Source organism: Dendronephthya gigantea, unplaced genomic scaffold, assembly GCF_004324835.1.
Source record: "Dendronephthya gigantea isolate DGI-Jeju-01 unplaced genomic scaffold, DenGig_1.0 000000F, whole genome shotgun sequence".
Lineage (NCBI taxonomy): Eukaryota > Metazoa > Cnidaria > Anthozoa > Malacalcyonacea > Nephtheidae > Dendronephthya > Dendronephthya gigantea.
This window is the reverse complement of record NW_021163010.1, coordinates 7,018,009-7,068,987: the sequence shown is the minus strand read 5'-3', so window position 1 is coordinate 7,068,987 and position 50,979 is coordinate 7,018,009. Positions and strand designations below refer to the sequence as shown.

General features: G+C 36.3%; 5 protein-coding genes across 7 annotated transcripts; 1 reads left to right on the top strand and 4 right to left on the bottom strand.

Moving 5' to 3' along the window:
* Positions 1-1,389: 1,389 nt before the first annotated feature.
* Positions 1,390-10,739, bottom strand: LOC114516619 (U2 small nuclear ribonucleoprotein A'-like). Its single transcript, XM_028536149.1, has 9 exons — positions 10,495-10,739; positions 9,407-9,447; positions 8,787-8,893; positions 7,572-7,650; positions 7,255-7,301; positions 3,377-3,479; positions 3,078-3,160; positions 2,156-2,237; positions 1,390-1,724 (listed from the first exon to the last, which is right to left on the bottom strand). Exons 1-9 carry the CDS (start codon positions 10,571-10,573, stop codon positions 1,614-1,616), a joined length of 732 nt encoding a protein of 243 aa, XP_028391950.1. The 5' UTR covers positions 10,574-10,739; the 3' UTR covers positions 1,390-1,613.
* A 1,149-nt stretch (positions 10,740-11,888) lies between these two features.
* Positions 11,889-20,837, top strand: LOC114516689 (target of EGR1 protein 1-like). 2 transcript variants are annotated; one of them, XM_028536244.1, is made up of 7 exons: positions 11,889-12,063; positions 13,382-13,422; positions 13,509-13,779; positions 14,691-14,950; positions 15,221-15,374; positions 15,728-16,224; positions 20,762-20,837. In XM_028536244.1, the coding sequence occupies exons 1-6, from the start codon at positions 11,953-11,955 to the stop codon at positions 16,211-16,213; spliced, it is 1,323 nt and encodes a 440-aa protein (XP_028392045.1). In that variant the 5' UTR covers positions 11,889-11,952; the 3' UTR covers positions 16,214-16,224; positions 20,762-20,837. The 2 variants fall into 2 exon arrangements, with proteins under 2 accessions (XP_028392045.1, XP_028392038.1); XM_028536237.1 differs by lacking the exon at positions 20,762-20,837 and having other exon boundaries at positions 15,728-16,842.
* On the bottom strand, positions 16,952-25,377 carry LOC114521277. The gene is made up of 7 exons (XM_028541653.1): positions 25,288-25,377; positions 23,350-24,427; positions 22,794-22,863; positions 18,117-18,260; positions 17,779-17,845; positions 17,237-17,298; positions 16,952-17,137 (listed from the first exon to the last, which is right to left on the bottom strand). Exons 1-7 carry the CDS (start codon positions 25,347-25,349, stop codon positions 16,959-16,961), a joined length of 1,662 nt encoding a protein of 553 aa, XP_028397454.1. The 5' UTR covers positions 25,350-25,377; the 3' UTR covers positions 16,952-16,958.
* Positions 25,378-26,650: 1,273 nt separating this feature from the next.
* LOC114516822 (store-operated calcium entry-associated regulatory factor-like) lies at positions 26,651-38,679 on the bottom strand. 2 transcript variants are annotated; one of them, XM_028536412.1, is made up of 12 exons: positions 38,501-38,679; positions 35,554-35,738; positions 35,379-35,489; positions 35,044-35,144; positions 34,863-34,961; positions 34,198-34,256; positions 33,499-33,564; positions 33,244-33,300; positions 32,917-32,976; positions 32,655-32,694; positions 32,103-32,341; positions 26,651-28,518 (listed from the first exon to the last, which is right to left on the bottom strand). In XM_028536412.1, exons 1-12 carry the CDS (start codon positions 38,574-38,576, stop codon positions 28,493-28,495), a joined length of 1,119 nt encoding a protein of 372 aa, XP_028392213.1. In that variant the 5' UTR covers positions 38,577-38,679; the 3' UTR covers positions 26,651-28,492. The 2 variants fall into 2 exon arrangements, with proteins under 2 accessions (XP_028392213.1, XP_028392220.1); XM_028536419.1 differs by lacking the exon at positions 33,499-33,564.
* Positions 38,680-40,208: 1,529 nt separating this feature from the next.
* Positions 40,209-42,428, bottom strand: LOC114519071. Its single transcript, XM_028539130.1, has 4 exons — positions 42,220-42,428; positions 41,599-41,706; positions 41,100-41,219; positions 40,209-40,481 (listed from the first exon to the last, which is right to left on the bottom strand). Exons 1-4 carry the CDS (start codon positions 42,305-42,307, stop codon positions 40,369-40,371), a joined length of 429 nt encoding a protein of 142 aa, XP_028394931.1. The 5' UTR covers positions 42,308-42,428; the 3' UTR covers positions 40,209-40,368.
* Positions 42,429-50,979: the final 8,551 nt, after the last annotated feature.

The following is a 50,979-nucleotide window of genomic DNA, read 5'->3' as shown; positions in this document are numbered from 1 at the left end:
ATTCTTTATAAAATTAGCTTATATAGAATCAGGGTTATATTTAGGATTAGAGATAATCCTAATAAATTTATCGCGCGTGTCGTTTTAATGTCAATTAAGGTGTCTCCCTACAGTTTCTCGAAAATTTTAATGCACATTTTAAACAAGGATATTCAGCATCTAAACGTTTGACTAGAAGACTAAAATTTTATACATCTTTCTGGCAACATACCTAGAGCCGAAATCTATTCAGAACTTGTGCTTGGCAGTCGTTGCTATAGCAACAGAGACGTTTCAAAATGGCCGCTAAAAAGCATTTAATCGAGTTTATATCGCAAACGAGTTCGGTAAACCCCAATTTTTTTTTCATCATAATTTCACACCCTAGATGCTTTATCGATAGTAAAGTTTTAAAAAAATTCTGTCTAGTGCGTTTTTTTCTATTGCAAAAAACGTTATTTTAGCCCTTTAAAAAAATCGCACTAGACAGAATTTTTTTAAAACTTTACTATCGATAAACCATACATGGAGTAAAATTATGATGAAAAAAAAATTGGGGGTCACCGAACTCGTTTGCGATATAAACTCGATTAAATGCTTTTTAGCGGCCATTTTGAAACGTCTCTGTTGCTATAGCAACGACTGCCAAGCGCACGTTCTGAATAGATTTCTGCTTTAGGTATGTTGCCAGAAAGTTACATAAAATTTTAGTCTTCTAGTCAAACGTTTAGATGCTGAATATCCCCGTTTGAAATGTGCACCTAAAAATTTCGAGAAACTGTAGGGAGCCACCTTAAACCAGTTAGTAAATGATCATGATACATGCAGCTACCGTTCCGAAATTTCAGTACTATTTGGCATGTATACGACGTACACGAACAGCTGGGAAAAGGCCTTTAGATACCAAAAGGGTCGTTAACGACCCTGCTGGGATTTATATGGGTTTTACTTTACATTCTGGGACAAAAAAGGATAGAATGGCTTGCCAAGAATTTCAAAAACCGCAAAGAATTAATTTGGTATCTAAAGAGTAAGCCTGCATGAGTTTGAATGTTTTATTACAGTTTTATCAATTAAGATGGTACTCACGATGATAAGCTTGGATAGTTGGTTGAGATGATTCCAGAAATGGTGTATTATGACATATACATGCAGACATTTATTGTAGTTTTATTCTTGAGACTGAAAAGTTCACCTATTTACATGGATCAATATGAAAAAAAGTCGTTTACGACAATTGCACAAAATTTGGCCAGGTTTAAGAAATCGAAACTGTCATATACATTCCATAACGTTATATATACTCTTGTATGTACTTATATATTTGAAAATACAACATATAAAGGCAAATGAACTAGACATGGCGGCGAAAAGACTGCATGGCAAAAAGTGATAAAATACTACTTTATATAAACAACTTGGGTTACTATATATTTATAAAAAGAGATCTTTAGCGAATGTTCATACGATACATATTATGATATAGAATGTAGCAATGTAGTTCCCAAATCTTAGTTTTGACCAACTCCAATGGCGAATAGTTAGTGAACAGAGCACAAGCAGTGTATGTCAGTTGATATATACAATGCATCACGCGAAGTATTATTATTCCTTTAGTCCAGGGCCATTCTAGTTTAACTTTTGTCCACCGCCATGGCTTCTTGCGTTTCTGGTACGTGGCCAGTTTTTAACATCATTTCTAGTTTTTGCACTTCTTCCAGGGATTTAGCATTAGCGATGGCAGCCTAGGAAGAAAAAGATTATTTTTTCAACCTATATTTCAACAATTGTGCGGGGATTATATATAGATATATATGGCATCAAAAACGGATTTCATAACATTTGGCATGCAAAAATACTTCGGAATCATTCTAGTCTTATTGACTCTATAAACTTAGCCGAGTGACTAAATGAGTTTACTGTTTCCCTGTTTGCCTATACCGCGTAAGAACAGATGTTGCAGAATCACAAAAGTAATTAACGGGAATTGTTTTCCTATATATATTTGACCTGCCGTACGTCTTGTTTTATAAGTTGAGTCGAGTGCTACCGAACATGCCAGTAGTTGTACAATGATATAAATACAAAACCTTGCTATCTGTCGCAAAAATTGCTATCAGTTTGAGCGTGGTTGTAAAGTATTGGATTTTATACTAGAATGTTAAGAATTGCAAACCTTGATTGCAGCAATGTTGTTCCGTTGTGGATTTTTCGGCGGTGGGGCTGGAGGATTAACAAGAGGCGCCCCAGGAACAAATCTTAAACGGAACAGTACAATAAGGAAGATTATAGAATACGGACTAAACATGCTTGCCTATTTCATGCGATATATTTTACAGGTAAAAGGTTTTTCTCGCAGAAAATCTCAGCGCCGTTATCCACTGGACACTGGACAGTAATTTTTAAGACCGATTAAAAATTAGCGGTATCTTCATCGATTGTGAGATGAATATTATACGCAGTTTCATTGTGCAGTAACATTCTTACAACGGTTAAAAAAATCATACGGTGGATAGCGTTATATTCTAGCTATATAGAGCTACACATATCCATGCAGGTTTTTAAAACCGATAACTTCCATCAAAGCATGTGTATTCTTTCCTCTCTCTATACGTCCACTATCTGCTTCCTTCATCGATGCATCTTTGTTTCGGCTGTTTGCTTTTAGTGCATGTCGCTAATCAATGCGCTATCTCATGCACATGCATGCACGTGTTGCTCCGTGTTGTTAGCAATGTATAATATACACTTAATGTATGCTCCCGAGGGAAATAGTGAGTTTTGTTTTCCCAAGAATCTGAATGTTTCCCGAGACGAAGTCGAGGGAAACATTGAGACTCGAGGGAAAACAAAACTCACTATTTCCCGAGGTGTAGCGAACATTAAGTGTTTTGTTATATAGGAACAAAAACATGCATGTTACATGCACGACAATTTCATTTCAAAAAACTTTGTTATGACAATATGCGGGCAACAATTTTTCACTTGTTTTCCTGGCGGGAAACATTGCATTTATTTAAAGTCATGTGTCAAGCATCATGTAAAGTCAAGCATCGCATGACTGCTGTTAAATTGCGCTAAAGTAGAGTACGACATACTTATTGGTTTTGCTTTTCATTGCACCATTCACGAGTTTTTCTCCTTTTTTCCCACTAAACATCCTCGCGGCGGCTTCGCGTTCCTGAGGGAGGCAAAGAAAAGATGACAGCTAGGATCACACGAAGTTTCCAATGTATTAACGTATCCAATCTATTTTACAATGTATGCCATTTCTTTGGAAATTAAAATATGTCGCCATAAATAGTGAGAAATTTCTCACACTCGATAAGAACATCAGAATTTTACAGTTGGACGCCATAAGAAGTATATATTGTGTGTGAACATTTGCACATCTTACCCGTTGTTTTATTCTTTGAAAGTCCAGGACTCTAAGTTGAGGCAAACTATGGATGACGTACAATCTGTAGTTTGGTTTATTTAGTATAGGATTACGCATCAAACTGAAAATATCAAAATATTGTTATGTAAATGTACGTATGGTGCTTATACTGTATATACAAAATCATATATAGTGTATATAACAGAGATCGAAAACCTAGATCGATTTTAGATCAGTCCAAATAAGACGTCAACAACAACATTAAATAATGCAAAAATGGCGATAAAGGTCACTTTTGTATATTTGCGGGAACGTTATTTTGAGGTCCATCATATGCATTATATACGATATAAAAGGCTAAAATTTCCCTCAAAACTAATAGTGCCCAAGCTCGCGGTCATTTTCTTCCTAGCTAAGAAACTTAGATTCACCCGAAAGTAAAAAAAATTGGTTGGTTGACAAACAGATATACTGTCTTTGTCCACTGAGGCCTGTTTTATGTATTTGGAACAGTATTGCACATTGTAGCTGCGTGCGGGGTGAAGCACAATATTCCCTGTAATCCCGATGACTATTTAACTGTATGATGTATTTTACAGTACAAAAAAACTTGTGCTATGTTATGTAAATAGATCTATACTATCATATTTGTAGCTGCCAATACATTATATATCTACATTACTCACAAGTATCATAAGTATAATTGCTTATCAAAAATCGTCCACTATTGTCTGTTTAATCCGTATAGGAATCTTCAGGTGGTAGACAAAATAACGATATGATTTTGATGAGGAGAACGTTCCCGCAAAGAAAATTTTGTTATTTTTTTGCCACCTGAAGATTCCTACACGCGGATGAAACAGACTGAAGTGGACGATTTTATTTTTAGGTAAGCAATACTTTTATATATGCTCTATCTACATGCACTCTCAAGTATTTAAACGCAGTTTATATATATAAACATATATATACATTATACATGTACATAAATTCAAATAAACATTTACGTTTCCAATACTGACGAACATCTAACTGTTGGATAGGAAACGGTTCCATTGACAAATATTCAAGTTTTTTATAACTTTCATTCCTTCTGTGCGTAAAATCTTGTTTTTCCAGTAAAAAATCAAGCAGTTAAATGTCGAGTTCATGGAGATTACAGTTATACTCCAGAAACCCGCAATGTTTGCATTGTTAAACGCGTTTCTTTTCTCAGAATTGTTCGCCAGCGCGATATAAACACACAATGGAATAGAGAGCACGGCAAAACAGGCAACAACCAGCAGACAACTCGATACATTTTTCAAAGAGAGTCTTTTCTTTCGGTCGGTTGAAAGTCTGTTGCTTTTACGGCATTTCCTTACGACGACTAACAACTTAAAGTTGAAAAATATCATCGGGAGAAATATAGCAGCGAACGTAACTGGAGCAACAACTTGTTGGGGAATTACAAAGTCCTCTATAGACATCAACACCAGGGAAAGTTCGACGGTAATTAGTACCGCAAGAAGGGTTAATAGTTTTCTCTTTGTCACCGAGACTTGGTGAAAAATAGGATGCGATGTCGCCAAATATCTTTCAAAGTTCATTACTAACATCGCCAGTAACGAAAAACCAAGAAAAACTGTTGAAGAGTCCAATGAGATTCGCACCCATTTTGGGTATGCACTGAACTTTCCAGTGAACGACAACAACGCGACGGTTGCCATCAATGCATGACTAATAAAAGCAGCAAGGAGATCGAAGCACGACAACACCATGACCATGAAATGATATAATTTCTTTCGTAGTTGTGCGCATCTCCAGAAACTAAGAATGACCAGGAAATTCAACCCGGTCCCACAGAAGAGGTAAAGGATATTCACAGCAAATAGGAGTTTGATGTTCAGGAAATAATAATCGAGGCCCATCGATTTATTGTGGAGAACGAAAAAATTGTGTGTTTAAAGAGAGACAACAGGTGAAAGAATGGAACAGTCGTCTAAACTGTCATCTAGAATGGACAGCAGGTGATACTAGTGATGGAGGGACAACCTACAAAAGAGAGCCGATGCAACTAAATACCGGTGTGAATTCGAGATAATTCTTTTGCCACGAGAACGTACATCCATATTTTCTCGCAACCATTCAATGTTAGATTTATACTATATGTGTAGATACGATGTTAATAAGAAAATTAGCGAGAACGCAATTCCATCAAATTTCATTAGCACTTTATTCATAAAACGTTGAAGAGACCATAATTTGCATATAAACATAATTTCTTTGAAAGACTCTTTCCTACGGTCCAGTCACGTGTGAAAGAGTTATACGCACAAGTCACAACGTGCCTCGGACGTAGCTCTCGTGCATTCTTGCTTGTAAAATGCTTTAGCCTATACATGAGAAAGCGGCATGTATGTAGAAGGCCTGAGCTACACATGCAATGTTTCAAAATTTTTACAGTATACACAATACACTTGCCTAAGCATCTGCATGTCTCGGCGGTTTTGTTTGAAGATACGATGTCCTGAGAGGGTTAGCGGGGATTAATGAAATGAAATTTGTTAAAAGCACATTTGTCTAGGGAAAACAGACCTGTGAACGATTGTCCGCGCACGTTTGCAACGGTGTGAAAAATATTGATATCGTATAGGCTACTAGACTGAGTTATGTTACTTCAGTAGCTACATTTAAAATCTTCACCAGCCCAATAGTCATGCAGCTGTTTCTCGTTATTGTTAATCAACACAATCTATTCTTATCTACCCCATAGCTGACTCTGTTTCGTTTCTTGAAATGCGTACTGCATTGCACGCACAACAACGCACAACGTATTTGTACTTCTTCCTTTAGGTTTCTATCGAAAACAGATTTCTGCATGAACTAAGGACATCCTTAATCACCTGTCAACTGAATGATTTGGTCTCAGGCCAGTCTTTTAATGTAAGTATACACGGCACACAAGACTACCTTAAGTGCTAAAGTGCTAAATGTGCCATCCCATCAAATTTGGAGCAGTTTAAAAGTTGCGAAAAAAGAGTCGTTCCTTCATGGCATAAGTTACATAGCCCATGCATGACTACTGAGGACAAACTGAAGCTTTTCGGAGTGTGTATAGTTTTCATTCACAACATATACATGCATGGTATATAGAATTTCTCCAAACTTGTTGAAGAAAAAGTTAAGTAAGATGTACACTACAGTAATAATTTCTACAATAAACAATATTCACTGGTAATTTTCATAAGTTGAGACTGAATCAGGCCGTCATAAAAGAAGTAAAACAATTTTCCAAACGGAAAACCTGAAATTGACCAGTCGAAGCTCCTCGGCTCGAGCATAGTGATAGTGATTATGAAACTTGTATGACTTTGTATTTAAAAGCGCTAAAATAATACGTTTCGTATATCAACAGCTAGTTGAATTAGGCTCGTCATTCAACAAAGCGGCCGTTGCACGAGAAAATGCACAGTGATATGCGCAGTGGTAACCAAATGCACTGTATATTGCATTTTAGATTTGCCAAAAGCTGTGGGCATGCATGAGAACGCGCCCATAAGGACGTTTGTCTACTAGTATATGGGAGGTCAGCGAGGAAAGTTTAGTGATGAAGGCAACAAAATAACTAACACCAAACAACTGAGCCATGAATAGAAATTTAAGGTACTGTGTGGTATTATCATACAATACTTTCTTATCTAAAGTGAATAAGTGATGGTTCTTTTCTTTGATATTTATCATTATGGACAATGGAGAGTGGACTATACTATGGAGAATGGACATTATGGACTATACTAAAAACATTCTGTAAAATACATTGTCAATCATCAGAGGCAAATAAAAAATATCTGTATACTATATATAACTTTTGTTGAAGCTAGGCCAGTATATAGTACTAGTAAGATTGACCCTACCTCAAATATCTCAATGATTTGACACTTTTTAATGTTTCCAAATCACTCTATATAGAAAAAAAGGAGTAAAATGAATTTATTTCTTTGTTTCTGTATTCAAATGATGTAACAGATATAATAAAATCTTTGACCACCCTACTATACTTTAAACAAATCCTTTTGTAAAGGTTTTAGGTAAAAAAAAAGTATTGTAAATCATGTACTGCAGTGCATTATACTAAATTTCAAGTATGGATGATTTCTGCAATCAACAATGAAAGAAGGAAAATCTGCTCATCTGCCAAAGTACTTCTAAACATGTTTAGCATGTCACATACCAAATCTTGCATACTGTTGTTGGTCAAGACCAGAGTTTCCAAATTTGGTAAACATGTTTCTAATCCTTCACCAATTCGACTATAACAAAAATACAAAGTAAACAAAACAAGACCTTCATACACAATGTTATGATTTGTTGAGTCAGATTTTTTTACATAAAATGAAGACTTTTAAATAGAGAGAACTTTGTAGATTGGTATTTGTCTTTTGGCTTGAAAATAAAAACCCTGAAATTCCTGTTTAGTTGTCTAGCTATGCATTGGGAACTCATGTTTTCCACAGCTAGAAGTACTTTTTTCTTTGCATATCTGGAATTGAGTATTGACTAAGTTGAAGCACCATTACCTTGTAAACATATAATTTGAATATATGACATTATCACTCTGGAAATTGTTATATTGATGAAAATGTGCCTTGCATTAATCAAGTGATTTTTGTTCGATAACAACAAAAAAAATGCTAAAACAATGGCAGATTGAAGATTTAGGGCCTGTTTTCACAGCAAAAATATTAAGACTACCAGTATTCAAAATATAATGCATTTCAAACGTCTATTGTTCCAAGCAGTGATTTGGTGAATAAATTATCTATGAACAATGGAATTAAGGAATTTTTCTGGGTGACGCCATCGATAGCTTACCTCAATTTGGTCCATCCACACTTGCAGTAAAAATATATATGCATAAAATCATTAGATCTCATTCAAAACACTTAAAGTAACCTAATTTACATGGGTACATGTATTTTTAGGTTTAACTTTTTCATAGACAGGTATTAATCAAATCAAGATTAACAAGCAATAATGACCCTGTAGCTACATTTTTTTTACTATTATACATAAGAGGATTTTTCAATTGACTATTCAATTGAAAGATCTCAGAATGGAAAAATAGCTTCTGGGTCATTTTCATAAGCCTTGTTGAAATGTATGAAATAATACGAAGATATTTATACCAGGAAAGAATGATGCTGTGTAATTTGCATTTTGGAGAAATGAAACATTAATAGAAGAGATTCAGTTAAATGTGATCTGGGAGAACGCATAATTTTGTGTTACCCATCAGTATATTAAGGATGTATAAATATCTTTATTTGCAAAAATAATATCCATGCAATGTACAGTGTAAAAGAGGAGTTGTTTATATAACATCTGATGGCAACAATAATAGATAACATCACTAATAGATAACAGATTTTTCATCATGAATACTCACCAAACTCTGTTGTTATTCAGCAAGAGACATTTCAATCTCTTTAATAAGGGAAATCCTTCAAGTTTCTTGATATCATTATCTGAGAAATTGATTGTGTCAAATTGGTCCTAAAAACACAATAGCAGTGAATTGAAAACCCTTTATTACTGACAATATTTGCCACTAATATCTCCAGTTTTCCCAACCTTTTTACCTTTGACATGTTGAGAAAGGGTCCCCTTCCCATTTCTCAACATGTATATAAAAAGTAGCAAACATATTGGATTAATGCTATCCTAGAATATTCTCACACTGCTAAAATCAATTAAATATTGTTCAGTCATGCCATTTATGGGCCATATTCTATATATTTATCAATTTCAATTTTACCTACGGTACCTAAACTTTGTATTTCTCAACTTATCTTTAAAATATTATTATATTGATTTATAGGACCTTTCAGATAAAGTTAATTAATTAAGAGAAAAATGTTGTTGACCCAGCTAAGCAAGTTGGCCTGCTTTGCAAAGTGACCTGTTTGCTTATTATTGTGTTGCTTATTATTTTAACATTTCTATTGCATGGGAAGGAAATGTTCTCATCGTGCTGGGTTGTAGCTTGCTAAGTCAACTGTAGCTTACCAAAGTTGCTCCAAGGTTTTCAATGACTGGAATCTTGTAACCTATATATACAAAAATGACTGATAGTGATGGATCATGGTGGATTAATAAACTATGACTGTACTTTTCTTGAAGCACTTTTTGACACAAAGTTGCAAGAATTGATATCACTTATTACTCGTGCTCTAGGAGGGCACGAGTCTAGGTTTCGTCGTGTGTCGGTCGCGTTTTGGACCTCGATGACCCAGAATGCATTGCGCACTTGACCCAGTAATGTATGACGAAATGTAATTATTCGACAATACAAGCCACTTTTACAAACAACACGGCAAAATATATTGCACAGAAGACATTACTACGGTGCAACATTTAACGCATATTCCTTGGTGCGATGTATATTTTTAAATTCCTATATGAAAGCAAGATATATGATCGATGTTTTCGCAGTTTTAGACCTACAAATGCTTATAAATCACACTTATTAATACCTAAATGTTTGAACCGTCGACTGACATTACGAACAATGCGAATCAATACTATTACAACTAGATTTTTGAAAGCTTTCGTCGGAACTAAAACACTGCAGTCTGCAGTCAATATGGATATAATAGAAGCATTGAAACAGTAATATGTCACGCCGTGCAGATTGTTTATAGGCTACCTATAATCGGCATTTGTGAATTGTGATAATAATGTAAATGTATTATTTTATACTTGTGTGATACATTTTTGTCGTGTAAGTCCTCCCAGGCCAGGGTAACCATAAAGCCTTAACTTACGCTATAGGTTCCCACAACACGCCATGATTGTGTCCCTCAAGTAATGCTATTAAGTCCCTAGAACACAATCCCTAGAGCACGAGTGTACGCCTAAGCCGGCGTCTTGTTCGTAGTTTGAATTGACAACTTTATATATAAGTATTGTTTTATAGTGGACTGTTGATTGATCTCGTGGATTTGAACTATCCGAACATTTAATTCATTCCCATTTCCTAATTACCTAAATTTGAAGCAGTTTCCCAACAGCGAACGAAATTATCACAATTGTTTGCAGTACTGTTAGTTCCAGGGCAAAAAAGGCATGAATCAAACTATAAACGAAGTAAATACCTCGAAGATCAAGTTCTCTGTCTTTGAGTGCATTTGTAAACTGTGCTGACTGCAAAATCAGATCAGCTGTAAGCTTCATTATATCTTTGAGCGATTTTCAGCTTATGTATTCTCCTCACTTCTAGCAAACTGCGGTTAAGTAAAATCCGTTTTAAAGATCACCAGCAACTTTTATTTTCTTTACTCTTGCTAAAATTTTCGTTCCAAAACGTTCTACATATAACACACATGTCAGAGGCAAAATCTCTTGTCTCCGTTCTGCGCATGCTTGATGGCTTTTGCTTTGGACCAGTGAGCGAAATCGCGGGCTCCAATTGAATCTCGCGCTTTTTCCACTATATTCCATTATATAGCTCAGTGGCTTTTTCCTTATAAAAGTCAAATATGAATATCAAACAGAAGACTGGTTCTGGCTTCTGATTGGCTAATTTCCTCAGCTCGCTTAACACTGATCTTTATGTATTACTGGAGTGATTGTCCTAAAACTGTGTTCCAAACTAATAAAACGCACAGGGCTTCCACTTGCAAGGAAATTTCCCTGCAAAAGGAAATTTTGGCTTTTTCAAGGAAAAAGGCAAGGAAATAAAATTGAGGAGGAAATGGCCAGGAAATTTTAGCCTGGGCAAGGAAATTGCAAGGAAATCTTGAAAATTGTTTATATTAGACTTAAAATTGAATAAAAAATAATAAGTTTGCAAAGATTTGGTTCTTCAAGTATATAACCATTTTCCTCACTCATTATAGGTGTAGGGTTTTGTTTTCTTCCGGGAGGGGGGCTTAAAACTTGGCTAACCAAGGTATAGACTTCATGTAAGCCGAGCTAAAAGTCTCCCTGTATAAAATGAGGAATACAGAAAGTAGTGGCTGCGGATCTAAACTTCGTATTTCAGAATTGCTTTTCTAAGTTGTTTGATATATTATTATATGTTATTATATTCACTAATAAAACTGTTTCATGTGTATATAAGGATGTCTTTTTAAAGATTCAACATTGCTAAATGAATAATATGATGCAATTATTACCTAGTAAATTTTTTACCCTAAAATTTCTCGGGGGGTTCTAGCCCTCAGCCCCCCCTCCCCAAATACTCTACGCCTATTTTACACTTCTATCAAAGTTTCTGTGGTTAATTTAATAAAAAGTGACCAATTTTTTGGATGAATTTTGGAAGTATTTTTGTATATGGAATATATTTCAGATGTATCACTTAAAAAAATATTGTTTATTTTGTCACTGAGAAAAATTTGTTCCATTAAGGCCGCTATTTGCAAGGAATTTGCAAGGAAATTTGGAAATTTTGGCATGGAAATATTTTTAGAAAAAAGGATTTTTTAGCATCTCAAAAGGAAATTTGGTAAATCAATTGTGGAAGCACTGAAAACGCATGTACATGTGGAGTTGATCAAAGTAGTGAAAGTAGGGGTATCATTAAATTTACGGAATTTGATCTCGTTTATATGGCCGAGAGGAATATTCCCGTGGTTGATGTGCATGCGGAAAATGTCAGGGAATATTGGCCAGGACTTATCTTGGCTATTAAGTCTGCAACTTTTATTGCACTTGATCTGGTGAGACATAATTATATATGTACAATCATGGTAATAATCTAAACTATGGACTATAAAACGGCAATTCTCACAGAGGATAGGTTTAGGCAGTAGGGTGCACAGTGACAATGAATTAAAGAAAGCATGTTTTAATGTACATTTTTGTCGCAGGGGTATGGAGTAATATTGAAGATGTATGGTAGTTTTTGGTTTGTCTAGAAGTCCAGAACTAGAGGGTCAGGGGTGTGGTCATAGCTAAAAGCTTAGTTGGGGGGTGCATATTCATATATTCATTGTATGCCCAATGTAATTCTTTTGTTCACCATTGTTTCTATGATATATGTAAACATGAATAAGATTGATAGGTTTAATTGATTCCTGAGGAGGCAACACTGGTGTGAAGATGTGTGCATGGCTTTAATGAAAGGCAAAAGGGAATTCACTTTTTTTCCCCTTTCCCATACACCATATGTTATAAGATACCTAATTTTAGCACATGGGGATGGCAAATACCACCCCTTGCCTCCCCTAGTGATGCCACTGCATAAAATTTTTTATTTGTCATCTGCATTAGCCTGTTTAAATCGCTTGATGAAGTACAAACGTTTTGCTCATTATTTTTACACATGTCAAATATATGTTTCTTTATTTGTCAACGTAAGTCCTAAAGTTTTTTTGTTTGAACTCTTTAAAAAGGTAGGTTATCTAATATGTACTTGTATTAGCTTTCATGCTGGAATATTAGTCTTTCTAAAACATATGATCATTTCCTGCTGACCATTAAGCAAATCGATCAATTTCCTGCTGCATTCTTTCCTGATAATGTAAAGCTAGTTAACGTTCTAAACTGGTGGTTTCATCTGCAAACTTTCACATACGTGATTCTATTTACCTAACGGAGTGACGGGCATAGATCATAGATAATTTCTAGACAAGAACCTAATTACATGTTCCTTGAGGTATTCCAGGTGGCACATTTTTTCAACCAGAAAAACTTTGATCGTGTAATTTAATTATTTGTTGTGGGTGAGAAAATCATTAAGCCAGTTTATGGTTCAAGGTTTGACATTAATTAGGTTTGTAGAATTGGCAATCAGACTTGAGACGTTATGAGCTATTATATTGAATGCCTGGGAATGCAAGACGAATTGCTGCGTGTCTTCTCCCCGAATAACCATGCATTAAATTCATAAAGAATTTAGACATCATCATAATTCATTGATAATATATGTCTTTAAGATGTGTTGTTCTTTTTTTAATGTGTTGTTCTTTTGAATTCCACAAAGTTGTCTAAGTTCTTGCTATACTATCTTGTCTCTAACTGCAATAATTTTATTAGGAGATGAGCGGTATAGGTAACAGAAAAGACACCATGGCAAGGTAATCCTAATAGAATCTTAATTTCAGAAATTGTTTTAATAAAACTAGCAGACGTCTTTGTTAAATGAGATTATTTTCCACCCCAGAGATTCGAATGAAAGATACAAGGCATTTTGCGACATTGCAAAGACACGTTCTATACTGTCTGTGGGGATTTCAGTCTTCCAGAAAAGAGCTGAAAATACACAAGTTGGAAAAGGAAATTCTGATTTTTTTGTTCAAACATATAACGTGATGCTGTTGCGAAAAGACAGTTTCACTGTCGAGCCTGCCTCATTGAAGTTTCTATTGGAGCATGGTTTTGATTTCAATACACATTATGCCAAAGCAATTCCTTACTCTACGCCTAACGTCAAGGTACGTGACAGTGTGTCAACGGAGCAGTTGTTCCACTGAAATATATGGGGAGCTGTACACTTGTAAGTCTCTGGCATCGGGTGTTTTGGATATTCTTATAATTTACCAACTCAAAATTTAGATATGTATACGATTTTTGTTATGACACCATTTTGATGCATAACTCAATATGCTAAAAGCACATTTACTGATCGCGGAACAGAAATTTCTGTCCTGCTGATATTTCAGATATGAGCCTTTGGCTTTAGTGCGTGCATGCATGCAGGTATCACGAAATAGTCTTTTCTGTGAACCTAGTATACGTTCTGTTCGACGCATGCATGCATTAGCTATATTACTTTTTCGTCACTTTAAAAAAACGTACTGTGTACTGTAATTCACTATCAACCCACTACTTATTAGTGAAATAATTAACTATGAATATTTCAAGTTATTTCAGTCAATTTACGATAAAGGCCTTAAGTTTATAAAGGGGAATGCATCTAATAACGATTCACATTTCTCACTAATTATAACATAAATTTGAACATATGTATTCAAGACGTCGCATGCCTTAGTGCTATTATTTTATAAGTCGTAGTCATGATCGCTAGTTTAATGTTCAGCCTTAGGAATATGTAAAAAATTGCTTAAAGATAGTCCGTGTATACCCGTTGGCCGTTGTGTCATCTTAAACTCCCTATACTGAAAATCTCAGCTAGGAGGGGAAAATATTGATAACTTAATACGATAGGTGGGACAAAATATAGGCATGAAATCTTACATTAATTTTTCCCGCCTTCACGAAAACCATTGCGAGTTCTCTCTTCATTGAAATATGATATCTCAATTCAATCTACTCTACGTCCCATACACTCCGTTGCCCCGGTGTCAGAGCAGAAGTCCGACGACTGAATATATACATATTACAGGATGCCAAAAAAGATGGAAACACGATATCAGAGTTGTTTTTCGAAATCTTGAGGTCTTCCAAACCAATTGCATTACACAATGGGATAATGGATCTCGTGTTCTTATATCAGAATTTCTACACTGATTTGCCTTCGTCATTATCGACCTTTCTTGCTGATCTCTCGGTAATGTTTAATGCTGGAGTAATAGATACGAAATACATTGCTGAATTTCACGCGGGTTGTTCCGCAACCTACCTGAATTACATTTTTAAAAAAAGGTACAGTATGCCAAATAATCTTATTTCTGTTAGCCGGGTTTAGAGGTGATGAAATCAATTGGACATTGTCAAAGATTATAATTATTATAACCTGTCATGCATACTGTATCATTATATCCATAACAGTATTTCCATTTACTATAGCTATATTATAATATAACTTTTATAGTACGCATGCACTGATCTTTCCTTTGCCCCAATTTCCACGAATTACTTACAGATTCAGTCAGTTTGGGTTAGGACGAATTCCTCACATCCATTTCTCCTTAGTTGGCGCGAAAATATCGAATATGAAGCAAGTGGTAAAACGTGTGTGACTATTGAATGCTGTAGTTATCCATCAACCGCTGATGTCTCGATCAATGGAATTATCAACAAGATATCAGTGTCTGCGGGCTCAGCTCTACCTTGCGAGCAGTATGCGGTGGGTTTAGCCTAGTAATCTAGGCCTTTCGCTCCCTGCTTTGTGTAATAGTGGCCGCGCAGAATATGGGTTGACATAGATTTTGCCAAACTTTTGGTTATGTACCAGTGTCCTGGATTGAGCAGCTTTATTTCAAGAGGGTATAGACCACTCAGCCCTGTGTCGACTGGAAGGATAACAAATTTAACAAATTTAACAAATTATATAGCTATATATAATATATTATGTATTTAAATGCCATGCAAATGTAAAGACAAGGCACTTTATTCTTTATAGACTTTATGCATGAATCAAATATGAAATGTTCAATTTTGATTTCCAAACTTCTAAAAAATCCTTTCTCCTTCCTACAGGCGCATGGCTATTGTCCTAAAGGAATGCAATGTGAGATGTCGCATGACATTGATGTCATTTTGAATTATGAACAGCAGAAGAAGGCCAAGAAGAAGAAACGGAAACGAAATAGAAAGTCAAAACAGAATATTTCTTCCAAAGAATGTGAAAATGATGAAAGTTGTGAAATAAACGGCGGTGCGGATTGTGATATCGCCGTTGAGTCGAACAAATCCGAAAACCCATCAGAAACGAAAAAACCGACGAACACCGCCACGGGAAATCACCGTGCTGGTTTTGATGCTTTTATGACTGGGTTTTGTATGGCGTTTTATTTTCATCGCTTTAAAACCAAGGACGCATCATCTTTTGCTGAAAGTGTTCCCGATTTTGTTAATAAGTTAAACCTGAGCGGCAAAGATATACCCTTGAAAGTCGAAAAGAGTCAATACTGTAAGACTTCTCTTCATCATAACGAGGTCTGGAAAAGGGTGACATCATGTTAAATAATTTATATGTAAGTATAACCTAACTGTTTACGTTGTTCGACAAGATGTTAAATTCAATCGTTTAAAATTTGTTGTAGCCTATAGCTAGAGGTTGAAACCCAGTCGCATACCTTTCGAAATCGAGCTATATTTGCGTCAAAAATACACATGCACGGCGAGGCAATGTCTAACAACTGAACTGTAATAAAACCTGGAACGATAACTCTTATGGTTCAGTTCTATATTTCGTGGATGCAAAAGCATGAAGCAAAAAGCTGAGATTTTGACTCTATTAATTGCCTGATAATTTTTCTGCATGCGAATTAGCAAATCAACGTATTTTACTTCTACTATTGTTTTTAAACATTCCCAGATATTTAGGTATTTAATAAGCCAGTCTTAAACGTTCGAAAACTCAGAAAAACCACCTTCAATTTAGTTATAAAAGATGTCGACGTAGTTATATTGTTCCAAGTTTTTTACAGTTCCACAAACTCAAGTAATTGTCAAGTAATTTATACGGCTGCTATCATGTGGCAACAGAACCAAATGTTATGTAGAAAGATATTTATATTACAGGTAAAAGATGCATATATAGGAGATGGTTAAAATTGTGTGAAAATAATAATCCGCCGTGCAATATTAAACCCACTCACAATAGATATTCTTTCAATTCTATATTTGATTCGAAAAATATATCAATGAAGTCGCTACACAATTGACAGCCAGATTTGATATGATTTTCGCCACGAGAAATTGGGTTCTAGACTTTAAAACGAGGGCACACGGCCCGTCTCGGTTTCACGGAGTAGTAATTGCAGCATTGCATTACTGCGCGGTTGTAATAGAAGTAGCCACAGCACATATGGCCGCCTTTTTTCTCGTACACTTTACCGGAGCAACAGATTTGCTTGGCGGGATTGAATATAACATTGCCACAATCTAAAAGTTGAAAAAACCCAAAATGAATTTGATCGTAGCGGATTGTATTTTTTAAAGAGAAATCTCGAAAGTGATTCCAGCTGTGCGATATATACTTACAGAAGTATGGACAGTATGCGAATTCATATGCGCAGGCCCAATTAGCACCCGTCTGACACGTACTATAGGTTAAAAAGATGAGGTCGCGGAAGTTATATAGGAGGTGTTAGGACGTGGTTCCACGTAAAATGCGAAAGATTTTGCCTGTTTCTTTTGAATTGCGACCACTTGAATAAATTGCTAAATCGTCGAGCTACGTTATTCGTAAAGCCTATATAATGCGCACTATAGCTATACGCACTGTCTCTAATGTCCAATAGACCTTTTTCATAATGACGTCAAAGTCTGATCACGCGGATCAGTTCCGTCACGCGGAAAGTCTGATCTTACACGAAGTTTGATTAGCTCGATGGTTTAGCGGAGCCAATCCAATTCCGTGTATCATCAGACTTTCCGCGTTTGACGTCATTATAAGAATGGTCTATTACCTAAGGAAAAAAACTCGTGTGCGGGTATGTCTGACCATATTTGCCTGGCGTTGATCTTTGTATCAATTTTTGTGTAATTTTTGTACTTGCGACTAGTGAAACTATTTCACTCACCATTTCATGCAGTTACAACGAATGGCGATGCCAGGCTTGTGCCAAACCTTGATGCCCCAGTGACACACTAAAAAGTTAAAATGGAAAACGAAAGCATATAATCCGTAAATAATATAAGTCTAGATTGATTGGTTCTTCCTACGTGTGTTCAATAGTTTTTGTTTGGATACATTCCGGCCATTATTTTCTATATATTTAGTCACGTATAGCAATTTCTAGTTTTAAGTCTTAAAATACGTCTTATAATATCGAGAAAAGTGTCGAGGCAAACATAACTCCTAAATTATGATATTTCCAACGAATACAACTGAGAAGATAGTGCATGTGAATAAACATACGTCCTTTATTCGCGATACTGTCCGGGTCATCATTTGCAACGGTTGTGAGATCAGTCGACGTTTGAATGTTCATGTCTTCCATAACAATTTTTTGTTGTTCATCATTTGATGTCTCTTGAGTTTCCTCCGCGTTGTTGAATTCATCTTAAAAAATGAAACGGAATCCCATTGATTATTTCTCGTTCTCCCAAACTGCCACGCGTGATTGTCGGAGTGAATAATATATAGGCTTGTAATCACCGAAGTGAATATAGGCTTGAAATCACCGAGCCTTTTTCTAGTATATATACATTTTCACCTCGGAGGTGTTTACAAGTAAGAATAAACACAATTTCATAAAAATTTATAATTACTTCAAGTTTCTTATTTTAAAAAAAGCATCAAAAAGCTAGCCTATAGTCATGCAGTGATGCACTGACCAGAATGTAGAAAAAATCAATAGTCACCTCGAAATTTACACTATATAGAAACGCGGAAATTGTTTTCTATATTGGCTATACGTACTAAAGAAAAGCCAGATATATGCATGAGGTATAATTATTTATCAAAAACGTGCCGCATGCATGTTCTGCACTTAGAAATTATGTGCATGCAACATGGTGGTACAAAAGGCGTCATAAACCGACTAAATATAAAAACTCAGTTGACTATAAATTATACTATTTCGAATTTCCAGGTAGGTATATGAACGTATAAATACACAGTATGCATGCATGTATACTATAAACGCAAGACAGCCTTTATAACTCACGTGCCATTATATTCTTATGAACAAATATAGGATTTATTTAAAGATTCTTTTTGTAACACATTTGTCTTTTACTCACTCACTTTTGCCGTTGCAAGACACGCCAGCAAAGTTAAAACGAAAATTTTCAAAGACATGATTTTCTTCACTCTGGCAACTCGTAAAGTGGTTAACTTTCTGTAAGGCCTTTCGATGTGCAGGATCTCTTTATACAAACTAAATACAACTTGAGCGTGGAGTTTTACGAAAACCCTTTTGTGTGACAAACAAAGGCTTTTGCGAGGTAAAACGTTTTTGTAACACGAGCTCTTTGACGCAATATAGTTATATTTATATCCATCCGCCTAAGAGGACTGATGTATTGGCTTTATGGCGTTTTTAGAATCACCTTGAACTGCATGTATGTACAGTAATGGCGAAAATTTATGCTTATTGTTCTGATTATTTTGTGATATAGGTATAGCTAGTATACGACTAGATTGTGCTTATACGCCTATTGTAAAACTCAATATGTGTACTCACAGTCTCACAATAATATATATACACACATTTCATCGCGAAATATAAGTTATGGATAATTTAAAATTTTTAGCTATTGCCTGGGATGTCTCATATAAATACTTGCTCATGCGTGCTTCGTGGTTTAAAAACTGTTGCTGTTGTTGAGCTGTTATTGAGCTCAGGATTACGAGGAGAAAGAAAATCGAAACAATTCCATTTTCCTTCTAATATTTCCTTCTTATTACTCACAAGCGCCGTATCCTGTTCCAGCACTCTTTAAATTTACAATAAAAAGGGTTTCATTTCATCAAGTTAAACAGGTGATTGCTTGGTCTAAGACGGCCGGTAATTTGAGAGTTACTTGCAATGAATGCTTGCATATATATGCGTAACGTTTTAATCCGTGGTTATTACATGCATATATATTAATTCCACTACTATAAGGGCCTGTTTATATGATCCCGTTTAGCCGGGACGGGATGTTTTCATCCCGCTTAGCCGGGAAACTCGCCTAGGCGGGATGGCGTGTTTATATGGAGTTCATTTTGTAGTGCAGGTTCCTTCGACAGCATGTTTTATTGTAGAAAACGAATATGCCAATATATACACATGCTCCTAATGTATGTTAATCGCGAATCATCCCGGCCAAGCGGGATGGAGTGTTTATGTGGCAATTTCTCGTCCCGTCTAAGCGGGATCCCGGCAAGAAGTGCCGGGATCCCGCCTAGGCGGGATGGAAAAGTGGTCATGTAAACACTAATTAGTGTTTGTATTACAAGCGGGATCTCGGAAACTATCCCGTCCCGGCTAGGCGGGATCATATAAACAGGCCCTAAGTCTATATATTATTTTTAAAGTAAAAAATATTGGATAAAAGTTCGGAAGGACTGTCAAAGCGGGGACTGGTCTAAATTTCACAAAATACATTATATATCATTCAAACAAAGGTATAAATATATTTGTCCTACAATCAATAATCTCGATATTTCTATACCGAATGCTATGACATTTGTTTTCAAGATAGATAGGTTACTCGTGAATCGTGATGTGCATAATTTATCTTTATGCCCCAAACCAGCCCCCGAAGCTGCTCATTCATTATAAAACATGAAATTTTTAGCGGATATTTATTATTCTACAAGTTCGTCTATCCCACAATCGTATTGAAAAGCAATATCGTATTGACTTTTCTATACCGCCAACCGCTTTTTATATATCTTTGTATATACATGTTTTCCCAAAGGCAAAGCGTATACACGTCACGATACTCTTGAATAAAAAGACAATAGAGAGTCTTTCATTGAACCTTTATTGGATGGGAAGACAAAGATGCTTTATAGTCTGCCACCTTTGTATCCGCGCGCTTAATATTCCAACGAATTTATTATTCTTGTAGGGATTCGTAACGTTGCAAACGCGAGAAATATACTTCAGGCCATATACAACGAATTGGCCATGTAGATTAACAAAGAGATAAATTTTGAACCCTACTACAATGCCATGCAGGTAAATTTTACTCCAAAGGGTTGATAGATCAGCGAACAAACTACTCCATAAGTAAATAGCAACCAAAATAGCGAATACTTGGGATTAAATGGAATATTTAAAAATTCAACTAGGAACCAGGTTAAGATGAACAGCCTTCATACACTGGACTCTCCTTAGAGACTCCCTAAACACCCTTCGTACAGAATTCCCGTAGGAACGAGATTGGCAATCCGAACATGATCATGCTTTATATAAAAACTACAATGAAACACGCAATTTGATTGGTTCGTAGGCGTGCAGTATGAGACAATCCTGTACGCAAAGTTTACAATGCCGCTTTGCGCGGAAAATTTGACCGTCGTTTCACTGTAGTTATTTTATAAAGAAACTACTAAATGGTTTTCCGTGCAGGATTGCGTGATATTCGCCTACGGCTCGTGCTTTTTCACGCTTTCCGAAAGTCTCGCAATTTCCCGCGTGCAGTATCACGCAGTCCTGCACGGAAAACCATTTAGTATTCCTTTATTCAGGCAGCATTTCCACCTATGGGTAACCTAGTATTTATTCGCGCGGTAAGCCCCCTTGCACTTCACCGAACTAATGAAGCCACATGCAGCCTAAAACTTCATGTTCCTCAGAGAAAAACGTCATATTCTGAGGAACCTCAGAGAGAAACCTCATATTCGCAAAAAAATTTTTGTGGAATATTTTTTTCGAAAAACTAAGAGTTGAGAAAAACGTCGAAAAGTTTTATTTTTTGATATGTGGATCGCAAAATGTATGAAACCCTTTGAAGTTATGTTCATTAATTACTGATTATAGCTGTTTATCCGTGAATTTGAATTGGGAAGAAGCAGTTATCTCAAACCAAGTTTATAGGTGAACCTCAAAAAACCAGTTTAAATTTCGCTAAAAATTTAAGTATTAAAACTATTCGTAGCACATTTATGTAGTTGACAAAGCCCTAGATACTTGATTCTACTCAAATATGTATGATTGTGAAGTCGATCAGTTAATATAGTTACGAGTAGAACTGCTTTAAAACTTAAAAACTTAGAACTTAGAAATGCTTTTACTACCTTTGAACAAAAACTCAGTGAAATAATCGTCTCATCGTAAAGATTATATGGTAGAATGCTTTCTATTGCTACGAGGAAATATTGCATGCCTTTCAAAAAGTACGGCGAAAGATTGTTAGCACATGCATGCATGCACGCGTTATTGGTATGAATGAATGAATTTATTTGTTCCATCTTTGGGTAAAAAGTACAATGAATTTACAGAAATATATACAATAGCTACATACAATATTTACAATATTAAAAGAGAGCTAACTATACATATTTTTTTTTTCCGTAAGATCGTATGAGTTTTCTCTGTAGTCCGGCAACAAAGTATCTAACAAAACTATCAACCCTTTCTATTTCCTCATCTCCACTTCGGATGCGAGGTGGTTCTGGGATTGAATCAGTGAAACATATCCACATATCCTTTGTTTTTTTCGGGTTCAAGACCACGAATACGGACTGTAACTCATTCTCGATCAGTTCGTTCGCAACTGATCGAGAATGAGTTACAGTCCGTATTCGACATGCATCCGTTGAGAAGATCGCAGTAGCATGGCAGAGCGGGTTTTTAATCGCTCGTTTTGTAATCAGCACAGACGGTGATTTGTGACAATGTCTGTTTATCGCTTCGACAATTCTCTAAAAACTTCGCAGCGACCGTTTCTCGAAAGGTTCCAGGCCCGGCACTTATGAGATGTCGCGCCCGAGATAACAAAGTTAGGTCGACCAGTGCGATAATACCGCGATCAACCACATTAGACGGGGGTCTGTAGGTTACGCCTTGGGATTGTTTCACTACATCATCATGAACATCTTTGAAAAAATTCTCATCATAATGATTCTTACTCCGGAAGCGAACCAGCCAGCTCGAACCGTATTCACCCATATCCGTGGCGACGTAAACACGAGATAACCCTGTGATCCTTTTTAGAGCAAACAGGGCCTGTAATAAAGATTTTTGGTCGGATATTTTTTTAAACTGTGATTTGTTAGGTAACTCTATAATTGGTTATAGTTAATTCTAAAATACGAGCATGTATGTACATTCCAAATCAAAACATAGGCGACTTCAGAGCTCTTGACTTATGCCTGCATGGGCTTGTATAGCTGTGATTATTGTCATCAACATGGAACCAGGTTTGTAAATAATTTTGTAAAAAAGTTATGAGCAAAAATACTTCGCATGCATTTTGCTCGCGTTGATGGATGCAATTTAAACATCAGATAATGAGATGATAAACCTCATTAAGATTCCTATTACCATTTCATTATATTGATATGGAAAGGCCAGTGAATGGCTGAGAAAATTTCAAAAAGCTGTTAGCTATACTGCATTGTATACGAATTGCATTTTACGCGATCAAAATGCGACGTGCAAAACTAGGCCTAATGTGCAATTCAAAGAGTCGAAAATCAGTGCAATACGAACCTGAAGTACTAGTTGAATACAGTCTCGAAGATAACTGATGGAAAATTCACGCAACATGAATTCACTTCGTATGTACACCGCAATGTAGTTTTGTGACAGTATCTCATTTTGAAAACGCTCGACCTCTTCCATGACAGGCTGCCCTGGCTTCAAAGCTAATGCAAGATCGGTTGATGAATACTTCATACGGTCTTCACTGAATTTCAAGCGATATGTAGGACCTTCGACTCCTCGCCAGACGAATATGTTCAGGCATTTTTCATTCTTCGCAACATCCCTTTCAAAGACTTTCCAATCTTGTATGATATCTCCGTTCACACAGTACTGTTTGCCAGGAGTTTTCGCCATAGCTCTATCCAAAAACTCGCATTCTGTCCAACCCTTTCGAGACGTGTTCTTCACTATATCGTTGTAAAAACCTTTTTCCAAGCGTAAGTTCGCTTTAGTGAAACCCATCGATGCTTCCGAGTTGTCAATGAAGTGCACGCTTACATGATCCGGGCTATTTGGCGGACATTCCTTGAGGTACTCCATCTTGTCCACAAGTTCGGCATAACCAGAAGATGCTAATAGGCTTTCCAAGTATTTAACATCGTAATAAGTGTCCAGGGGAAGCCACGAATCGTCAGAACGAAGCCTCGTTTGTTTCACTGAGGGTTTCACAACCTTGCGCCCCGTTGTGCCAGCTTGCGCGCAGAGGCTAAGAAACGCACGAGTGTTTACCGAAAGTTGGTCGGTGTATTGGTAGTACGGAAAAACGTATTTCCTCGCGGAATATCGTTTAAATGCCTTCGAAATGTTGATAATTTGGGGGAAAACCAATGCAGTGCAATTTGCAGTTATCGTCGGTTTTCCGGTGCACCTCGTCTCACTTACATTCAACTTTAGATTTTGACCAACACTCTCTTTTATTATTGCGGGTAAGTCTTCGAACTCCAGTTCTGCTATGCACTCACGTTTTATATATATTTGATCGAGAACTTCCTCTTTCGTTTTAAAAACCAGATGCCAAATTGGAAGAAAGAAAACGCCGATGAACACGAAAATCGGAATAATAAACTGCAAAGTGAATTTCCTCCTATACAAATATACAATTATGCACTATATGACCTCCATATATAGCTGAATGCAAGGTTGAATGATTTTCTATTACGAGGCTGGAATAATCTATAGTTAACATAGGTGAATCATCGGGTAAAGACTCAAGGCTTGTATCATTTTTTACATTGTAGGTAGTTCAGGTCATTTAAATGGTGTAGCTATATATAAGTATACTATAGGCTGGAAAATTTTACCAACGCGTCTTATGTAATGTATATATATAAATATCTATATTTCATCTAATGGCATGAATCAACATTTCCTTAACTGCAAAAATACAAATCTAACAAAACGAAATTGACCAAAGTAATATTGCTCAATGAGAATATAACTATAACATTAGAAGCTGGCACTCCAAAGTTTAGGTATATATAATATATTGATCTATATTCCGTCTTGTTTTTGAGTTAAATTGACTGCAATGCAGTTAATTGATTGCTTAAGTATATACACATATATTTAAATAACGTTTCGCGTTAATAAAGTATAGTTTTCCATGATGTCGTCAGTGTTACAATATGTTAATTTCTGTCGGAAAGTGCACGCTCCTATGTGTTATTGGAATTACTAGAATTACTGATTTGCCACAACAATAAGAATTCTCGTCTACACCGGCTTGCCATCAACGGAGACGAATAGCGGGGTAAGCTAGTCATAATTATATGTACTTTCGTAACTTTCCATCATTCCATGCACGGCAAAGATTCCAGAGCGTTTAGCATGACATTTTAATTGGTCGATAGTATATGCGGGCAACCGAATGACCTGAACTACGTTAAATTAACAATATTCTGTCGGTTATTAGTCGTCAACGATGTTAGAAATATAGTTACAAACCTCGACCTGCACATGGTTTGAAAAATCCATGAACGATATAACCTCATAGTATTATAGACCATGCAGACTAATTCTGGGCTTTGTTTATACGTATATCGCTCTATTTTCGAGTGAATTTAGTTTCTCGAAAACCGTGGTAACCTTCTTCATATGAGCAACACATAAATACAATGTCTTGTCAAACACGACTTTTTCATTATTTTGGCTATTGGGATTATTTGTGACTTATTTGATGGAATCATGATGTGTCACAACACGACAGCTCAGCATTAATAAATTCGCAACTTCGTACCCAGGGCTTCCTCCTAGATGGGAAGAAAAGGCCCTGGAAAAGGCTGCCCACGTGACTCCAAATTATTTTGAGTATTCACTATTCAGGTACTAGAGGGCTGCTCCATTTACTGTTCTGGATAATTCAGAACACTGTGCGAGAAGTGTGTGTAATGGAATGCACGTATTGTTCTGGAACAGTGTTCAGTCTATTTCATATGCGTTCAACTATGCGTTTTATAATTGTTCGCATAATACACAGTATAATGATTTCGTCTATTTTCATGTCAAAATGCACTTTTTAGACACTTTTACACATTGAACCTCTCACAACTATAGCCACCACATTCCTGAAAATAGACTATGTCTATGGATGACGAAAAAGTCTTAAAATAAGACCAACATAACATCACACGGTTAAACACATTATCTATTATCATCACTTTGAAACATGTGAAAATTGTAAGTGTCACGTGTTATGTTCTAAATACCCCCACTTAAAAGTAAGGGTAATCAGAACAGTTCCGAACTTTCACGTGACAGTGTTTTGTTCCACTCCGTTACTGCTCCTGAAATCTGGAGAACTCCGAACAGTAAATGGAGCAGCCTGCAGGTTGACCGAATACTCCAAAAACTTTGGAGTCACGTGGGCAGCGTCCTCCCCCTACGAGAAGGCCATGGGTACTAGGTTGTAATAAAGTCTGGTGTAACAGGAAATTTAGCCCTCCCGGAAAATGAATCTTGAATATTTTTTTAAACATTTCTCAGTTCTCACGACTAATGATAAGGACAGTCCGGTTCTGCAATTTTTGTTTTCTCCTCATTCTCAGCCGAACGAATGAAAGTACATTTGAGAGTCGATTTGAGTCATTATAAAGCATGTCATAAGGATAACCAAGACCATTCTTCATAGTACATCTTCATGCCACTCTAGCGAGTTCCAATTTCACTGCCGGCTTAGTGGGGTTAGTCCGAATAAGTTATATAGGGAGTTATAAGCGGTAACCCGAATTTGTTATATAGGAACAAAAACATACATGTTACACAACAATTTCATTTAAAAAAAAACACTTTACTAAAAGTTATGACAAGAAGCGGGCAACAATTTTTCACTTGTTTCCCTAGCGGGAAACATTGCATTTCCCACTCGTGTTTCTACAACTGTATATAGAAACACTGAATGTTTTCTATTTCTTAATTATTTAAACGACGCTAGCCCCGACATGCAGCTACAAGAGTTGATTTCCACGGGGGCGTCTATATGTAATAATATTACAATATAAAAGAAAATGAGGACACTTATAATACTAAACTTTACAATATATGCAACGAGGCTAGAAGTCACTCACACAAAAGCGTGTGAATAAAATTGCTCTGTTACTGAAATCGAATGCGAATACTGATACAGCTTGCTTAGCTTCAGAAGGAAGATTTTTCCAAAGGCAAGCACAACTATACTTGAAACTTCTAAAAAAATTCTCTTTCTCGTTTTGGAAGAGCCAAATTAAATAAGAACCGTCTAGATTTTTTCAACCAAGAGATCGAAGAACGTCAGCAGATCTAGTCTCAAAACTGGCGCCAACTATAATTCTAGCAGCGCGATTTGGCAATTTCTGTAATGATTCTCTCAGTGTTCTATTACAAACTCCCCAAACGGGTGAGCAGTAATCAAAGTAGCTAGGCTGTATCAGAGCGTTATAAATGGATATGAATATATATATGTTAACAGGAATACAGGTTTTCATTCGCTTTAAAATTCCAAGACTCACTCCAACTTTATTGCAAGTTTTAACCCACTTCACTTTTCATCAAGTTTGACTCCCAAGCACCGCATGAGAATCGGTTGATAGGTAATCATAACGGGAAGCTCATTTTTAATGGTAGCAAGGTTATGATGTGATAGCAATGGTAATTGCACTGAGTGGAGTGGAATTTGGTGAGAAATCAAATGCGTGGTTACGAAATCACAACTGTTTGATTTCACACCAAATTTGCACGACACGAAGTGCAATTTCCACTTTATTAAATTCATTTTGAAACTATACAAAAAATTAAGCAAATTCAAAAGGATTTATTGGCTGAAAATACCGTAAACGGTGTAAAATGCGATTATAATTTTCATCTATTTTTTTCAAGAAATTTTGCGGGGCATTTAAAAATTCAAAGACAAAATAATAACATTTTGTGCCATTTTCTCCTGTAATTTGTACTGAAATACTAAATCTGATTGGTTATTGTGGTGAAGACCTTCAATCTTATTGGCTTATAAATGATGTGATTAATGATCAAAAATAGTGCGATTTGGGAATTGAATTCACAACAATTCACGCTCTAATACACAACCGTAACTTACAACAGTGATTCTACCTTATATTTATAGTAACAAAATAGGATGCTTTACCAAACAATGATGCATTTCCTGATGCATCTCTTACAGAACTACAGGATGTTTTTCTTTGGTTTTCGCTCCGCTACAACCCACATTTGCGTCCGCTTACGTTATTATGTGGGACATTAGTTTCGCGGTTGCTACAACGTGCTACCTCAAAACCTCCATTTCCTATATGCTATATAATACTACACTATTGACATTACTTAACAATTTCTTTAACAATACATATACAATTTATAACCATATCACTATATATTTGCTTATACGCGTATATACTATGTAAATGACCATAACTTATGATTGGTGTACTCAACCATGCTTTAACCTAAATTCCGCAATAAATCGGACGTCGCACATCTTGACACGCTCACGACACTTACGATTTTATGGAAATTAGGTATTATTTGGCTAAAAAACGTCAAGCAAAAAAAAAGGCAATATATGAAGGCAATAATACATCCTGATTCTGCATCAGCGCAAATTTTCGTGCTGCATCTACAAACTAGCATATATATAACTGATATAACAAATATTTTTAATGAGTCATCGCCTTGAAGTTCCACCCATTCCTAAATATAAAAATAAAAAGACGCGATGAACATTATATTACATTTTATTGAAAAAAATGTGGATTTTAGGTGTTTTTATCTGTATATGGGATGTATATATGAATTGGATCTAAAATTTATACTGGGTGCAGTATACGTAGTTTAAAAGTGCTTTATGGATATAAACCGAAATATGTTATAAATTTAATCTCTTAACAGTAGAGAGGGATTCACTGCCTAAAGCTAGAGAGAATTGTATAATAACACATAATATAGAAAAATGCAGATGGGTTGAAATTAAACTCAGATGAGAGCTAGTCAAGCTTGAGACAAACACGGCAAATGAATTTAGCTAATGATGATGGATTTTATTTAAACAGGATTTTAATTAAACCTGTGGCCCTATATATAGCTCCGTTTACACTACACTCAGTTTACTGGCACGGCACGGCTAAAATGGGTGCCTGTGTGGACCAGTTCATCCTTGCTCGGACTTTAATTCTATACGGGTACCAGATTTAGCCGTGTTGTGCCAATAAATCGACTGTGGTGTAGGATTGATAATCTAATTTCTTTATACTTCTGGGCATGAATTCCTTCTCAAAAGAAAGAACCTCAGAATTCTTCTTCAATAAGGAAATTAATAATAAGTCACACCCATGTCATATGTAAACAAAAAACGGAAAATGAATCGACAGAAGACAATATTTACGTCATGAGAGATATCGCATCCAGAGAAAACGGGAGGCAGCCAATACTACAGCTGTAATGTTTCGTACAGGAAGGAAAGGCGAGAAAAATTTAATAAATGCACTTTAATGAACGTTTTGAACACATGACAGTTCTGAGAGGTAAACTAAAGGAGCAAAAAAAGCTAAAACGCTTATAGCTTTTTACTACACGACAGATCAAAAACGTTTTACTAATAATGCTTTCAGCTATAATGCAGAACTAGTTACAAAAAAATGCTGAGTAACATCAAAGTGCTCGGAAGTGTTATTGTCTATATACTAGTTAGTAGTTATATACGGTTGTGTCAAATATACGTAAACCAGTAGAAATAAATATAGAAATAAATACATTTTACTCATGCGTTTTCGACGATGTTTCCAAATAAAATGTAAACTCTATATATAATATGAACATTCTCATGCATACGGCTAAAGATAAGATCATTTGCAGGAAGAAAGTTTAGCCGGCATCTCGTGCATTTACCTCTTTTTCTTTTCGGTTACCTGCGCCTGCGGAAACCTATTTCGGATTTCTGCACTTGTTTTGAGAAGCCTATCATACACGGAACGCCCTCAATTACGACGATAGGAAATATCTCAAGGTATAGGCTATGACGTATGGCAGTAGCATAAAAAGGGCAAATTTTACAGGCAAAATAGTATAGTACGTATTATAGTCGTTCGAAGACGTTTCATTGTCGAGCGAGCGTAAACACAACTGGTATGGCAAGGACATCGACTACACTGATCCTAATGTTTCTTTTGCTCAGTTTGGCTGGTAAGGTTCATCCTATTAAGGTTAAGCTTTTTTACAGCTATGTAAATGCATGTTTACAGTAGCTGTACGATATGTATAAGATATACAGCAGTGTCTCGTTTCGCCCTAGTTTCAATATTAATTTTCAATGCATACATAGGTCTATATAAAGTTCGCAACTAGTCACCAGAATACGCCCGGCCAACTGTAGGTTTAGTAATTGAAGTGACAACTGTTCGCGCATTAAGAAATCATGCTAATATTAATAAGTTTCGTTGGTAACCCGAGCATGCATGGATAAAAGTCGGTATACGGCTACTCATTTCATTGTTGCTCAAAATCAGGTGCCAAGCTATCTTTCCCTAAATATTCAATTAGAATTCCCTCATCCGTCATCAAGCTGGTTATTCAGACGCCCGTACGAACTCACACGTGACGAAAAAACCGGCTGGTATACATGGAGATGCAAAGATGCTAAAGGAACTGATGGATTTTCACCCGATAAAGCACATGCAAAAGAAGAAGCCAGAGCGACATGTGGATGAATTAGAAACTTCTCGGAGAAAAAAAAGAAAAAATCGAAGAATCTCTTTCTTAATTGTAACCCATGTATAGTCTTTATGGAATTATGACTTATTATACGCACATGCAAGCCTCATAAAAACTATATTCTCTGTAAGACTCTGTTCAAAACCAACTATTAACTAGAAATACATGCATGCAGCAACCCCTCGCCTCGTTAAACGAAATTAGTTAATAATTGTTAGAAATTTTATGTGGTTTGGGGGTTTTAGAGGGTACATGGTATCTGATGATATGTTAGAAATAGAAATCGAGAAAAGTATGGAAATATTTTTCTCCACGTGGAAAAACTGTAGTCATAGCAACTCGCAACGGCGTATATTTTTAAAGAATTAAAGTTTACCCTCATATTTTTGTGAAAAAATGGTAAAAATACGACATGATTCTTACCTTTTTCTGAAGGTTAAGTTACTCATGTATAGTCAGTGTAATGGTAAATTATTTTAATTATTAAATACCATGAAATATAACATCAGACGTCTCATACAACACTTCGACTGGTTTTTGTACGGGAATGTTTTGATTTTGTTTTCTTTTTGTCATTATGAAAACGGAGTTTATAAATAAAATTATAATGTCGTTTATCACATAACACATTTAGGTTTATAGTGAAAAACATTTGAGAATATTAAAGTTGTGTTTGCCAACAAAAGAATTACTTTTTAAAGCTGTGCCGGATGAAATATTATTAAGTGTAAAATATTCCGAGTTCATTATACACGGTGAATTCGGTCGAAAATTTGATCTTGTTATTTGTTAAATCGTGAAAAGTCCTGACCTCATTCGAGTTTCCCTCTAATTTAGTAAAAATACATATATTCCATATAATATAAAAATATAAATTTGTAAATTTCATCAAAATTTTGCAAAATGACAGTTATTCATTGACGTTTGAAAATACAAATTTTTGTCTCGACCAATCAAGAGCTTAGTAGTTCACACTGGCGCATGCGCAAAACGTAGAAGACCGTCCATGGCGTGAGGTCCATTGCATAATGGCGGACAACTTTGATTTCGCATTTGCATATCGTGGGTATAAATATCCGAGCGGAATTAGTACCCTCGCACGGTGCTCCGCATCGGCTCGGGGATTAGTTCTTTGTATAAGATTAATTGGGATAGACTGCATAGTTTTGTTATGATTTATTATATTTTTTTACACTGCGTTTCAAATTCAAAACTACTTCAAAAAGCGCCAAAATTCAAGCACGAAATTCGAATAAAAATATAGAGAAACTGAATTAGGTCGGTAAGTCGTAATATATTTTGTTGGTTAATCCGCAGATCGTGCAAAAATAATCTGTAGGGTAAAAAACTAACCACTTTTACAAGCAGTCGAATTGTTTCAAAAATCCAGCAATAAAATGTCCAGAGAAAAGCAAGGTCTATATTAGTATAAATAACGACATAAATAATTAGCCTTACTCATGAGGCAGTACGTTGTCTCAGACTCTGTCGCACAATGGCTATTGCACTCATATATGATCTCGAGAGAAACTCGTGCAGTCTATTATTTTTACAAAAAGTTTACTTGCCTGAAGTGGTCCGAGATCCACTGCTTGGTGACGATGACGATGACGACGAGTCGCCAAAAGACGAGAAACCATAGGAATTATGGGAAGGTCGATAAGATCCGCTTCCTCCGAACCAATTCCCAAAAAATCCGCCTGAATTTCGAGGTGAATACTGATAGGATGATCCCCAGCCACCGCCCCAATCCCCGCCCCATCCTCTGTTGTTATAGGGATTGTAATGGTAGCCTGTTCTCGTTCGTCTAGAAAAGGGAAAAAGGATTGAATCAGTCTTCTATTTCGTAGTGACTACCATAAGAGGTGTATCACTCCTACATACCTGGGGGACATTTCACCGTTAAATATCGCTAAGATTTTTCTGGAATATCCACAGCTATTTTGTGAATTGTGAAAATCTACGATTTTCAGCACCATGTAAAAATTTTCGAGAGAAGACAAAACACTGCACACAAGCTTTTGTCCCTCTTTGATAGGTTTCATTGCAGTTACAATAGGGACCTTATAAATATGTAGAACGACTACACAGCGTCGGACGAAGTTTGTTGTACTACTTACCCGCCGAACAAGTATCCAAGCAGACCTCCAGTAGCCGCACCTACATGCAAAATTGACACACAAGAGATAAAAGCGTAATAAATCAAGTTTATTGTAATTGGGAGAAATTGAAATTCCACTATTTTACTATCAGAATTACTCAAACTAAGTTGACAGTAATAACAATTGACCTGCGGAATTGGCGTGAATGTGAATTAATTGTAGAGAATTTTTACTGCTTGTTGTGATACAAACTTTCGGAATTGAACCATATGAAACCTACCGGTCCAAAATCCAGCATTTGAGTTCGTAGCAGATCCAGTTGTTGTACTTCCAGCGGCACCTTTTTTTGCAAGGCAAAAAATAAATTAGAATAATAAATATATAATTTATGCTATGCGTGAATACTAACTGAAAGTCAATGCAAGAAGAGGGATTGAATTTGTATATTTCTTTCATCAACGAGTTTCTTCCAATACTTTGGCATTTAATGCTTTAAATATTGATGTTTTAATAGCTAAAGCAATTACTTGCAATTTTCTGTGTCCGTGGCGAGCGATACGGCGCAATTGACTATGATTAGCCCGCAATAAATTCAAATCTCACAAACCTTGTGTGTACTCGTTACGGTATCCAGGTTCCTGATATGGAGGCGGGGCTGTGTGACCTAGTATACGAAAGGAATATACAGTCTATACGCTCTTGAACATTTTCCTCATGATATTAATTGCTTCCTACATATGAACTGCTTAGTTCAATCAGATTGAGAATCTCCCAGAAGCCACACTCAGACTATTTTACGTATTATTACACAAAAAGGCTCCCCAATTTGCGCGTGATACCTCTAGTACGGAAATGTATATACCTTGTGTATATTCTCGCTTAAAGCCGGGAGGGTCTGGTCCATAAGGTGGCGGCGGGGCACTTGGACCTGGCATGAAATATTACCATTAATATGCAGTAAAGTACTCCTAATCCTTATTCTTGACAATAATATGCGTCCGTGCATGCATGGTAAAAGGCATACCCGACAGACAAGTCTAACATGGCCGGGTTCGAATTCTGAAGACATTTTCCTACTTTTAATTGAGACATTAGTTTCACGGTTTTCCATCAAATTCGATTTGATCGAAAAAGGACAAAGTTCATTGCTTTGGCTTGATCACTTTTTAAAGCGAATAGACCTTTACAGCTTGTATAATATGCAAATCAACCCATCTCAAATTACATGGTCTGAAATGGCTATTCAATGGTCACAACATCTGAAATGGGTTAATTTGCATGCAAGCTGAAATGGTCTATTCCTCATGCAAGTTTAACTATTTTCTAAGTGGGCCTCAAAACATCGGTGTTTATATGCGTTGTTATAAACATATAAATTTAGGGCTGTAAAAGCATTCCCCTAAGCTGTAATTTGATGGAACTTTAACTTAGTTTTAATTTTTTTACGGGTGCCGTATTGTCATGAGATATGTAATGTTAAAAGGTCACTTCACGGACTTATCATTTCCAACCAGGATGATATTCTTCATGATCACAATAGAATTGAAATGTATAACCTCACCTGGCCTTCCCATGTTGTTCGGATCCTGGTTATAAGGAGGAGCAGTTGTCTCTGTATCTGTGCGCAGCGGTTAGGGAGAAAATACAGTGACATTGTTATATTTATCAACACTAATAACGGAAGAAAATCTTGGGAAGCCAGGCCGGGATAATAGTCCTACTGCTACTTTCGGTCTCAATGATGAACAAGCTCAACTTAAAACAAGTTAACGGTATTAGTTAGTTCAGCCTTTCCCGTAAAGGGTTTCAAAATACTTTTAATTCTAGGTAGAAAATAAATTTAAAAATCTTGAACCATGGTTAATCGATTTTTTAAGTTAGTGTACTTGCATGTAGCAATGCCTTTTTTTTAAGTTAAAGTAGCAAAACTCATCATTCAAAGGGCTCAATAGCATTGACATAGAATATACACCATGAGATGATTTTTTCGAGTATCGAGTCCGTTCTTTCTATAAATACTGCGAACGGCCACACCTCGGAAAAAAGCTTCTAGTGTCTGCACTGTATTCATACTGGTACCCTACTTTCTTGAACTAGTTCTATCACTTTGAATGTTGGGAAATTTTTTTGGCACACTTAACCTGCAAGCGAATTTAACAGGCAGTTTTGTAGGCACTAGGCAATCCTGCAGGCAGAATACTAATTCAAATACACACAAAAGGATATATATGTGGATTAGATGTACATGTCTTGAAAACCATGTAGAAAATGACGGCAATAGCAATGAACATGACCAGTTCACCGAAACCACTGGAACTGTTATACCTACCGGAGTATATAGTAACATGATGCCGAGTGGGGAACTTTAGTTTGCATGTTTCTGAAGAGTAAAAGCAAAAAGACGCACCTTTTACGATATCCACCTTGATAATTGTCATATCCATGATAATTTGACCACCCTTGTTTTTTAGCATTCCCCTCTTCCGTTAATTCGATAGTATATTCCAACTGCAAAAAAATATTTAGTTAATGCACGAAATTTACTGAGGTTACATTTGCTTTTTTTACAGATTGCGTCGTGCTATACCCTGCGATACCATATCGTATATCAAATTATATACCATAAGTCAACATATACCAATATAACAAACCACACCAAACCTTACAACACCGAAGTATACTGTGTCATGCCATACTCTAATTTATGAGAACATATATACTGGATGAAATTAGTTAACATACCCCACACGATCCTCGAAGAATATAGGGATCATCCGGATAATCATATCCCTCACAGCTCACGTCAATCTTGCCGAATCTGTACTTGCTATCCATGTCTGTCTTACATTCCCACTAAAATGAAACAATGACATAAGTAATATGATATTGCAAGAGACTATGCATGGGGTTACAATACCTGGGCGTCATAGCCATCCCAGCCTCTGTTGTAACACTGCACAACTTGTGGGACAAAAGCAGAACAACCCGCAGATCCACCAGAGCATCTCAACTGAAGAACGGGAGTGCTTCTTCTTCCCGTGGTCATTTTACCTTGATACAGGGTTAATACTTCGACGTTACGGATTTGAACTCTATCAGAACCTTTAGAACAACATGAAAACAAAAGCACTGTCGAATATCGCTTTTTTAAGCATGGTGTACACAGAGCCAAGCCACTATACAATGAGGCTATGAGCTGATAAACGTATAGAATACCATAAAGTTTATCCAATAAATGTATGAGGAGAGACACCGGGGTACTCAGTGATGCCCCCCTCTAATATTAATTAGCTATATTTCTTCACGAGCGCTGTACCTCTCTGAAATGACTTTTAAAAGATTTCTAAGCACAAGTAGTATTTCGTACAATCATCAACACATCGATTAAGATAATCTCAAGTGCTTTAAAAATAGGGGGGGCACAGGCACCACTGCACGTTTTGCGAAGCCAATCAAACTTTGTGTAACATCAGACTGCGTTTGACGTATTATGGGAGACTTCTATTATTGAGATTTGGTTGGTGCATTGTTAATCCATCAGAATTGCGTATTAAATTCAAAAGTAGATGAAAACTTTGCCCAGGTGATCGAGGTAAAATATCTACATTTCCCTTTATATGAGTTTTCTGAAATCTGATTGGTTGAACTGCTCAGGGTACAGTATATGTATTAACCAATGACTGACAGTTAGTCCTTTAAACAAAATGGCCGACTATTTTCGTCAATGGTCAACACGAATACACGATGCAAGAAATTTAAAAAACACTTCCGAAATATGCAGTTATAATAAGTTAAGACAAGGCAAAGTAACAAGATATAGAATGCAAATATTTCATCGTGGTAAGTAAAGCAGACAAAAGCCCTTATGAAATAAAGTAGGCGTTGTTGTTGAAATTTAGTTTTGCATATAAAAAACAATCCAAATATTGGAAATTTATTAAACATCCTAGTCAAAACTTTTTGTGAATTTACTGCTGTTTAAATGATGAGATTTAGCTATATTATAAACCAATTATGTGTGGCGATTGCACCTATGGTCGTTATTGGTTGATAGCCAAATTGATACAAATCTACAGCCTCAGCAGTCAGCACCTGGTTTCATTTAAAGTTTTAGGCAAGACGTACGACTATAGAATATTTTGTATCTTCTGCGTACAATATTAAAGTGAAAATCAAACCCGTATATGTAAATGAATGGTTTGTTTAATACATTTTGAACTCCATACTTTTTGAAATACAATGTACTCACTGTTTTGTTTTAATATCTAATACCATTTTGGTTTGCTCCACCTTCAAATTACCATGAACTAAACTTTATGTTCAGGAAAAAATAAAATTGGCATTTACAATATAATGGGCAATTTTTAAATCAAAATGTTATGAGCATAACTGAAGATAAGAATAGACTTCACTGCTACTTTAATGAGTTTATTTCCCAAGATGTATTTTTTTAAACTTTTATATAAGGAATAGATAAAAAAAGTGACCCAAGTACGTTGTGACTCCTGTGAACCTCTGCAGGGAGTTTAGCACAATGTGTGAATGTCACTGCATGGCATTAATACTATGTACAAAACTGCAGGTGTAAGTCTAAAATAGTAAAAATTACGAAATCACAATTATGATTTTGCTAATTATATACATCCATTGATTTTTATGTTCATGTTTGGCATTGTCCAACAACTAAAACTATAGGTGGCCCACTAAATATTGCAGAATAGCTCTTTGTGCAATTTAGCTGTGCATGTATATAAATTGAGCTTAAATCTTTGGAATTGGCAATATAATTTGCCAATTTAAAGTTTTCTAGAGTTTTAATGTAAACTGATGACAAAACAGTTCATATGCAAACTGTATGCTAAGACCATGATGATTTGTGAGAGTTATAGATTATAAACATTCTGGTCTTAATAGGCACTAAGGTAGGTTGATCTTAACAGTCAGGTTCTAAAGGTTTGTTTTCCTAAATTGATCCGTAGTTTCCAGCATTAAACCTACTTAGTAAGCTAGTGTTACTATAGGATTTGCTTTAATTTGTTAGGACATATTTCAATAAATGCATGCAATTGTGAAGCAACAAATATTTAGTATACAGCCGGTATACTTTGGGATTGCTATTGCCAAATAACCTGTAGGGAAGTTTATCACTTATAAGCAAGGTCTCTGCAATATAGGCGGACTCACTGGATTCTGTATGGGTGGAATGGAACTCATGGAAGCCAGACTAATATATAAACATACAGTATATACTTATGTAAACCTTTATTGTGATGCCATTAGGAGCATAAATAGCAACTCCTTATGTCTAGCCTTTCTGGGAACATTTCAACTGATCATTGGGTGCTATATTTCATTGCTAGGATTAAACTGGTATAGGAAATCCCTTCTTTTTGTATGCAATTTCGTATAATGTCTGCCATTCCAGTAAGACAGCTGACTAAATAAATAGACTTAAGTGTTGTCAGAAGACTAAGTTGTTAATATAGCGATCGAGCCCAATAAAATATCAAGCTACGCCTGTGTCTGTGAGGATTATCCATAGTTCATAGGGTATTTCAAAACTTCTTGACTCGTACATTACGTTCAATTATTGCACCATGTTCAACAATATTTGCTGTAGTGTAGTGTAGCAGCTTGAAAATGATGAACATATAATATATAGCTACAGTTTATAATGCATTGCACATTCCCTCAGAGTTTGCCAGAAACGGATGAAAGTAGCTACGACTAATTTTCTATACTATATTATTGAACAGGTTGGTTGACTTTTTCTCATCAAATGAGGACGCTTTTTAAGATACTTTTTTATCTATTAGTTGCAACGCTCCATCATTGCCTTGAAGTTTCAATAGTAATATACTCACCGACTACGAATTTTAGGTTCCAAAGGAGACAATTTATACACAGAAGTAGAAAAAATGTATTTCGTCGAGAATCCATACTAGAAATATACAATTTTCGTCATACAATTTAGATTGAACAGTTTTTATACGGTTTGAAAATTTAAAAGAGTTTGGATATGAACAAGATATTATATCGCTTGTTTATATACATTTATTTATCAGAAATGACGTCATTATTTTTGCGTATTTTTGACCTGTTATTGCTGGCAGGCTGCTATTGGCCAACGCTTTTGCTTATTCATCTAGGTGGTATAGTTCCATAATGTTTCATCAGCTGTAGGATTTAAATTTTAATGATTTTTTCTTGACCTTGCAAAATTGATTTTCGTATCAGATTTACTGTGAAGCAAACTAGAACCTGTACACATTAGCCCCGTTTACACTACACACGATTTATTGGCACGGCACGGCTAAAATTGGTACCCGTACCCAATTTTTTTAGTGTTCAGGCAGTAAATCAGGCTACCAAAACAAAGGCCGAGCACAAATGAAATGGGGCGTAATCGGGGCTATTGTCATTGGTGGTTCAGGTCGATCGATCTGGGGCCGGTTGTATGACATCCGGATAGCGCTATCCACAAAATAGTGGTTTTTCAAGTCCCTTTAAAGTCGTCTGTTGTTGGGTGCAACTTTGATTAAATCTTAGTATTTCCTAAATTAAGGATCCTCTTTAACAATTGTTGGTTCCAAAGGCTAAAATTTTATTGTGCATGTGCAAGCACGGGTGAAAACTGAAATCACTATTAAAAATCACTACGCAGTTACTGGGTATCCGATCTAATACAACTTTCTTCCCTCGTTTTTCCCGCCAGTCATATGCTCTTGAAGGTAGTTTTATCATTACTAAAGTCTAAAGTGATCTAGGTAACTAGAATTACAAGATTAATAAAGTATAAAGAGCTTTAGAGCGGTATGAAACACGAAAGGTTAACCCAATATATTTCAGCCACCATGCATCTTCAGTACAATAATTTGGAACTAAGATCTATTTAAAAAAATCCCAGTACCTACTGACATTGTAAATATAGCTCTATATTTCGCGAAATTAAGCTCTGTTAGGCAGTGTTAGTGACATGAAAGATCGATCTCGGAGTCGCATCGACTTCCAGATCAATCCTATAGTACTGAATAGAAAGCTAAGGAACCGTCCTGGATTGTGGAAATACAGTCCTTCAGACTCCTTCTCGTTTCACCTGCAATCTAGGAAAAAGGGCCCGTTTGCGACATTTCTGCATTACTGGAACGACATCTTCAGAGGCAATAATTAAAAGCCCTTTTTGACTCTTATATTAGTCAGTTGGTCTTATACTTATCTATTGTCATAAGCTTAGTTTCGTCCTTCAACACAGCAAATTAGGTGAGACCCCTGTTTGCTCCTGATCCCGGCGCAACTGCGCTGTCCCCTCCGCGCCCGCCTCAACAGTCAACACCCCTTTTGTGATTGGCAAACAACGTGACATATAATTCAACAGCCGCTATCGATGCACTGGGGCAATTGGAAACGAAAAGTTCACACCGTGGTCCCAGCCGTCTTTTCCCTTTGGTTTGGCCGAGATGCATGCATTTAATGATAATATATAATGTAATAAAACTACCCCTCAAACAATCCCTCGTGTATGAATAATAGTGAAAAGTGTATTTTACAGCTTGATACAAGTAAAATCCACAGTAAATAAAAAGAGAATTTATTTTTATAACAAGAATCTCTTTCTTCGCCTTTACAAATTTAGCCTTGGCCAAAGCCACGTTTATAATATTATTTGTCCAATGAATTGCAACGATTCACTTTCAGACATCAGCGGCAAAGAAAGTCCACTAATTCGAGCCTTTCAAGGCATCTCTCGGCGCGGGAGTGGATCTTTGTATACTTCGGTATATTTAACAAGTGCCCCTAGACCAGCTAATGCCAGTGAACAGCCAAGTCCAACCGGTATTCTTCGTGCTGAAAAGAAAAACGAGGTAAACACACTGCTCAGCCTCAGTGTTGAGACACACTGCTCAGTGTTGAAATACACTGCTCAGTGTTGAAACTGACATTGCTCAGTGTTGATGAAACACACTGCTCAGTGTTGAAACTGACATTGCTCAGTGTTGAAACTTGACATTGCTCAGTGTTGAAACTGATATTGCTCAGTGTTGAAACTGACATTGCTCAGTGTTGAAACTTGACATTGCTCAGTGTTGAAACTGATATTGCTCAGTGTTGAAACAGACATTGCTCATTGAAACTGACATTGCTCAGTGTTGAAACTGACATTGCTCAGTGTTGAAACACATTGCTGAGTGTTGAAACTGATATTGGCAATTGCTCAGTGTTGAAACACATTGCTCAGTGTTGAAACTGACACACTGCTCACTGAACCTGAGAGAGGTTATGAGATGGGCAAAAATGTGTTTTATCTAAAATACACATGAATAGAGACAAGAAATTGGTCTTCTCAAACTACATACTAGTGCCCCAATGTCACATATAAATAAAAAGTGGGCAACTCTATGTAAAGACAATTAATACCTGTAGTCATAAAATGTCAATATATTTCAGTGTTAATAAATATCTAACCTTGTATACCAAATATTGAACCAGCTACTGCTCCACCAAAAGCCCAATTTTTATAATCATCTTTATCTCGTATTGAAGCCAATGCACATGTTGAACCTGCAAATACCGCACCTGCACTACCTGCAAGAGATAATACAGGAAATAGGATCTATTTAAAAATGGGTGATTCTCTGGCCACACAATCATGTGACAATGCTATTTTATTTTGTTACATGCAAAATATGAAGCCTGAAAAAACAGCAATTGATGTGATGTATGTCACCAGAGAATCACTCAAATGTCCAATAAGGTCTGTTTGCACTGTAAGTCTATTCTTTTAATATATATTCATAAACACCCAGGTTTATGTCAACCAGAATGCTCTAATCCACTTGGTCACATCTATGTATCAAAACTTGGGAGAAAATTTCACTGAATGTCATGTACTGGTTTAATTTTTGTTAATGCCTTAAGGAACTGCCATTGTGTTATACAATATTGGAATACTATGTAAACTTACCTATGAGCAAAGTGTATCTGCTAACAAGTCCCATTGCTTGAATTATATTTGGTTTGGGATGTGGAGCAGGCGTCATAAAAGCTGCGGCAACGCTACCGTATAGAGCTCCTATGGTGATGGAATAAATGCAAAATAATTTTCGCCACTGATTGACAAGTAATCGCTGATGCATGCAACTGTGAGGATCCATGTTGTATGCAAGTTTGGCCATGTTTTTTAAACTTAATTTCCTAAGCAAAATAGTTTAGTCACTTCTTCCAGAGACACTGCTTTCAATTATTCACCACCTAAAGTTAATCCCATGCATTTGAAAGGATTAAACCCACTCTCTCTTAGCAGATGTTTTGGTTAGTGAATACACAATTGTTAAAACTGTAAAAATAGTTGTGTTAACCAAAGATTTTTAACAACTTCTTAACTCTGAACTGTCAATCATTTTATGGTGGTGTAATTGTGATTTGGCTAGGGATCATGCACGTTGCAAAACAAAAAATATTAAATAGTTATCAGTAGGCTTTGTTACTGTAAATTAATTAGGGATTTTCATATAGGATTGATGTCTTATATAATAGATTTTTATTATTTAATAGGGGTTTATAGATATAGTCGGACGTATTTCACCTGCAACTGCTGCATTTCCACCAAACGAAACGACACGATTGATACAGTGGGAGCCATCAAACTCGTCCAAAGTTAATTCAGAGCTCATTTTAAACCATTTGGCAGATAAAATACGATTTAAAGTGCACACAACACAGTATTACAGTAAATAATCAGTAAATTTGCCAATATTTTGTATTCGGGAGTCATCGGTTGGCAGCCGTAAGGTGTCGGGCACTGGTCGGTCATTCAGTCACTACCGTGCTTCCAGTTTATATTAGAATTTTCATAAATGTGAATCCCCCGGTTTCCGATCTACACACCATAATAAACACTTCGCTATAAAACGCTATAATAGAAACTTTGCCGCTGCAATCTCCCAAACTATAATAATATATATTGATAAACGCAAGACAAAGATATGTACAGGGTCACAAAAAATATTCCACATCAGTTATAGTATGATTTAGAGTCATTTTATAGTTCACCTTGCCCTAGTGAGACGCTACAGAAAAGTAAGTGCATGTAATTGAGAAAAAGCTCTGAGTTTTCCGAAACTTATCCATGATCAGTCTCGCTTGCAATAGCCGTTAATGCGTTGAATCGTCCTTCGGCGCATGTTTCCTCATTGCGTCGTGGGTTATGTATTTCGATCTGTCTGAAATATATATATCTTTTTTCTCGATGTTTTAAAATAGCAATAATCGACAGTCTTTACCTGCTTCTTCTCAGTGAAAAGTTGGCGGTGCAGGATGCAATACAACTACATATAGATATACGCGTTGTATTAAGTCGTGGGTATCTTTAGTTATTATGAGTACATGTATTTGAGATATATTTCATTTCTACATTTATTTACCCTATTATATATTGATATGTGACTTTTTCCGGCGTGAAGTGGAAAACGAGAGGAACGTTGAATGTCAAAGAACCTGAATCACATTATCAAAGTATTTCTCTATCCATGCACAGCCTCGTACCCAGGCGCTTTATTGGAAAACATAAAGACTGCATTCAGCGTAATATGAAGATCTGTGGCTAAGATGTGCGAGCGCGCAGGGGTGCTTGGGGAGGACGCGACAAATAAAGCTTCGTTCTCCCGTCGCGTCCTCCCCAAGAACCCCTGCGCGCTTGCACATTTTCGCCACATATACAATACAATACAATACAATACAATACAATACAAACAATATCTCTGTATTACGCTGAATGCAGCTTTTATGTTTTCCAATAAAGCGCCTGGGTACGAGGCTGATCTATGCATGTAACGTGCACATGCGAAGGATGCAGTAGACCATTTTGGTAATTACGTCACAACATTAAAACCCGTGCATGAAAAATAATTTTTCATTTTTATGTACTACTTTGTGTATAGTTTCTGTTAAAAATGCTCAGACGATTTTCAGAAATGACTGTTCGGGACACTTTGTATCATAAAGTATCTGCTGCATATAAAATTTTTAATTGGAATAGTTAATTTGCCTTTTAATTGCGTGGGCATATCTTTAAGTGTTGCATTTTCGCAGAGTGAACCCTCTTTATATACATATCTACTCTTTGGTTAGTTGAATTGCTCATATACTTTTATTCGAAACAAAATTTATGTCTAGCCAATCATAGGCTTGCTTGTTACTCGTCTTAAACTCAGGCATGCGCGTAACAATTAAAAAGACCCAACCAACGTCCATGACCACCGACCTCTTTATGTCCGGTACATAATATCGAACAACTTTAATTTAGCAGTTGCATTTATTTCTGGCAAATCATGCACTTTTTACAAACCACATTCCCACCAACAGCTATAGATGCACAATACCAATGCAAGTAACTGATCTAACCTTTTCGATTGTCGATTGATTACACAAAGTCAAAGAGAAGTAAGACAAACGAAAGTTACTTAATGCAGTTATAAATTATGGCGGACAACTAAAAATTAATATTTCTTAATTTCTAATTTATCGTTTTGAAACGTAGCTACATATCAAATATCTCCATATATTATACGTAAGGGCATTGGCCATTGGCCATTGCTATTTGTTCCCCGTATAATATTTAAAAAATAGAAAACATTTTCCGTGTTTCTATACAGTTGTAGAAACACGCGTAGGAGTTTGGGAGAACGAGATATAATTAGTGGGAAAACGAGCCAAATGTTTTCCGGCTATTTGTTTTATAATATAACTCGATCAAAATATTTGGTACAAATATTATAATTCGATTCAATTACAAATCCTCATTACATTCTTCGCTTTTCAAGTTCAGTGGGAAAATTCCCGTGTTTTTATACAGGGTGTCTCAAAAAAAACGCAACCACTTAATATTCTAAAATTCATATTGTTCATAAGCTCAATAGATTTTATGCCCCTGGGATTTTAATCGTACAGTTCAACTGTTAATAGTCAAATCAGCTAAACTAATAATGGTGCAGCTAACAACCGAAAAACGAGTTTTTATTGTCGTGCATGATGACTTGAATGCTAACTGTCGACCTTGTAAAATAAATTGTAAATAAAATTTTACTCGTTAAATACTTTCAATTCAGCTCGTTGGTTTACGCTCCCAACTTTGTTTACCGACGATTGTGCCGCTAGAATATGATAACAAGCTTTCTCGCATTCCAGGGGCCAAACGTCTTTTGTGTTGCGGAACAAAGAGGATATTCATGAATATTAAGTGGTTGCGTTTTTTTTGATACACCCTGTACAGTTTTAGTATACACCCGACTATTGTCTATTACAAATCCTACATTCTGATTGGCTACTCAACCATTGTCTATTCGTGATGGTGAACGTTTGGGAAAAATTCACTCGCGCGACCGTATAAAATTGAATTAATTAAATTATTTTTCGGTGTAATTACGAGTATCGATTATTTTCTCGGAATTAATATATCTATAGGTACAGGGTGTATACTAAAACAATTAGACAACTCGCCCTCGTTGTCTATTCGCTCACAGACAACTCGGACTCGTTGTCTAATTGTTAAATAGAAACACGCTTCTCGACCATACGACACGCGCGTACTATAAATGTTATATTGTAAATTGTATATTTATATAATATATTTAACAAGCGATCAAAAAGATATGTGAGCATTTGCGTTAATCGAGGTTTAGCATAACTGTATGGGTTTTAAACAAACTCGCCGAGGACAATAGATCGAGACTAGAAATGTAGACTGTATAGGAAAATAATAAAAAATGCCTCAATCCATTTGTTTTCAATGTAGTCAGGTGCTTGTAAGCGTAAGATTTCTTACTTGCTGGTGCGTAGTTTATTAGATGTTTCGACATTATTAGCCGAAATAATAAATTTCTGTCATTATAAGACATAAATAATAATGACGGTTTTCTGGCGGCTAAAAAAATAATGAAATTATATTCGCTTTTGTTTGACGTTATAATACCCGTTCGTTAATAATATTATTATCACCTATTACTCCACCCTCGTCAAGAATTCGTTTCCTTGCATCGTAGCATCGCAAAGTGTTTACGGTTTTTAATTCGTGCTTTGCTCATGCCCTGCTTACAGATAACAAATTTATGGATGCATTTAATTTGGTATAGCAACTGCCTGTGACATGAGGGCTTCGTCAAAGGAGACATATCAAACTCTTTCCCTATTGAGATGAACATTTGCTCAAACTTGTGTCCAGTGTTTTTCTGTCACAAAATGCGCGCCTTGTAAAAACAATATGGCGTCTAGACCAAAGCGCACATTATGCAAACTTCAACGTTTTGTCGACTAATTCTCGGTTCCATGTGAAAAAAAGTCACTTAAACGAGAAGCAAAAGACAATAACCTCTACGAGGTTGAGATTAAAGAGGTTGATCGAGAAAATAAACGTGTTCGTTCGGAGTCTGCGGTATTACGTCTGACTGAGAAAATCTTCAAACAATTTCTTACCTCCCCTTCTCAATGCCCAATCAGAACGGGCTCATGATAACGCTCTTCCTTATTATTTTATTTGTGATAATTTTAGGTCCCACGCCCAATGTGGAAACCAGCTGACTATGTTAGTGTAGTTAACTTAAAGTTTATCATCATCACTATCATTATTATCATCATCGTCATCATCATCATGGTTTATTCAGTGACGAAGCGCGTGTATAGTATATGACCACACATGACCATACAAATACCTTCATGCATGCAGAAACCCCTTGCTCATTTTTAACGGCAATCAAGTTAGATTTATTATCTGAAATGTGAATTTGGGTCGAGTTTATGTCGTAACTATGGTAACGCAAATACTTATGGCATTACACTCCACTCAAAAATTCAAATTTAGACTAAAAAAAACTATTCTGTGAAAACAAAATTACCACGACCTCTGGGTGCCCTACTGTTCAGTAAAACGTCATGCGGCCCTGGCTATGTACAAGCTTTTTCTACTCATCGCAAAATCAACTCGCAAGCTGCGAGTGTTTGCATCTTATTAAAATAAACTCAGGCATTGAGATTGGTCCATGGACAATCCAGAAGACATCATGTTACTCGCAGTCTAAAATACGGTCTAAGAGTTATAGTTCATGCTAACTGAGTATATTCTCCTGACGAAGGTCCTTTGAATTAACATCAAAGCGTTTTTATATCACATTATTGCTTCGTAATTTTGGAACGTATCTATATCCCCGTATACACTACACTTAATTTATTGACGCAGCACGGCTAAAGTGTGTACCCGTATCATGCAAATTCATCTTTGCCCGGCTCGAGTCTGAGACGAATAAAATTGGGAACGTGTACCAATTTTACACGTGTCGTATGCCAGTGAAATAAGTGTAGTTAAACGGGGCCTATAATCAGTGTTCTACTTTGTGAAATATCTTCATCATGTGCACCTATCTTTTCAGTCACTCCTCCCCCCACTAACATGCATGCGTTATTCAAATTAAACTAAATTGATATTAACTTTAATTCCGGACGTAACATGTGCGATGGCCAGCTAGTTTTGTTCAAATATTTAGATCAGTTCTGCAAAATATAGAATACTTCAATTTCGGAAGAGGTGAAGTAATTGGTTCCTGCCAGGATGGTCTTCGCGTCGCTGACGCCAGATGGAGCTTCATAGTTGATGTTAAATTCTGCCCTGGAGTCGATATTCGAAGCAGCGTTGTCTGATATAAAGATATCATGACCACCTCCAAATGTAGGTCCATAATGTGAGGCTGCGTAAATTGCAAGATGTGTCTTTTGGTCCTTCAGTTGAGCTGTAAAAGGCTGGAGATTTTCTTTGTTTCGTAATGAGAAAATGAACGACCCTTGGGCTTGTTTCCATCCTGTGTTTCCTGTAATAGCGTAAAATATGTATATATTTCGCCGAAGATTTAATTCGTCATGTTTATTTTGCGCTGTATATTCACGCCGTTTATCAATTGCGCATAAAACACCAGAATTTCCATATTAATTTAAATTTCAGTACACCTTTTAGAAAATTCTAACAGTTGGTTTCAGCCTATACAACAGTTCAGTATATAAGTATTTTCCAGCTGAAAATTACAGCTTTCCGTAGCTTTTAACACCTTTGCTGTACTGCTTTTAAATATACGCGACCTAATATACTCTGTTGTGTATAATGTCGCGCGAAAAACAGTGGAATCCCGTGGAATCAAGTCCTTATATATACGTCTAAATCTAAGAAACTCCAATTTTAAGAAAAATAGTAAGGCGTTTAGATTCGTCTGCTTTACCTTCCCATGATGCTGTAGCGTAGCCTCCGAAGATATATTGACCAGCTTTAATAATGGTTACAGTTGGCTTCTTGTGATCACAATTTCCATGGAAAGTAGAGGTTGATCATCCGTCACTAGTTGCACGCCAACAGATTGTCCAATTTCTTGTTTGGATCCACGTTGATAACGTTGCTCGTAAAGTTGGTTCTTCAAACAATACCACTGATTGCGCTAGGGCGTCTAAACAAGAATGAAGCAACCATATATATAACCTATCGTTACGGGACCATATGAATATTAACACATAAATAATTCCTATAATTCCTTGCATTTAATTTGTCTTGCCTTGTAAATTGATTAGCCATACTTACAAGTTTCGCAAAGATCTCCTTTGACTCCTTTTGGGCATTTGCATCTGTATGGATTAGATCCAGGTCCATTTCGAAGATCAATAATTGTTTTACCACCATATTTGCAACGCTTCATTTTATTGCACGGGACCTATATATAAAAGGGAATATTAACGCGGTTTATCTCCATGCTCAAAGGCTTGGACAAAAATTACAGGTCAACTGCAAAACCTTCCTCGCTGATATAAAGTGGGTATCCAGATAATAAATTAGCAAAATTAGTAAAGTTTGTTTTAAACGTCGCACTTTCCATGGTGATAATTAAAGCAAGATTTTGCAGTTTTGTGTTCCTTTGTAATTTTAAACAAAGGCACGCACATGACAAGAAAAATTAGCCAAACGTACTGTATTTAATGATTTTCATTTGAATATAATTAAATGACCGAAATTTCTGGTAAAGAATGCATAACCGATGGTGTAAAATCCCAGCCTCGTCCCCGGCGCGTGTTTTATTAATCGGTGTTTTATTAATATTAATCGCGTAGTAATGTTTGTCTCGCGGGAGGACACGCACGAAGCGACAGCGTGGGGGAGAACGCGCCTGGCAGAAAATGTTTCGAAATGTGAAATTTGTGTCGAAAAGTGAAATTTGCATTGTTGATAATCTTTGATACGTTCAATAAGAACAGCATTACAGTATTAAATGGTTAAAGAACTTAACAAATCGTTTGAAAACGTGAATATTGAAGGTAAATTCTTATATTTTCTTATATTTTCTGCAATCGCGCATAATACATCTTCGGATTCTTCGAATGTTTCTTCTGCCATCTTGAATACATTTTCTGCCTGGCGCGTTCTCCCCCACGCTGTCGCTTCGTGCGTGTCCTCCCGCGAGACAAACATTACTACGCGATTAATATTAATAAAACACCGATTAATAAAACACGCGCCGGGGACGAGGCTGATAAAATCCCCGGATTAATTATATTTCTGTTATTTGGACACCCGAGCGGAAAACGAATTCTAAAGGCCGATCTATACAAATAGACCTTTTCGGTAATTATGTCAAAGATTTTAACACCACAACGTCTTAAATTTAGAACCACCTTAAATGAGATGGATTTCAAGTTTTACTCTCATGAGCCACGTGCAAAGATGCAAAACATCCTTCTTCAACACATATATAAAAACGTTTTTTTTATTTTGACTAATAAATGTGGAAACAAGCCATAACACGAGAACGAGGCTCAGGGGCCAAGACCGCGAGCCTCGTTCTCGCGTTATGTCGTATTTCCATACTTATTTGTCAAAATAAAAAATACTTTTTGATGCATGTGTTGAAGAAGGATGTTTTGCATCTTTGCACATACCTTGTGACTGAGTAAAACTTGAAAACCATTTCATTTAAAGGTGGTTCAAAATTTAAAGCGATAAATGTTGCGACGTAATTACCGAAAAGGTCCATTCAAAAGGTCGATTCTTATCCTGATGTATCCCACTCTGTCTGTTCATCAGTTTCTAAGGAAATTTAAAATGTGACATCTTTACACGCATTTGTTCGAATACATTCGCAGCATACGTGTAGATCGGCCTTGAGTAAGGATAAGCCTAGCCAAGCAAATTGGGTTTAATTGTTAGTTTAATTGTTAGTTTTTCTTCTAAGTAAAATAATGCACGAAAAAAAAATTGGGGGTCACCGTGCTTCTTTTCCAACTATCCGAAGTAATTGGTCATTTTGGAGTGAATTTTGTACACGTATGTCGCCATAGCAAGGGACGATCTGTTGCTAAAACTAATACGATTCAAAAGTAGAGACATCAAAATATATAAAAACCCCAATATCTCTGGAATAAATCATAAAAATGCGTTGTTTGGACGTGTTAAACTGATGAACAATGGAATTTTTTAAAACTGTATCGAACCACCTTAAATTTACCTTTCTCGGGGCTAGAGGGTGATAAAATATCCAGCCCTTGTCATTTATGTTGCAATCACCAAAATCGTGGTCGAGCGTGTGTGTTAACTGGCAGTTTGGCTTCACTTTCTTTTTATTGAAGTTGTACCCAGCACAGAATGGATCTTGCAAACATTTCTGAGCGCAACTGCTCTGCAAACCATGCGTGGATTCAAACAACTTGTATTTGGTTAAGGGGCAGACATCTATATAAATGAAAGAATCACAGCAATTTAGGATTTTAAATAGGAATTAATTCTTCGTAAGTGTCCATGCACAGAAGATGCTCATCTGCTTATAAAACAACATTGCTGCTGGATAACGCGGCCAGTGGCGTAGCCAGAACGATAATTGGGGAAGCCCATATTCATATATTCGTGATACGCAGGATTAATTTCTTTTCAAATCAATTGTTTTAACAGTCTGTTAACATGAATATATGAATATGAGCCCCCCCAATTATCGATGCTGGCTACGCCACTGAACGAGGCATTTCCACACTGCCTGCATGCATGGGCTGCCAATTTTGCGGAAGACTCTTTAGTCGTGTTTATAATCCGCGCAGACACGAACAGGAGCAAGAAAGAAGCCTCTAGCAAGAATTAGAAAATATCTATTTTGAGCGCCCTTTGTGGGTGAGACAACTAAAATATCCAGTACATAAGAAACTAGAATTCATACAAAAGGCGTTTGTTAAATACAATTATTTTGACCCAAGCCGAGGACGCAATAGAAGCTGCTGTTAATAAGAGAGAGTTTCTTATTAAAGGCTTTTAAACAACCACATAATTAAAGGTGAAAAG

Bases quoted from the DNA above. Each gene is read 5' to 3' on its own strand.
- LOC114516822 (XM_028536412.1), bottom strand. From the start codon at position 38,576: ATGGATTCTCGACGAAATACATTTTTTCTACTTCTGTGTATAAATTGT. The intron at 32,695-32,916 runs GTAGGTTTCATA...TTTTGCATGTAG, and splicing joins AAATGCTGGATTTTGGACCG to GTGCGGCTACTGGAGGTCTG. The intron at 28,519-32,102 runs GCAAGTAAACTT...TTTTATATTTAG, and splicing joins TGGATCTCGGACCACTTCAG to GAATGGGTGGAACTTCAAGG.
- LOC114521277 (XM_028541653.1), bottom strand. From the start codon at position 25,349: ATGGTCTATAATACTATGAGGTTATATCGTTCATGGATTTTTCAAACC. The intron at 18,261-22,793 runs GTTCGAGCTGGC...TCATTTTTTAAG, and splicing joins CACGGATATGGGTGAATACG to ATGAATTCAACAACGCGGAG. The intron at 17,846-18,116 runs GTATGTTTATTC...TTAACTTTTTAG, and splicing joins CAGTATCGCGAATAAAGGAC to TGTGTCACTGGGGCATCAAG.
- LOC114516619 (XM_028536149.1), bottom strand. From the start codon at position 10,573: ATGAAGCTTACAGCTGATCTGATTTTGCAGTCAGCACAGTTTACAAAT. The intron at 9,448-10,494 runs GTATTTACTTCG...TTGTATATATAG, and splicing joins CAGAGAACTTGATCTTCGAG to GTTACAAGATTCCAGTCATT. The intron at 3,480-7,254 runs GTAGGGTCAATC...TGATATTTTCAG, and splicing joins AAATCATTGAGATATTTGAG to TTTGATGCGTAATCCTATAC.
- LOC114519071 (XM_028539130.1), bottom strand. From the start codon at position 42,307: ATGAGCTCTGAATTAACTTTGGACGAGTTTGATGGCTCCCACTGTATC. The intron at 41,707-42,219 runs GTGAAATACGTC...CCATCACCATAG, and splicing joins TGGAAATGCAGCAGTTGCAG to GAGCTCTATACGGTAGCGTT. The intron at 40,482-41,099 runs GTTAGATATTTA...TTTTCTTTTCAG, and splicing joins TTCAATATTTGGTATACAAG to CACGAAGAATACCGGTTGGA.
- LOC114516689 (XM_028536244.1), top strand. From the start codon at position 11,953: ATGGCCGAGAGGAATATTCCCGTGGTTGATGTGCATGCGGAAAATGTC. The intron at 12,064-13,381 runs GTGAGACATAAT...TAATTTTATTAG, and splicing joins CTTTTATTGCACTTGATCTG to GAGATGAGCGGTATAGGTAA. The intron at 15,375-15,727 runs GTGGGTTTAGCC...TCCTTCCTACAG, and splicing joins TACCTTGCGAGCAGTATGCG to GCGCATGGCTATTGTCCTAA.